This window comes from Magnolia sinica, chromosome 10 (genome assembly GCF_029962835.1).
Source record: "Magnolia sinica isolate HGM2019 chromosome 10, MsV1, whole genome shotgun sequence".
Lineage (NCBI taxonomy): Eukaryota > Viridiplantae > Streptophyta > Magnoliopsida > Magnoliales > Magnoliaceae > Magnolia > Magnolia sinica.
Window position 1 is genome coordinate 7,172,182 of NC_080582.1, and position 72,089 is coordinate 7,244,270.

General features: G+C 40.9%; 3 protein-coding genes and 1 pseudogene across 3 annotated transcripts; 2 read left to right on the top strand and 2 right to left on the bottom strand.

Annotated features, from left to right (window-relative positions):
• The first annotated feature begins 9,881 nt into the window (after positions 1-9,881).
• LOC131217293 (uncharacterized protein At4g26485-like) lies at positions 9,882-23,488 on the top strand. The gene is made up of 4 exons (XM_058212204.1): positions 9,882-10,207; positions 10,822-11,026; positions 20,999-21,416; positions 23,309-23,488. The coding sequence occupies exons 1-4, from the start codon at positions 10,018-10,020 to the stop codon at positions 23,486-23,488; spliced, it is 993 nt and encodes a 330-aa protein (XP_058068187.1). The 5' UTR covers positions 9,882-10,017.
• Positions 23,489-23,931: 443 nt separating this feature from the next.
• LOC131217295 (uncharacterized) lies at positions 23,932-25,276 on the bottom strand. The gene is made up of 3 exons (XM_058212205.1): positions 25,044-25,276; positions 24,414-24,741; positions 23,932-24,318 (listed from the first exon to the last, which is right to left on the bottom strand). Exons 1-3 carry the CDS (start codon positions 25,274-25,276, stop codon positions 23,932-23,934), a joined length of 948 nt encoding a protein of 315 aa, XP_058068188.1.
• Positions 25,277-27,929: 2,653 nt separating this feature from the next.
• Positions 27,930-28,613, bottom strand: LOC131217296 (serine/arginine-rich splicing factor SC35-like). The gene has a single exon (XM_058212206.1). The coding sequence runs from the start codon at positions 28,611-28,613 to the stop codon at positions 27,930-27,932; it is 684 nt and encodes a 227-aa protein (XP_058068189.1).
• Positions 28,614-29,422: 809 nt separating this feature from the next.
• LOC131217297 (heterogeneous nuclear ribonucleoprotein 1-like) lies at positions 29,423-34,516 on the top strand (annotated as a pseudogene).
• The last annotated feature ends 37,573 nt before the right edge of the window (positions 34,517-72,089 follow it).

Genomic DNA, 72,089 nt, shown 5'->3' on the forward strand with positions numbered 1-72,089 from the left:
ATTGAACATTGTTAGCATGTGAAGCATGGATAGGGAATGAGCCGTCAGGGGCATTCGATGCATGGTATTAGATGGAATTAGGTGGTACTGGATTGCAAAAAACACTTTTTCAAACCTAGCCCTTGTTTGGTAACATTCTTTGTTGATGTTGGTTAAAAGCTCTGGAAACTATGCTAGATAAAAATTTGAATGGAGGAGATTCTCCCAATCCCACATAATTTACAACCGTGGGATGGAATTCCTCAATAGATTTGAGCCGGAGAAAATATAAGGAGCGGATTGTGCGATCGTGTATTGGCGTCACCAAGTTCTGTGGGCCCTATCATGATATATTTATTATATCCACACCATCCATCCAATTTTCGAGATCACATTAGGTCATGAACCAAAAATTGGGACAGATCCAAATCTCAAGTGGAACACACCATAGAAATCAGTGGGAACCATGATTCCCAACCTTGAAACCTTCTTAGGGCCCATCATGATATTTATTTGTCATCCAAGCTGTTCATGTCAGGCCTATGTCCTAATGACCATTCCGTTCCATAGGATCTCGCAGTCATTTCGGTCAAATTCCGGCGACTCGCAACGTGTAGATAGCATTTGCGCACGCCCTTGAATTGCATCCTGTAAACCTGAGCCGACTCAACCCAAGACCTATGCCATCGCGACCACATCGTCGTCGCGTCTCGTGCATCAATGCAACGCTTAGATCATAAGATGTGGACCGCGTATTATAATGGTGGTGGACCGCACGTTGACTCACCTATCACAATGGTACCATTCACGAGGTTAGGGTGACATCACCCTAAGACATCCATGATTGCTAGTCAAAGTAATGATTTCTCTCTCTTCCTCATGACTTACACAAGTCATAATCACCTTACCAATCATCATTTCAAGCACCCATTACCTACCCCTCTCTCTCTCTCTCTTATCTCTCTCCCTCTCTCTTTCCCTCTTTATTTACTCCATTAGCAAAGCTTGGGATGTCCAAGCAACCCCAAAATCCAGCCATCTCCCACCCATTCTCCCCACTAATCTAGCTTTCCAAACCCCATCTCAATCATTAAAATCCCTTCCTTTAAGCTAAGATGACCCAAGGTGGAAGGAGTAGAAGATCCAAAGGTGGGTGTGTCCTTAGGATAGATGTGTCTATTTTGTGCATGGGACAAGTGGGACCCACCAATCAATAGTGGAGATCCCATCTTGGTCCCTAGGTGTGGCCAATGACCCACCAAGTTGCATGCATGTACCTTCAAGGGGCCATTCTCCATGGACCCATGATGTTTTCTTTGAGATCTAGCATGTATAGAGGCCATCTAGGCCCATATTTGTGGTGGAAATGGGATTTTCACCTTTGATATTTGTGTGATTGTGGGCTCACACAAGGATGGGACCTACCTTGATGTATGTATGTACCTGAAAGAGCTCATAGTGGCGGAGGTCCTCCCATCTCCACCGCTCTCTCTCTCTCTCTCTCTCTCTCTCTCTCTCTCTCTCTCTCTCTTTTGGATGATGATGATGATGATGTGTGTGGCCCATCTGATGTGCTTAACACATCGAGATCATCCAGCAGGTGGGACAGTCTTGTTGTCCATTTTCTGGACACAGACTGGCCCATCTTGTTGTTCTATTTTACATAATTCAAATCCCAGGGAAAGGCTATGAATATCTGCTTGTTTTGGATGTGTATGGCCCATCCAAATGGACCCCACTTTGATGCATGTATTTTATTTTCTTGCTGTCCAGATTATAGCATGCTGTCTCATTTGAGGGCCCACCTTGCTGGCATCCAGCAGCGTTGGTTGCTGCCCATTTTGGGCAGACCCTGCTAAAGAGAAAACATAAAGATCAGCTTGGATGCTAAGCTAGTGGGCCATCACGTGGACCCATCTTGATGCTTGTGGCATATCCACACCGTCCACCTATATGGACCCCACCTGATGGACGTGTTTCATTCAGACAATCCAGACGGTGGGCTTAGAGGAGGGAAATATCAGCTTAATACAAGCTAGTGGGCCACATGCATGCATGGACCCACCAGATGTAATCCAGACCATCCGGATCATGGGTCCCATGTGAGGTATGTTTTATACCTACTCGTCCAGGTCATGAGTCCCCACCATGATGACGTGTGATATCCACATCGTCTATCAAGTGTGGGACCACCATGATATGTGTTTCATCAACATCGTCCAGATAGGCTAGACAGTGGGGCCTAATGGATGTATGGGCCATCCACACTGTCCAGCCACGTGGACGGTGGGAACCACCTCATGATGTAAGTGTTTTATCCATCCTGTCCGTCTGTGGCCCACCATGTTATATGTGTTTCACCCACGCCGTCCAGTCCACTAGTCGTGAACCCCGCCATAGTGTATGCATTGTATATCCAACGGGTGTGGGGCCCACTTTGTGATGTACAGGCCCACCACGATGTGTATATTGTTTCCAGGCCATCGAGCTAAGGCCCATTGTGCATGACCACCTTATTGTATATATACGCTGCCCATCCATTTTTCCTGGATTATGGGCTACCCCTTTAGACCCATGTAATGTGGCCCATTGTAATGTATTTGAGGCCCATAGGATGTGGTTCATTGAGATGTATATGAAGCCCACGTGATGTGGCCTATTGTGATGTATATGAGGCCCATGTGATGAGGCCTAATATGATGTATGAGAGGCCCATATGATGAGGCCCAATTGGGTGTATATGAGGCCCTTGTGTGAGGCCCAATATGATGTATTTGTGGCCCTTATGTGAGGCCCAATATGATGTATATGTGGCCCATTTGGTGAGGCCCAATGTGATGTATATGAGGCTTTTGTGTGAGACGCAATGTGATGTATATGAGGCCCTTGAGTGAGGCCCAATGTGATATATGTGAAGCCCTTATGTGAGGGCCATTGTGAGGTACATGAGGCCCTTATGTGAGGCCATGGGCCCCACTATATGTTGGCTCTATGTGGGCCACTCCTTGGGAACAATGTTGGTTAAATGTCCACATTGTATGGGCAATGATGGTTAATTGTTCACATTGTGACCTTCCCTTAGGCCCATTGTTAAGCCCATTCTCATCATTCTCTAAGTGGGTTGACCTAAATCACTAGGCCCCATTAATATTTGCATGATCCATCTATTCATATTAGGCTAACTCAAAAATGTTGGGCCCCCATTAGTTGCTAGTAAGATTATTTTAATCTTGGAGTCCATCTAGGACTTATTTGGTCCCCCTAAGGAATCTAGCGGGCTATATGATAGTATGGAGAAGGAAGCCTATTCCGAATCCTTAGGAATATAGGTAGGCTACTTAGGCACAACCTTGATATGAGGAGAGTACATTATCATTATATGAGTATGCTTAGTATAGCTTCATGATACATGCCCATGCGCATCATTTGTGTGCTTGTTATGAGATATGGTTGACCATTGCATATGTCATTAGGAAGATTATTTATGAGACTCCCTAATAGACAGAATTGCCCCACATGAGTGCGCGATACGCGCAGGATTAATGCATGACTAGATAGTATAATTCATGCACTCCCAAGTATAGGGTTGTGATGTAGTAATAAACTCGGTAAGACCGAGGTCGAATCCACAGGGACTGATACCTGTACGTTATCTGAAACCAAGTAGAACTAGAACTAGACTAAGATGTGATCTAAACCAAATAGAATTTAAGGAATAATTATGGAATAATTATCTAAAACTTTAAGGAATTCAGCAGAAGGAAACTAGGGATTCAGAAGATCCACTCGTAGAGATCAGGGAGATCTTATGCCTGCTTCAAAAATTATGAAAATTAAACTGAACTTCTTCTGATATAATTTTAAAGAGATGAAAGGTATATGAATTAGAATGGATTCCATCACCACACCATGCCCAGGAGACAAAGCAAACAACAGGATTAAACTAATTACCAACCAATCAACATGCCATGAAGGTCAGGAAGGGTACCATCATCCAACCATGCCCAGGAGACGATGGTGAACAACAGGGCCTCCTGACGTCATAAACATCAAAAGGGAAAAAGAAATATTCAAAGCCATTGCAAACCCATTGTAATTTCAGTCACAACAGACCATTAAAGACTAAGAAAATATTCCTTTAATAATCAACTTAAAAACAAATTCAGTCCATGAATTAAAAACATAGAATAGAATCTCCCATCTCGCTACAGGCTTCACCTCTTAGCCCTAGCTAAGAGGTTAGCCGACCATGATTAGGCTATTCTCTTAAAATTAATCACAAAATAAAAACATAAAAACTTCTTAAAAGAAAGACACTTCTCTGTTTCCCTTTCTCTCTCCCTGACGTCCAGCCAAAGCCACCTTCTTCCCACGGCCGCCCAGATGATCTCCCTATCCCACCTCCAAGCCCCCTTCTCTCTCTTCTTTCTTGTCTCTTTATAGCCGCCAGGGTCGGTCAGTGGGGATGCATCGGTGCGGAGGCTCCTACGGAAGATCTTTGCTGATATCTATGGGACCCACATATAGCGATCTTTCAGCGAATCTGCATCGATCATTGTCTTAGTAGGATCAATTTAGGCCAATATTTAAAATTTGAAATGGATCTGAGCTTTTGGTGGGCCACCGCGTGGATCAACATCTGGCGAAAGATCTAACCATGGCAATCCTATCTGTATAGATGGTTGCAAGGGAATAAGAGGTTTCAGTCAAAATTCTTCTCTGGATGCAATGGTCGGTCCGGATCAATGTTTCTGATGAGGGAATTTGATGCGTACTGCCCCAGAGACTTCTCGGACGTCCGCAAAGCAGAGCATGCGCAGTTCCTACGTATTGCTGCTTGCAAAAACTTCTGTGAGGCCCACCTCCTTCGGTGTTTTGAGAAATCCACGCCATCCAAAATATTCTTCACGAAATTTTGGTTGGGGAGGGACGGTTTTGGATCAGATTCGGCGTGACCCACGGAAGAAATCAGCTGCAATAGTTGTAGGGTAGTCCATTTGTGACCATTGAAACCAACACGTGTGCGTGCATGAGTGCATAAAGTCAACATGGGTTTGGCTAAATCGAGCCCCTCTGCATGATGGATGGCTTGGATTGAGCATTTGGACCATAATGGAGGCCCACTACAGATCAAACGATGCTCTGTTTCACGCTAGAAGAAACAGAAATTTCCGTTTTGAGTCGGTGGTGTCAGAGGGCCCCATGATCGAATTCTAATGGGAAATCCATACCGTCCATTGGAATATACTCGAAATTTCAGTAGGAAGTGACTACTTTTGGATTGCTTTTGATGCGGTCCACCTGATTTTCTGCTCTACCGTCCATTCCGCTTTTGAACAGTTGAAAAATCAATTTTCATTGTATTATTCAATTTTGTCACCTAGGCGTGTCTGAGAGGGACCTTGTGAATCTCATGGACGGTCCAGATCGGACCTTTGATGCACGGTGTTGGCCCACAAAGATCACAGTGTAAGTACCTGTTACACACGCTGGAATGAAAATGGAGTTTCCGTTTTTAAGAAGGAAGCTCGTTGCCGTACACGGCTAGTGCACTTGTGCACTATGCACACCTAACTCAGTTAGGTTCCACTATGATGGTTCTAGGAAATCAGATCCATCCATCCGTCTTGTCTCCTCATATAATGCGCTGAATCCAAAGTTGAGGCATATCCAGATAGCATGTGGGCCCCACTCAATGAATTGCGGGGCTGATCCATCCGTTGGCCCACTTCCAGAGATATTCCATGGTTGAAATTTTACATGTACGGTTAATTTATGGTCCTCAGGCCATGTATGAAGTTTCGTGTCAATCTGATGGCAGGAACCCTATGATCTTGCATTCTTGACCACTTTCAGGCCTCTTTAACATGAACGGCTTGATCTTCTCGGATCCCTGGCGTGTAAATCCGTTGATTTTGGTCCCATGGAGTCCGTCCCTTGCCTTGGTGAATTCTGAATGTTAATTCCATGCTTTTAGCACCCTGTTTCCGTCCGAGCTCCTAAACACACCTTGCAGCGTAAACACAGTTAAATTGGGCCGTTAAACAGTACCATATTAGTAAATCTAGGCAATAAATGGGGTCTGATATGCAATATTTGACTAGATAGTATAATTCATGCATCTTGCATTGTGTGATATAATCATTGTACGCCCTAGCGACATCAGGGTCATAGCCTTCACAGGTATATCGTGGATAGAAGGATTGAACATCGAAAATGCTATTATTAGCATTTGGGCACCATAGATGTCCCTGGGTGAAAATTTTTAAATCCGATGGTACTAGAGAATGACTCTAACGTCTAGACCAAGTGGATACATGAGCACACGAGGGCCGTATACCATTAAGCCGCGTCTCTCACTGTGTCATGGTCAATTGGAAGCGGGTGTGGCCTTATCCGCCCAAGGATGGGGGGCATAGTCAGGCTGAGTTTAACCAGCTCATAAATGGGTCCACTATCGACGTGCTGGGCCGATATTGGTAGGCGGATAGTAAGGTTTCTTCCACTTGCATGGTTGCGCGTCCAATGGACGACGATCTGGTGTAGAGTGTACTAGACCCCAGTGATATATTCAAGAGATGAAATGTACTGATATGTGGTCCCTGAGGAGGACTAATATGCTTGAGTTGCATCTCGCATATAACATTGGCCATGTAGGACTTGCATCGCAAAGCCTTGGAATGGCCGATAGCATTTATATTTTGCATTGCATAGCCTTGGTATAGCTAATAGCATTAATGTCATGCATCGCATAGCCTTGGTATGACCGATAACATTCATACCTTGCATCGCACAGCCTTAGTATGACTGATAGCATTTATGGATTTACCAGCATGTTTCCGCATTACTCTGATATTACATCCTTGACACATATATTATGCACACACTTATACCACCCTCTAAGCTTTTTATAAGCTTATACACGATAGATGCATGCAAGTGATGCTAGGACGCAGTCGAGCTGAGGCGGGAGTATGCGACAGAGCTTTCGGAGTTTTTGGATACCTATTGACATTGTATTTCCCTTTCATATATTGCACTCAAAGCTTTTGATATAGTGGATATGTAGTGATGTTTCTTGTTATGGTTTGTGGGTTATACTTATGGTTATGCTTCGTTTATAAAAGAAAAAATTTATGATCTAAATCCCTCTTGTATGATCACAGGATCGAAACCTGGCATATGGGTGTTGGGAGCTGAGAATGGGGCACTACAGAAGCTATCGGCGCCGAATTTAGCAATCAAGAATTCTATGAACCCGGTTTTCGAGTTTGGGGCGTGACAGTTCATCACGTCACACAGTCATGGATGAAGGGAGAAAACAAATATCAGATTGATCCAAAACTCCTGTGTCCATACAAATGTTTCAACAGTGGTCATTGAATCTCCACTCTTCCCTCTTGTGTGGCCCACTTGACTTTTTTATCCAATTCTTTTTTAGTCTCTTATATTAAAATGAGCTCTCAAAATGAATGAACGTAATGGATTTCTCACAAACAACATGGTGGGCCCACCTAGCATCCCTAAGCACTAACCTCTGGTAGAGCCCAGGTCCGACATCGTCATTGCAATCGAGGACTCCTTCGTACGGTTTCCAAACACAGGATCCTCGTTCATCCAAGATATACATGGAGATTTTTCACCTTCCAAACGTGGAATGGAACATGATCAAACCAATTGAATCCCTCGACAATGCCTGATATCACATAATAATTACTTTCAAATAATATTATCCCACTTATCCTACTTAATCCGTGCGCCAAACACAGACTAAATGATTTCGGCGTCACAATTTTAACAACCTAATGTTTCTAACCACAATTTTGTCGCCACTGAAAAGTTAAAATCTAAGGGTTGGGCATTTTATTGGGCTATGGTGTGCTTATGGTGCGGTACATGATTTTAGATGGTTAGATTGAGCTACATGCATGCCACGTGTACCATGGCCATGTGCATGCACTTGAATTATGGTACATTGTCATAGTGAATTGAGGAGCTTTTTGGACCTGAAATACTTTTTGCTTTTGACGTGCATTACTGTTGCGAAATGCCGAAAGCAATAATATTACAGAAGGAGGGCGATATCTCCGGAGCCTTTGTTACAAACCCCGGGTTGCCGCCCAAAGACATGGAACTATGCACGCGGTACGAGAATCATGATCAATTACTGTAGACACTCCTACTATTGGCGAAATCTAGATCGGTCCATCTGGCAGGCCCTCATGGATTGTCCATTGTAGTAATTACACTGATGGGACAATCGTAGCTATCTGACCTGTAGCCTTTGAACCACGGTAGTGATGAAAGATGAACTATGATCTTCCTACTTCCGTGTTTCAACATAGATCCCAGCACACGGACGGCTTAGATTTGTTAAGCACGTGTTCAAAGGTTTGTCGCAGTGAACAAAAGTGAATAGAAAGCCTGAAGTTTGGAGTCAGAAGGACTCTTTTTAAGATTCCTTAACACGTGGACAAGTGATGCGTCGAGCATGTGCTGGATGAAAAAGCTGCATGTGCGCGAGTGTATCGTGCGTGTAACCAACGCTGAAAAAGGTACGTGAAATGGTCCCCGACAAAAAGTTCTGCCGGGTGGGGAGCGGATTAGGTGTTACCCTCACCGTGGGGCCCACCTTGATGATGTGTTTTATATCCATGCGGTCCATCCATTTTTCCAGATCATTTTAGGATGTTTTCAGAAACATGAAGCATATCCAAATCTCAGGTGGACCACGCCATTGGAAACAGTGGTGATTGAATGCCCACCTTTAAAAATTTTGGCCACCATAAACAGACCCATAATTTTTATTTTCCATCCCATCCGTTGATAAGATCAATGAAACCTGTATGAAGTGAAAATACAAAGATTAGCTTGATCTGGAACTTTTGTGACATATAAAAAGTTTTTAATGGTTATTCACCGCTTTTTTCCTGTGGTGTGTTTCACCGGAGATTTAACGTTCCAAAATTAGACGTTAAAACGGAAGGATTGCGTGGATATACGACACATAGGTAGGCTGACACCTAATCCGCTCCCATGGGGGAAGCTATATGGGGTCTACGGAGATGTCAGTGAAAACTCTACTCCGTCCATCAGTTTTGCGATCTCAGAATGAGAGATAACCCTAAAAAGGAGCCTGATTCAAAACTAAGGTGTGCCACTCGACAGCAAACAGTAAAGATTCAACGCCCACCATTGAAACCTTCGTGGAGTGGTAATATTATGATTTCAGTTCATCTGAGAATAACATTATCAATGGTTTGCAAGACATAAAATCATTACTGCAAGCTCCGGGAGGATTTCAATGGTGAGTATTTCCATTCTCACATTTTCTCTTCGTGTGGCCTGTGTGAGTTTTGGATATGCATCATTTTCGGGTTACTATCATATTATGAGCTTCCTAAACTAATGAACGGAGTAGATTTTTCAAGGACATTACGGTGGGTCCCATGTAGCTTACGCCATCAGGAACTTTGGCACTGGTAATTATCCGTGAAAAAAGTAAAGACTCTTCCGTACGAACTCTCTTTTCTTTTTCTTTTTTGTGGTGGAATCCGATTCTTTAATACGTCTCTGAACTATCTCTTTTCTTTTCCTTCCTTAGTGGGTAAGGGTTAAAAATCAGGCTGATCCACTCATCTGACATGCCACACCGTAGAAATCAATGGAAAGCCAGCTGTCAGACTCAGCTTACAGGTGTGGCCCACCTATTGGGCAAATCTGCTGGATTTGAGAGACAGTGATATTCATGGTGGAGCCCAATATTTAAATGGACTGGATTTACTACACAAATGACATTTTGGCGGGAAAGATGGGTCGCATGCTAAGTTAGCAGGCTACTTGCTGCATGTGATCAATTCTCTTTCTTTGTCAGCATTCTGTACATTTTTGGGTCACCAACCATGAATACGCTCCCTGATTTGAACGGTTTGGATTTAGTTACATACATGGCATGTAAAAGGTGGATGCATGCATGTGTATGATTGATCATATTCGACAGAGTACCAAACAAGTCCTTTTATATAGTCTTCTCCATGTATGTTAGGAAGGGTGACTGCCATGGAAAGAAGCAAAGGGAGGAAAGGGGGAGAAGAGAAATGGATACAGCACTACAGCAGCTCTCACAAGATACTGCTTGTAGGAGAGGGAGATTTCTCTTTCTCTGCCTGTCTTGCAAAGGCCTTTGGTTCGGCTACTAACATGGTGGCAACTTCATATGATTCAAAAGGTACAAATGCATGTTTGTGTATGTATGTGATTGGAAATCTTTGTATTCTGTAGTCGTGTAGCAACATATCACTAGCACACCTTAATTTGTTCACCACCATATATGTTGAATAAAGGTTGCATGATATTCTTGACCGTCCAAGTCGTGTTCTCCACGCTGGATGGAACTTAGCTAAAAGAGAACACTGATTGGACGTTCTGAACATTTTGATGTTACCAGTTGAATCTGGACCATTAATTTTGTTGTGTTTTAACGTTTCATTCCATGGTGAACAAATGGAGTCCGTAGGATGTAGTATGTTAATGGGCCCACGATTTGGGTAGGCTAGGTTTCTTCACTTGATGATCGATGAGTCACCACCATCTTGAAAATGTTGGTGAACAATTACCACAGTTTTGTGTTTTCTTTCTTTATACTCCTGTCGCTCTACGAAAATGCAATTTATTTTTTTTAATTATTTTTTTAATTGTAGACCTGATTTTCATTTTCTTTTTGTTTTTTACTTTTTTTAATTGTAGACCTTATTTTCATTTTCATTTTCATTTTTACTTTTTTATTATTACGAATGCTCTCTTACATGCACGCATGAATTCATGGGGATGCCATTTTTCCAGAGAAGTTAGAGAGCAAGCACTGGAGTTCCGGGGACCACCTGGAGGAATTGAAGGGCCTGGGATGTATGGTGTTGCATGATATTGATGTGCATGTCATGAACCAACAACCAATCCTAAAGAAGATGAAGTTCGACCGTATTGTATACAACTTTCCACACGCAGGCCATGACCCTTTGCTCCACGAATGGAATTCGCAGCTCATTGAGTAAGTGTATGGTTCAATGCCATGCAGTAGTTCGGGGAGTTATTTGTTACTCTGGCTATGCATGACGCTAGATACAACATGTGGAAATGTTATATGCGGCCTTATTGATTTAAATTAAACTAAATTGTCTAACCTACACCTACCACTGCAAGTTACCATTTAAAAATAAGATTAGTGGAACAATCCTAACCCTTGATTGGTGGACATTTGACGCAGGGATGGATGTAATGAGGTCGATCGATCACCGTCTTCCTCAAGGGGATAATTACTCGAAATCCACGGAGCTTCTCTGATCCTTGAATCCACAAGGAAAAATAGAAACTAGAAATAAATTTGAAAATAAATTGATTCGTAATAAAAACAAATTTACAATCCTTTAAATAGTCATACCAAACTTAAGAATAAGTTTCAAAATCAAACTCCCTAAAATTCATGAATTAATATAAATAGTAAACTTATTATTTATTGACAGTCATAATTCATACTAGACTTCATGATTTTCACCAAAAATATTAAGTGTCCTATTTAGCCTAACCATGTTATTCTCTTATATTTTCTAAACCCTTTTCATATAGTACACAACTCCTAAAGCTCAATTGATTAAAAGTTACAATCGAACTAGAATTTAATATAAACCTAGCTTGGATAGATAAAGTAGCTTCTCATATCCAAAATTATACATGAATAACTCATTTTAGTGAGATATGCCTAGTAGAGGGTTATATCGTACCGATCACTTCCGCCACCCGCTCTACATCAACATTTGTTTCCTGAAAGAGGCAGGATCTACTCCAAGTGCATGTAGGTCTGAAATCTGTAGGTCCTATATTGGTTCGTGTATACAATCCAATCCGTTCATCATGTACGTCTAACAATGTTTTCCTTCATGGCTAAAATTCATTCCAATCCAACTCTCAGGTGGGCCACCCCACAGGGGTCAACCCCCTGACCCTTCTTTACTCATTGAATGGGCATTTCTGTTATTTTATAAAAAAGCAAGGTACTCTAAGAAAAATCCAGCTTTGTGATCACACGTACACACATTGTAGTTCCGGCCCAACTATTTTTTTCCTGGTTGCTAATTTGGAAAGACAAGTTAGGTGGGGCAAGCTATGATGTTTGTCAGAAATCAACTCCGTCCATCCATTTCCTCAGGTCAATATAGGACATGGAACGGACAAATGAGGCGGATCCAAAATTGAATTGTCCGCACAATTGGAAACAGTGAGATTGAACATCCATCATTGAAGCAATCTTTGAGCCATAACTTTTTTGGATCAAGCTAATATATTTGTGATTTCAGTTCATCTCAGTAGTAATGACCTTGTGAATGGTACAGATTTCATACAAGCATCATGGTGAACCCAGCGAGTTTTCAATGGTAGGCATTTCTCTACTCATTACTTACTGTAGTGCGGTCCACTTGAGTTTTAGATTTGCTTAATTTTTGGTCCCATGTCAAAAATTATCTCTGACGCGGATTTACTTCTGTGCTCAGATAGTTGTTGGGGCCCACTTTACATGCCATCCAAACCGTTTATAAGGTTATTTCCGTTGGGATGAAGTGAAAACACAAAAACTTATCCTAATGCACAACTTTTGCACTGATAGAAATGTTTCAACCGTGGTAATCTTCACTTTTTCCTCTAGCATGCACACTTGAGTTTTAAATCCTACTTAATTTTGGTCACGTCCCTTAAAATGAGCTGGCAGAACAGATGGACTAAGGTTGATTCCTCACCAACATTACGACGGCCCCCACCTAGCATCCCAGGGCTGGAACTTCCTGCCTAAGGCTTTCGCAGGGAAGTATTTGGCAGGCAATCTAAGTTTAGGATTGCCTACGTACTGACGGTGGCAGCAGCAAGGTGGCTACTGGGCAGTGCTTTGTGGCCGCAACTTGATGTATTTGTTTTATCCATGCCAGCCATATATTTTTTGACGTCATTTCAGGACTTTAGCCAAAATATGAGACATATCCAAACCTCAAGTGGACCACATTGTTCATTTATTTGTTTTATCCATGCTGTTAATTTCTCTATTTTCTTTATTACAATGACTTGATCGAGATGTTACGTGTAGCTGTCATCCAACCTGTCCACCACTTATTCGGCCTAATCATATCTCGGGTGAGCCCTAGAATCTCTCCTAATCCGCTTTTGAAAGGAAAAATCAGGCGGATAAAAAAGTCACATGGGTGAAATACTAGAGATTCAAGCTGCCTAGAATCTGATATTTGTGTTTTCCCTTCATCAATGTCTGTGTGTACTTACGAACATGTTGGATGATAAATAAATAACAATGTGGACCTTAGGGAGGGTTCAATGGTATACATCATTTTTGTACTATTTCATATAGTGTAGTCTAATTGAGCTTTGGCTGTGATTCTAACCTACCCCTACCCCTACCCCTGCTAAGTTACCATTAAAAATAAGATTAGTGGAACAATCCTAACCCTTGATTGGTGGACATTTGATGTAGGGATGGATGTGATGAGGTCGATCACTGTCTTCCTCAAGGGGATAATTACTCCGAATCTACAAAGCTTCTCTAGTCCTCGAATACACAAGAAAAAAAAATAGAAACTAGAAATAAATTCGAAAATAAATTGATTCATAATAAAAACAAATTTACAATCTTTTAAATAGTCATACCAAACTTAAGAATAAGTTTCAAAATCAAACTCCAGCTCAAACCCCCTAAAATTCATGAATTAATATAAATAGTAAACTTATTATTTATAGACAGTTATGATTCATACTAGACTTCATGATTTTCAACAAAAATATTAAGTGTCCTATTTAGCATAACCGAGTTATTCTCCTAAAATTTCTAAGCCCTTTTCACAAAGGACACAACTCCTAAAGTTCAAAGGATCAAAAGTTATGATCGAACTAGAATTTAATATAAACCCAACTTGGATAGATAAAGCAGCTTCTCCTATCCAAATCATATATGATACGTGAATAACTCATTTCAGTGAGATATGGCTATTATAAGGTTATATCGCAGTACTGCTCACTTAGCCTCCAATCGGGGCTTTTCTGGTCTATCTTAGACAAGTGTCCGCCACCCGCTCTACATCAACATTTGTTTCTTGAGAGAGGCCGGATCTACTCCAAGTGCATGTAGGCCTGAAATCTGTAGGTCCTATATTGGTGCGTGTATACAATCCAATCCGTTCATCATGTACGTCTAACAATGTTTTCCTTCATGGCTAAATCATTCCCACTCTTAGGTGGGCCACCCCACAGGGGACAACCCCCATGAACCTTCTTTAGTCATTGAATGGGCATATCTGTTATTTTATAAAAAAGCAAGGTACTCAAATAAAAATCCAGCTTTATGATCATACGCACACACTTTGTAGTTCCTGCCTAACTTTTTTTTTTTTTTTTTCCTGGTTACTAATTTGGACTGAAAAGTTTGGTGGGGCCAGCCATGATGTTTGTGAGAAATTCAGTTTTTTTTTTCCTGGTTACTAATTTGGACTGAAAAGTTTGGTGGGGCCAGCCATGATGTTTGTGAGAAATTCAGTCCGTCCATCCATTTCTCGTATCATTATAGGACCTGGAACGAACAAATGAGGCGGATCCAAAATTGAATTGTCCACACAATTGGAAACAGTGAGATTGAACATCCATCATTGAAGCATTCGTGGAGCCATTAATTTTTTGGATCAAGCTAATATATTTGTGTTTTCAGTTCATCTCAGTAGTAATGATCCTTGTGAACGGTACGAATTTCATATAAACATCATGGTGGACCCAGCGAGTTTTCAATGGTAGGCATTTCTCTGCTCATTACTTAAAGTGGTGTGGTCTACTTGAGTTTTAGATTTGCTTAATTTTTGGTCTCGTGTCAAAAATTATCTCGAAAAACCAATAAAGTTTGTATATTTATCACAAATATCAAGGTGGGCCGCATAAATGCTTGAAGTGGATCCGGCCTCTGCCCATGTGACATGACTCAGATTGTTGGACACGGATTTACTTCATGTGCTGAGATAGTTGGTATGGCCCACCATGATGTTGGTGAGAAATTAACCCCGTCGATTTGTTTACCTACCATTGAGACCTCTGGCTTGGTGTTTACATGCCATCCAAACCATTTATAAGGTCATTACCATTGGGATGAAGTGAAAACACTTAATCTTTTGGAAGTAGAAAGCCAGAATCAGTTGGTTAGAGGAGGGATATAAAAACACGAAACTTTTCCATGCGTCAGCCAAGGATAAACAAAGAAGGGCATCTATTAGATCTATTAAGTAGGATTCTGGCCGCAGGTTGGAAGAATTGGCAGATATAAAAGAGGCTGCTTGCAGCCATTTTGCAAACCTATTTGTAGCTGATAATGTGCCAATCGATGAGTCTATTCTAGCCCCTATCCCCTCCTTAGTAACTCAAGACCCCACTCTCCTTGAAGTTCATTCGGTGGTGACAAACATACCCAAAGATGCTGCCCCTAGGCCAGATGGCTTTGCAGACAATTTTTTCTCCTCATGCTGGGAGATAGTCGGCGACGATCTTCTCAAGGCCGCCGCACACATTTTTCAGGGCGGCGTTTTTCCTAAGGCCATGTCAGCATCCCTTATCTATCTTATTCTGAAGAAACTAGCCCCTTCCACCTTCTCAGATTTCTGGCCAATTAGCCTGTGTAACTGTATATACAAGATCATCTCCAGCATCATCATGGTGACGCTGAATTCCGTACTCCCTCTGCTTATCTCTCCGGAACAGGAAGCTTTTGTCTGGGGCAGATCGATGGCTGAGAGCATTGCGCTGGCACAAGAGATGGTTAGAGAGCTAGACAGAAATATTCCGCAGGTGGGGGTGTTAACATAGTACTAGAATTTCTTGAAGCTGGTGTTATTGAAGTTTGGTTTCAGCGACTCCTGGGTGAAGATGGCTGAAAATTGTTAGAATAACGCCTAGTTTTCTATCCTCATCAATAGTGAAGCCACCAATTTTTTCAAATCTTCAAGGGGCATTCGCTAAGGTGATCCGCTTTCCCCTGGTCTGATTATTCTTACTGCTGAAGCTCCCAACAGGGGTATTAAGGGCTTGATCGATCAAGGAAAGTGTCTCCTTTCAAGCTCAGAAGGGGATGCCCGATCATCTCTCACCTTTTGTATGCAGACGACACTCTTCTTTTCTTCAATGGGGGCATTGCTACTCTTCGCGCGCTCAAAGCTTTCTTGGATTCCTATCAACGAGCTTCAGGTCAAAAGATCAATTTCCATAAAAGCATCCTTATTTGCTCATCCAAGCTCCCTCCAATCGGAGCCAGGAGAATCGTGAGATTGCTTAGCATCTCGCAATGCACTTCAGGTCTGACTTACCTGGGCGTCCCTTTGGCATTTGGCAGATTGAAATCCAGTTTTTTTCTCCCTCTTATCCAGAAGATCGAGAATCAGATTGCTGGGTGGCAAGCGCATTTCCTTTCTCAGACGGGAAGGTCGGTGCTGGTTAAGCATGTTCTTGGGAGTATTCCAGTGCACTCCGTGGCTGTCACTTGCATTCCCTCCAATGTCCTCAAGTTGTGGGAGCGTCATTTTGCTAACTTCCTCTGGGGCTGGTCTGAGGGAAAGAGGAAGCTCCATTGGAAGAGTTGGCAAATGGTTGGTTTGCCTAAAGCAGAAAGTGATTTGGGTGTAAGGAACTTGTCGAAATTCATAAAGGCTCTCTAGTTGAAGTTGGGCTAGGTGGCCAAGTACCAGGAGGGTAATAGCCTATAGAAGAGGTTTATTGAGGAAAAATACAAGTTGCTTCGGCCTGCGGCTGGCCCTGTCAGCCCGACAGCTTTCGCCACTCCCCTTTGGAAGCAGATTCATGCACTGGTTCCTATTCTGGACTGCAATGTGTGTTGACAGATTGGTAAAGGATCTTGTAGCTTATGGGCTGACAACTAGTTAGGTTTGGGACCGCTGATCAATCATTGCTCTAGCCCGGCCCCTGCCTCTCTGGTTTCGACCCCGGTTAATCAGGTGATTGGGCAGAATGGGCCTCTCCGGCATTCATCACCCTTTGCCTTTCTTCCTCAACATATTATTGATTTTATTTTTCAGGGTGGCTTCTCCCTATCGGATAGAGCCGACAGTTACATCTGGCCGTTCACTACGTCAGGCCTTTTCTCGGTCAAGTCAGCTTGGAAGCTCAGCAGGGAAGCCTTCCCGCGCAGGGCCTAGGCGAGGTGGGTATGGCATGAAAAAATGCCACCCAAAATTTGCCTTTTCATCTAGAGAATTTTGTAGTGGGCAATTCCAACAGATGTCGACGTTCAGAGGCGTGGTGTATCGTTGGCCTCCAAGTGCGTTTGTTGCGTTGGCGGTGCATCCGGCGGCCACAACACTGAATCCTTGCATCATCTTTTCTTCACCAGCAAGACTGATTCAGCTGTTTGGGATGTTTTTGGGCAAGCTGTCGGAATTCCTTTCGTCGCCAATATGTTAATCCAAGACTCCCTCGAGCTTTGGTGGAACCCCGCAGGATTACAGCCGTGTCTCTCCCTGGTTCTCTTGATTTCCCCATCTTTGATTTTGCGGGAGATCTGGAAGCCTAAGAACTCAGCTAAATTCGATGGCAATGCTATGCAGGTGACTAAGATTGTGTTTAAGGTGAAGCGCTGGATCTCCTCGTTGGTTGAGCGCACCCCTGACTTGCTATGTCCGCCTCCTTCCAGATCTTCTCGATCCTTTTTGGGGATATCTGTTTCTCCTCACTCCTACTCCGTCCCAATAGTCGTCAGGTGGGAGAAACCTCGCAGGGGCTGGGCCAAGCTTAACGTAGATGGCTTGGCTAGGGGAAACCCGGGGCCGGCAGGAGGTGGAGGAGTTTGCAGGGGAAGCAATGGTGAGTTTATTTTTGCATTTTCAGCAGGCTATGGGTTAGGAGCTCCGAGCAGTCCATGATGGGATCGCCTATTGTTTCAATTTTAACATCTCTCATATTATAGTAGAGTTAGACTCAAAGCTGGTGGCTAACTTCCTTAATGGCACTGTGTGCCTCTCCTGGAAATGGGCTTATTGGATTGAGAGAATCCTTACAGGTGTTCATCTGGTCAAATCTTTTTTGGCCACATTTATCATGAAGGAAACGGGCCAGCAGACGGAATGACTCGTGTGGGCAATGACTCTCAGGTTTCCATGCTCTTTTGCCGCTCGTCGCTCCTCCCAAGGCATGTTAGAGGTAACCTTTTCCTTGATAGGCTGGGTCATGGGGCAGTTCAGGTTGGATCGCTTAGTGGTTAGTTCTGCCTTCGCCTTTCGTCTTTTTTTTTTTTTTTTTTCCTGTTTTTCAATGTAATTAGCTCAATTAAAAGCTACATGATAGGTGGGCCCTGTCTCTTTTTGTTGGGACCCACCCGAAGGGCTGTATATTTTTGTGATTAATGGAATCATGGCAAGAGCCCACTTCTTTGAAGATTTTTTTTTTTTTTTTTTTTTTTTTTTTTTTTTTTTAATTAAAAAGAAGTGAAAACTCAAAAACTTATCCTAATGCAAAACTTTTGCCGCCATATATAGAAATGTTTCACCGTGGTCATTCAATTTTGGTCGCATGTCCTAAAATGAGCTTGCAGAACAGATGGACAAGGTGATTCCTCACCAACATTACGATGGCCCTACGTAGCATCCCATGGCAGGAACTTCATGTGGAAGGCTTTTGCATGGAAGTATTTCACGGGCAATTTGAGTACAGGATTGCCTACTGACGGTGCCAGCAGCAAGGTGGCTTATGGGCAGTGCTTTGTGGGCCGCAACTTGATGTATTTGTTCTATTCATTTCAGGGCCTTAGCCGAAAAAATGAGACATATCAAAACCTCAGGTGGACCACGTTCTCCATCTTTTTGTTTTATAACTTCTCTATTTTCTTTATTACAATAACGTGATCGAGCTGTTACGTGTAGGTGTCATCCAACCTGTCCACCACTTATTGGGCCTGGACTATGATATGCAACTTAATTCCTAACTTGGGTGATCCTAGAATCTCTCCTAATCCGCTTTTGAAAGGAAAAATCAGGCGGATAAAAAAATCACATAGGTGAAATACTAGAGATTCAAGCGGCCTAGAATCTGATATTTGTGTTTTCCCTTCATCCATGTCTGTGTGTGCTTATGAACATGTTGGATGATAAATAAATAACAATGTGGGCCCTAGGGAGGGTTCAATAGTATACGTCATTTTTGTACTATCTCATGTAGTGTTGTCTAATTGAGCTTTGGCTGTGATTCAAATTTGGGATCATGCCCTTGATCCATCTTTTCTTCCATAACAATTTAGGGAGTGTTTGGCACATGGTTTTAAATGGGATTAAGTGGGAGTGGGTTTTAAGATCCCATGGATCATTGCAACATCCTGTTTGGGACTCACATAAGGTATGGGTTGTGAAGCCCCTTCTTGGAATTAGTGCCGGGGTAAGGGTTTCTGCAATCCTACTTTGGTTTGTGTGGCTAGTGGTCGGTGCTATGTCGACCCCACCATGATGTATGTGTTTTATCTATGCCGTCCATCCATTTTGAAATATAAATTTAGGGCTTGATTCCAAAAATGAGGTAGGTATAAATCTCAGGTGGACCACACCATGGAAAAACAGTAGTGATTGAATTACACCATTAAAAACCTCCTGGGGCCAACTGTGCTGTCCACTTGAGATTTGGATCAAACTCATTTTTGGGCTCATACCATAAAATGACATAAAAGAATGGGTGGACGGCATGGATGAAACACATACATCATGGTGGGGCCCACAGAGCACCGACCAGTAGTGGCAAGATGAATAGCCAATCCTTTTCCCAAACATGAAGTGGGATGGCCTCCAAGCCATGGGATCAGATGACAATCCCTGACACACTGTAATCGTGTCCTGTTTAGGGCATTAGGCCTAAAAAAGAGGTATATCCATATCATAAGTGGACCACATCATAAAGTCCGCGTCTTTCTTCCAAAATGGTCTTAGTAGACATTTGTCATTTTTTTCTGTTGGTGTGGTCCACTGAAGATTTTGATTAGCTTATATGTTGATATATCACACTTAAATAGCCTAATGAAACGGATAGACTATACTGATATGCAACACGTTTGTGCTTCGGTTGAACCCCGCCACCCATATTAATATAGTTAATGGATGAATTGGATGAGATGACCTGATCTAGCCCTAATCCAGAAATACGCACCCATAGCCTCATATTCTATTCTTAAAGCCTTGTTGGGTTATTTGAGCCAAACCCGACTACAGTTAAATGGGTCTGGTGGGTTGGTTAGGGTCAGGCCAGGCTTGGGCTTGATGAATTTTTAGTGGGTAGGGTGAAGCCATAGGGTAGTGATTAGAGCTGGGCATCGAGTCGAGTCAGACTGGGTTAGGGCTGACCCAACTTGATCCGATTTTGAAATAGGCCTGGCCCGAACTCAACCAAACTTGGTACCGAGTCCAGCATGCCTGACCCGATCCGAGTTCAGGCCTGGCCTGGACTAATTCGGACCAAGTCCAACCCAGTCACAAGTACCGAGTTGGGTCGAGTCAGCACCGAGTCCAATCGGGTGAAACAGGTATCCACATGCTGAAATCACAACTCAAAACCTAAATTCACTTGCCAGAATTGCAGCCTTTAATTCTATCAGCTAGATGGCATCTCATATCTGAAATTTCATATCTTATATATATATATATATATTAGTTGAGTTACTGAGAGACTCGAGCTTGACACTGTTTGAGTTCGGATTGGACGAAGTCAACTCGATTCGGATCGATTCACCCACTCAATTCGGATCGAGTTGGATTTGAACGAGTCGGCAAGTGGCATTTTCCGAATGGAGTCGTCCAGTGACCAGCTCTATTTAGGATGATGTTGCCGATGTGATTTTTGGATGGTGGCCCATTGATAGTAATAAGAAGAAGATTAATGGACCCAATGACTTCTATGAACTCATTAAACTAATTTTGATGACTATGGTTTCACATCATTGGTAAAACAGGCGACACCAGAAACTCTTATCTGGTTTCTTCCGGAGTGCACGTGAGATGCTGACCGACGGTGGAGAAGTGCACGTGTCCCACCGGAACGATGACCCTTACAACCGTTGGAATTTGGAGAAGCTGGCCGAAACAGCGGGCCTTGTGTCGAAGAAACGTGCGAAATTTAGGAAGTCCGACTATCCAGGCTACCACAATAAAAGAGGTGGTGGAATTAGAAGCGACCAAGAGTTCCCTTTGAATGAGAGCTTCACCTTCAAGTTCTCGTTAAGGGATTCTTCAACTATGCAACAAAGTACGACATCAACGAGTGGCTGTGATGATATTAGCGAGGCCTTACAAGTTGATAACTATGCAACAAAGTACGACATCACCTTCGAGTTCTCGTTAATGCTAGAACTCATGTCTTACAATGCTTCGGTGAGTTTGCTGATCTTTTACTTTTAACTTGGCCGGTGGTTGAGTCGATTGACTTAGAATAACTGCATCTCTCCTGTAGTTCGTAAGCCTTTGCAACTGCCAGTGGAAAAATGCAGTCCACATCTTTACCATTGGTTTGAGTGGATTTCAGAAAATCATCATGGTGGGCTAGTAAAAAATCAACTATGGATATCTCTCTCACAACTATTTTGTTTGATTTGGCCCATCTAAATCTCAATTCAGCTTGAGTTTTTAATCGTGTGCCTAACGTCAGATTTCACATCTAATGGCTGGTGTGGATTTCACATACACATCACAATGAACCCATAAAAAATTGACGGTGGCCTCCTTTGGTAATTATTTGAAGGGATTTCAGTTCTACTTATATTAAAAAAAAATAATCATGGGAAGCACACTTGACCCATTGTGATATGTAGGTGAAATCTAATATGACCATTAGATGTGCAATCCCACATTAGGCCTAAGGCCAAAAAATCAGGTTACCTGTGATTCAGATGGACCGCATCAAAGAACCTAATTGGGAGAAAGACCTCTACTCTTGATTTTTTTCACGGCCCCCTTAATCGAACTTAAGTGTTGACAACCCCAAGTGTAAGGTTGTGATGACTAATTAGGTTGTTTGAGTTTTTAATCCAACGAAGTAAAAAGAGTGTGAAATAATTAATAAAAAAATACCAAGGATTCAAGAATCCTTAATCAATAGAACTTGAACTTAATTCATCTTCTCAAGTTGATAACTCTTTTTTTTTTCTTTTTATTATTATTAATTTTTTTTAAAGACATCCGAAAAATTCATTTCAGATAGGAAAAGACTTTACAAGGATCTGCACAATATTTTGGGCCCCCTCACAACAAAATATATGAGAGGGCCTATCATAAGGGGACACAGGCATCCACCTATCTACAAGGGAAGCCAAATAGGGAAAAAAAACAAAACTAGCATCAGAGATAGTTGTTCTGAGCGATCCTAGCCCGACCCTATCCAAGAAGATCATTCCTCGGACGAGAAGAGGAACGGTCCTAAGATGTAGATGAGTCGCAAAATGTTAAAGGAGGACCCCTTCACGAGCCATACCATCTGTTGGACCGTTACCTTCTCTAAGAATGTGAGCGAAAGAAAAATTACCCAGCCGGCGTAAACGGTTGATTCTAGACAGCCAAGGTTTCCACTTCCATGGAGACTTGGATTGATTTGTGCGGTTATCAATCACAAATTTAGAATCGGATTCGACAATTATCCTGTACATACCTTTCTCCAAACAGAGCATCATCCCATCATGAATAGCATGAAGTTCCGCCATATTGTTTGAGTCAACCCTGTAGGCCACGGTGAAACCGAATAAAAAAGCACCGTTTTCGTTCCTGCAGATGCCATCCCCACCTAAGGGTCCAGGATTACTTAGCGCCAAGCCATCAACATTTAATTTGACCCATCCAGGGGATGGTTGTCTCCATTTCACCAGGATTGAGGTAGAACGATACTGATGAACAACCGGCTTCAAAGGACTAAACCTGCGAGACCAGCCAATAATGTCCATTTTATTTTATCTAATAACCAGGTTGGCCCACCATCTAACACGGGCCACTGACCTCCTGATGATCATAGGAGAGTTGTCATAAACCGTGCCATTCCTGGAGCGTTAGAGCTCCCAAAGAATAAGGATTGGCAGCAGAATTCTGACTGAGTTCGGTGCAACTCTTGGAGCCGATGCATTTCTCCAATGGTTCAGTTTGCCTTCAACTGAGGTGTGGAGCAGAGGAGGGATACCACACATCAAACCAAACGTAGCCCAAAGAGCTTTTGCATGGCAACCAAATAGAAAGAGATGGGTAATTGATTCCGCTTGAGGAATAACATTCATATCTTCAAGGCAGCATCTGCACCTAGAAGCAATAGCAATGCCTTTAGCTTGAACTCTGTTATTGACGGGGATCGCATTTTGAAGAACTCTCCACATGAATATGGAGAATTTGGGAGGGAGAGGGTCGTGTCAGATCCACCTTGCCCATTGGATGGGAGGGGACGGGGATCTCAACAACTTCCAGGCTGACTGAAGAGAGAACATACATGAAGATTCAAGTGGCCAGATGCACTCAGAGGGTTCGTTAGATGTTGTAAATCCACCATTGAAGATTTCGTCAATTATCTGTTGAGGAAGGAGGGAGAATACTGGGGATGGGGGGAGAGGGCCTGAGCATCCTAGGACATCTTTCAGTTGCAGCTCCTTCAGCTCTGGAGGAATCGGACTGACAAACAGGTGTTGGATGGGGCCCCTGCCCATCCAGTTATCCAACCAAAGATTTAGATCACCGCGGCCAACATACCACTGAACTCTCTCCGATAGGAGAGGAAATAGGGACCTAACTCTCTTCCAAAGTGGCGACGGGTTTGAAGAGGAAGGCAGCAGGACATTGGAATGGATATCCCTGATATGTTTGTTTTGCATTAGCTTTACCCAAGGACCAGACGGATCCCCATACTTGACTGCCCAAGCTAACTTAAGACGATCGCATCCATGACTTCTTTCAATCTTCTAATACCCATTCCTCTTTCCTTGATGGTTCTAGCAATCTTTTTCCACGCCAGCCAATGGTGTTTCCTATTCCCATCAGCCCATCCCCAAAAGAAATTTGAGAAGCTTCTTTCAATCTTATCAATTACCTGGCGCGGGATATGCATCGCTGACATGATGTGGATGGGGAGACTACCCAGAATATGACAAAGTAATGTGACTCTACTTGCTTGAGAAATCATTCTACTGGCCCATCTAGAAGTCTTCCTATCCACCTTATCCACTAGAAACTGAAACATCGAAGATCTGATTCTGCCCGAGCAAAGAGGGGCACCCAAATAACTGATATCGTCCTTGGCTTCTGGAACCTAAGGATATGCTCAGTGGATCTAATCCAAGCTGGAGTTAGAGCGTTAGAATAGATGAAACTACTCTTTCGGTGGCTGATTTTTTGACCTGTTACTGCCTGAAATAAGGCCAGAAACTGATTGAGCTGAAGGAGTGACTCCCTCTTTCCGTTAGTGAAGAGCAGAATATCATCGGCGTAGAGTAAATGAGAGGAGATGGGGTAGCCCTGACGCATGGCAAATGGTTGACATCCGCCACTCGCGATCATAAGGTTTAGATTCACTGAAAAAGTCTCCATTGCGATGAGGAATAGAGCAGGGGAGAGGGGGTCCCCTTGTCTCAAACCCCTGTAAGATTTGAAGAATCCCGTCGATTCTCCGTTGATTAGGATGGAGAACCAGTTGTTCCCCCAGCAACTTTTTATGAGCTGGACCCACCTCTGGCTGAACCCGAATTTGAGGAGCACTTGTTTCAGATATTCTTAACTCACCCTATCGTATGCTTTCTCGAGGTCGAGTTTGAGGATGAGATTACCCCCCAAACTTTTCTGTTAATATCTCAAATCACCTCTTGGGCTTGCGCTATGTTTTCTGCTATTGATCTCTCTTGTACGAAGGCACCTTGTTCATGCGATATCATCTTAGGTAATAGAGAGCTTGATCTGTTAGCTAATAGTTTTTTAAAGATTTTATAAATAACGTTACACAAACTTATCGGTCGAAAATCAGCAAAACTAGCGGCTGACTGAGACTTTGGGATAAGACAGATGAGATTTGAATTGAAAGCTCTAGGGAGATCATTGCCAGCCATCAGATCCATCGCCGCTTTAAGGATGTCATCGCCACCAATATCCCAAAAGGTTGCATAGAAGGCCGCCGAGAAGCCATCAGGACCCGCGGCCCTATCTTTAGGTAAAGAAAGGGCCACTGCTTTGACCTCCTCCATCAATGGAGGAGCCAGCAACGCATCATTATCCATCTGATTAATGACCTGAGGGATAACCTAGATGAAATGAGCATCAAAACTTATGGGTTCAGCGTCCTAGAAAAATCTGACCGCTTAGGACTTTATCTCTTGGGGAGTAGAGACCGTATCCCTAGCCGCATTTCTGATCAAGGTGATGGCTGCTCTTCCAACTCTTTCATTGACAGACGAATGAAAAAATTTAGTATTTTTATCTCCCTCCTCGAGCCAGGAATTTCTGGATTTTTGTTTCCAAAAAACCTCCTCCATGAGCTGTAGCTGGTTAAGCTTTTGCTGCACTTCAATGTACTAGTGGGAGAGATCATCCGTAAGGGAAGATTACGTGTTGAAGTCGATTCCTTCTAACTCTTCCTCAGTTTTCTGGATCTGGTGGAAGATATTTCCGAAAGTTTCCATGTTCCACACTCTTAACAATTGTTTAGTTTTTTTTAACTATTAGTTGAACATTAATCATCGGATGAGGGAAGCATACTCCCTCCCACGCCTTTCGAATTTGCTAATAGAAAGAAGCATGAAGAGTCCACATTCTGAGAAATTTGAAAAGCCTAACCTTTGGGGTGTCATGGGAAGGGAAGGCGAGACGAAGTGGAGCATGATCCGAATTGATTCTGGACAGATGTTCGACGTGAAACAGAGGAAACGCGGTCACCCAGCTGGAGTTTAAGGAGCACTCTATCGAGCCTCGCAGATACACGGGCATTACCTTCTCGGTTGTTGCACCATGTAAAATGATTTCCCACGAACCTGGTGTCAAGAAGACCGGCGTTGTGAATCATCTCAGCAAAGTCTGCCATACTCGTTCCATCAGGAGCACGAATCCCTCTCCTTTCTTCTAAATTTGCCACCATATTGAAATCTCCCACAATGGCCCATGCTCCTTGGACCGATCTACTAAGAGTTATAATCTCATTTTACAGTGGCCACCTTTGTATTTTGCAGCACCGAGCATACACAGCCGAGAGAGAGAGATTGGCTCACTCCGGGTTGGGGAATTGAAGGATAAAGTCATCATCTGATTTGAGACCGAGGTCATCACCCCATTCAGCTGATAGTTTCCCCCCCCCCCCCCCCCCATCATCATCATTTGAAACCGAACAATGAAAGCCCAATTTTAGGCCCAACGCTACCCTTTTACCGTCAGATAGCATGGGTTCCAGGATCGCCAGAAGGTAAGGATTATATCTCTTAACCATCTTAACCATTTGTTTGAGTGATTTGACCGTAGGCGCATTCCCAACTCCGTGCACATTCCATATAATCGCATCATCCATCCGTAACACATCCTGAATTCACTGCCCGACACTTCAATTTTCGTAATCTGCTGTACCATTTGCCCGTAGATTGAAGTTTCGCCTTAGGCATGCTATTCTGCTTTCTAATATTTCTGGCCACTCTGGGATGAGGTGGAACTTGAATTGGGAACAGAGAATCAGCCAGTTGTAGTGGTAGATGGATAACTAAGGAATCAGTGGAGACACGAGGGGATGAATTGGATTTCTCTTGTTCGAAGAATGTAGAGAGATCCACCGTAATGTCACCCAGCTTATCTTCTGAGTCGCAGTTCCTATTACCGAACTCCTCTATACTAGTCCAACAGTCGTGAGAGGGCCTGCTAGAAACCCGACTACTAAAGTTCTTATTCAATTGAAGTGGCGAACAGCCTTCCGAGCGAGCTTTGTTATGTCTCAGGAAGCATCTGGAGGAGGTGGGAAAGGCATCCATTATCGCTTGAATGGGGCGTGAAGTAGAGCATGGATTTGCTGATGTAGGAGTCCTCAGAGATGCTGAAGCAGTAGGGCTTAGTTGAGCATTTGGAGACTACTTGTAGTTGTCATAAGCAGGGCTAGTAGGGCATGGATCTGCTGATGTAGGGGTCCTCTGAGATGCTGAAGCAGGAGGGCTCAGTTGAGCGTCTGGAGACTGCCTGTAGTTGTCATAAGCAGGGCTAGTGGCAGGTTGAAAGGACTCAAGAGATGGTTCTGAGGATTGGGAAGGTATTGGGAGGGCATTGGGGGCTTAAGAGGCTGGAGGAGTAGGATTAGTTGTACTAGGGAGTTCAAGCATAAGGATAGGTTGGTCGGTTTTGGAAGGGCAGGGGTTGAAGGGAGCGAATGTTGAGGGGGGAGCAAGCCTGGGGTATTAAAGTAGAAGGGTGGGCTGGTTACCAAGTAGAGGGCAAAGGAGGGTGAGGGTCTGATCTGAGGGGGGAACAGGAGGAGAAGGCTAGATAGGAATTGTGCCGAACTGAGCCAAAAATGGGGAAGACTTTCCCAAGGACCACCATGAATCTGAGCTTGTGAATGAGAAGGGTTGGAGACGGTTGAATACGAATCCTAGCAAAACCTTGGAACACTCCCAGTGTGGCCAGACTGTCTATCTCTAGAACTTTACCAAAGCTTCTGGCCATGCTTTCGATGGCCTCTGGGAACCAAGCATGGGGTGGGATACTAAACAGACAGATCCAGACCCCTTGACGTAGAGCAGCCAATTCCTGCTTCCAGATTTCAGCAGTCAAAATCCTCATTTTCTGGTGGAGGTTAAGATTTGCAACAAACATCGACCTCTCTTCTTTGGACTGGAATTTCAGGAGAATCTGGAGAGTAGCCACTCTAGTAAAGTCTACCTGAAGTCAGGCAAATGGTGATTCTCAGAAGACATCGATGAGATGAAGGATGGAGACACCTTCTTCCTCAACCGTAGTGATAAGGGCACAGGAGAGAGACCGCAAGATACGCTTGACCGCATGGTCATTAGTCTGAATCATGGAAGGGATTGGGATCTCCCTACCAGGCTGAGGAGGTATGGGCATATTTACTTCCGGCCCGTCTCTCACCGGACGCCTCGACCGTAAAACTTCCTTATATGAAGGCGCCCTGAGAGGATCTGACACCCGGTACGCAGGGCTTCTACTCGGATCAGAATCTTGAGCATCAGACGTCCCATTAGCGTATGCATATTTCCTTAGAGGAGGCTTGTTAGGGATAGATGTGGCTGGATCTAGGTGATTTTGTTTCTGGGATGAACCTCGACTCTGTTTCTTTGACCAATCAATGTGCACTATCCGACCATCAATCTTTCTATCATGGAGACATTGAATGGCGTTGAATGCCTCTTGTTCATAAACAAAATGAATGAATGTGAATCCTCTGGATCGGTTGAGGTTCCTATTCCAAGGGATGAAAACATCTTTGAGCTTCCCAAATCTTCCGAAAATAGGATGGAGATCATCTATTGATGTGTCGTAAGAGAGATTTGCAGCGAAAATGGAAAAAGGGGAGCGTGGCAATTTTTGAGGGTCAACGCTTGTCCACGAGGGGTCTCGTTCCTCCATTTTCGAAGGAATTCGCTCTCAGATCAATTCCTAAGTTGATAACTCAATTAGAACTAAATTCTGATCCATTCTAATTGAAAGATATAATAGTAAATTCAATAAAAAAAATCCAATATAGATTAGAATTATGATAGGTTGGTCTCTCGTGAAGATTTAGGTAATCAATCGTAGGGAATCAAAATTATTGTAATCGGAAGCAAGAATAGATCTATCAATTTTACATATTAATTCTTTCTCCTATCTAGGAATTCAATCACATCCAACCATAATTCAACATGAAAACCTAAAAACTTTAATTGAAAATGAATTAAATATAAATAAGCCATCAAAAGGTTTAGCCCTTAGCCTTATCTAAGAGACTAGCCAATCATGACTAATAGCTTAAACAAAATAGAAAGAAATCAAACTAGAACTGAAGTTTCGACAGTGGAACGATGCTAGGAAAGCTTCCTCTCCACAATCTCCTTCTCCAAAATCCTAGATTGATGATTACAGACATATAAAAGAGCCCTTGTAATAGTTTTAGAGATTCAATTTATGCACCCATCTAGAAATTTCACAAACCAACTTAAAGTTATGCAGTTGCACATATCGTCGACCTATTGTATGTGTTGATTTGTTGACGACATCGATTGAAAGTTCACAAAATTGTATAGTAACTAACTTTTGAATTTCCTCCCCTCTAGCTCTCAGCAGCAGCAATGGCTTCCTCTGCTGCTTCTCTAATCCTCCCTTCTATCTCTTCCAAAATCCTAATCCTCTCTAAAACCTCCTTTCCTTCTCTCTCTTCCTTCCCATCTTTCAAAACCATGAAACCTATCTCATTCTCAGTTTCCCAATCTCTCTCTATAAAACCCTCGTCGACGAGGAGTTTTTGTTCGTCGGCTTTCATCCAAAGAGTCGCTGTCTCATCTCAATATGTGCAGGAAGAAGAAGAAGCAGAAGAGGGGGAGGAGGCGAATTTCCCTTCGGAGCTGAAACACTTTGTTGGGAATCTTCCCTTTAGCGTCAATAGTGCGGAGCTTGCTGGGTTGTTCAAGTAAGCTAGGGTGGTCAAGAAGGTCGAGGTTATTTATGACAAACTGACGGGAAGAAGTCGAGGGTTTGGGTCGTGACAATGTCTACACCTAAGGAAGTTGAAGCAGTTGCATAGCATTTCAATGGCTATGAACTTGATGGGAGAGCACTAAGGGTGATCAATTCTGGACCCCCACCTTGGAAGGATGATCTTTCGGCGGGGGAAATTTTGATTCTGCCAACCGGGTATATGTAGGTAATCTTTCATGGGGTGTAGATGATTTAGCTCTCGAGTCCCTCTTTAGCAAACAAGGGAAGGTTATGGAGGCCAAGGTGGTGTATGACAGGGAAAGTGGTGGATCAAGAGGTTTTGGCTTCGTCACATACAGCTCTGCTGATGAGGTTGATAGTGCAATTTCTTCACTTGATGGGGGTGGACTTGAAGGGTAGGGCAATCAGAGTTACTATGGCAGAGTCGAGGCCTAGGCAACAGTTTTGATCCCCCATCATTTTCCTGGTTTCTCCAACTGAAGAAAAATACTTTTGGTTCTTGTAATGAGTGTATGCTTTTGATAGTGTGTTTAATTTCATCTTTTTACCAAAACATCTTTAAAAAATGCTCATAGATTGTGTTTCCCTCAAAAAAAAAAAAAAAAAAAACCTTTTGAATTTCCTCCTCATATCGATCGGTGGACCAGTCAAAAGTCCTTATATTTATCTAAAGAGTTGTTGTTGTATTTCGACACTGCTCGATCACTCTTCCCGATCAATCGAGACGTCTTCGATCGGTCGAACCCGACTATCGATTGCTGGATCGAAGCTCTAAAGATTTTCCTGTTCTTTCGTAGCTTGATTTTCGGTTGCTCTCACCACTTTGACACTTCTTTTCCTTTGATGCTTAACACTTTGAATCATCACTTCTTATCTCCAAATCTTTAACTCTTCATCGTCAATTCTTTTGAGTTTTAATTCTTCATCTTTAAGAAAATATTCATCCTTAGTATTTGAAGTACCTCACATGTAGAAAATGTGTATAATTAGATCAATTGAGGCTTTGAATAAGTCTTTGAATGCATGAGAAACTAGTATAATTGAAAAGATAACTATGCAATATTTTAGTCTTAACACCACCATAATGATTATAAGAAATCCACTCCAACCATTAGATGCCATGAAAGCACTTAGGCCTAGGGCCCAAAAATAAGATAATCCATGATTCAGGTGGGTCACATCAAGAGATATAATTTAGAGTGTTCATCGCCATGTACACTCTTTCCAATATTATAGTACACCTGGATAAAAAATAGGCCTGATTTTTAAGTCATGCGCCTAAAATGGATGATGCACTCAATGCTCGAAGTGGATTTCAAAAACACAACAGGGTGGTCCCACCCATGAGACAAAATCCTTCCCTAGTAGAGACAATTGGGATGGGAGGCCATTCGATTAGGTTAGGGCGTTACTGCATTAGATAAATCCTAGACCATGAGCCCACCTTTTTTTTAAAAAAATAATATTAATTTGATTTATATCTTAAATCTTTGTGGCGACAGACGGTACATTCAGGCTGACCCATCACAACAAAAAGGAGGTCATGCCAGCCCATCGTAACCTCTAACCCTTACACTATTAACTCTCCCTAACCGCCTAGGACCCGACTGGTCTAGAACAAGCTCGCCCCGGGTAAGGAGCAGAACGGCCGAAACCGCAAAAAATTCCCTATCCAACTGATTGGCACTAACCAAGCGAGCCAAGCCATCAATCACGTTATTGGCATCCCTTGGGATGTGCTCAATTGAGACTTAGGCGATGCCCCAAATTAAATCAAAACGTTTCTTCCCGTAGTAGATATTCCATGGGACTCGACCTTCCTTAGAGAACAAGTCCACTACCGCTAACGAGTCACCTTCTACCTCCACTCTACTTAACTCATGATCCAAACATAGATTCAGCCCGTCCACCACTGCTTTAGCTTTGGCTTGAAAGTTGGACCCCACACCATAGCCTTTGGTAAATGCAAATATAAGTTCCTTTATTTCATCTCTACAAACTCTCCCACTATACTATCCCAAGTACCCTTCTACATTCAATTTAATCCATCCCTCCATCAGTCACCTCCATTTGACTATTGATAGTGGCCTATTATCTTGCCTTGGAGAGAGCCCCAAATCCTGGACAACCTTCATGATATTTCGATCTCTATAGGGCGGGAGCAGGAAATAGGTAGCAATGTGGGTAAACCAACTACAGATCCTAGCAATTGTCGGGTCCACTCTAATCTAGGTGTCTTCAAAGCACGTGCCGTTTCTTGTGATCCAAATCTCCCATAGAATGAGAGCGGGTGTCTTCAAAGCGCGTGCCGTTTCTTGTGTTCAAAATCTCCCATAAAATGAGAGCAGGGCCAGGCCTCGCAGAATCCCTATACTGTACTTGTCGCTGGCCCACCTTGATATATGCGTTGCATATCCACTCCATCCATTCGTTTTTCCAGCTCATTTTAAGGGCGTGAGCCAAAAATGATACAGATACAAATCTCAAGTGGACCATGCCATAGGACACCGTGGTGGTTAAACGCCCACCATTAGAAATTTCTTAGAGCACATCAGAACATTTATTTGCCATCCAACCTATTGATGAGGTCACACAGACCTAAATGAAGTGAAAACTCAAATATCAACTTGATCGAAATTTTGTGGCCCCCAAAAATCTTTTAATGGCTGATCAACACTACTTCCCATGGTGTGGTCCACCTGAAATTTGGATCTGCTTCATTTTCTCCCTATTACTTAAAATGAATTAGAAAAATATATTGATGCATGGTTATACAAGACAGACATCAAGGTGGGGCACCACAGGTTAAATGCTAAGAGGCCAACCTGAAGAGTTGGTGAAAGATGCTGGGAATACGATGAGACGTGATTTTAGTGATTTATTGGAGCCAAGTACGTACTCGGTCATCTGCAACCAGTCTCCAGGCGAGGGGATGGATGAGAATGGATGGGGAAAAACATATTTTTACCCTCTACCATAAATTAGGAAGTACGATTTTGTAAATATAAACTTTTAAGGCATTTCATGGTAAAACTTATATGAAAGAGGAATTTTTACCCTCCAACATAAATTTTTCAGATCCCTCCGTTCTCGATCATGTTCTTCAGGACAAGCACACCATTGATGGAAGGACGGTGGAGGCTAAAAGGGCATTGTCAAGAGAAGAACAGCACACCTCTCGATCTGGAAACCCCAATGCAGGGAGAAATGTTCCAGGTGGCGGCAATATTAATACCAAGAAGATATTCGTTGGAGGGCTACCTCCCACTTTAACAGAAGAAGGATTCCGTCAATATTTTGAGAATTACGGCCAAGTAACTGATGCAGTAGTAATGTATGATCAAACCACCCAACGTCCTCGTGGATTCGGTTTTATCTCCTTTGATACTGAGGATGCTGTCGATAGAGTTCTACACAAGTCCTTCCATGAGTTGAACGGAAAACTTGTGGAAGTCAAACGTGCTCTTCCAAAAGATGCAAATCCTGGCAGTGGTGGCCGCTCTACTGGTAGTGGGGGCTATCAGAGCTATGGTGGTTCTGGTGTCAACACCAGCTCATATGATGGTAATGCTAATAGGTACATGCAGCCTCAGGCGTCTGGAGGTGGTTTTCCGGCATATGGTTCTTCCGCCTATGGTACACCTGGCTATGGATATGGTGCAGCAAGTAATGGCGTTGGTTATGGCGGTTATGGCGTTGGTGGCTATGGTAGTGCTAATGCTGGGTATGGTGGCCCTGCCGGGGCCTATGGAAAAGCTCCTAATCCGGGTTATGTTAGTGGCCCACCTGGTGCCCCAAGAAGCCCATGGAACAATCAAGCTTCTTCTGGATATGGCTCTGCTGGCTATGGTGCAAATACAGGGTATGGAGCTGCAGGTTGGAATGGTCCTGGTTCAGCTGTTGCTGGTAGTGCTGGGACTGTTCCTGCACAATCAGGCCAATCTCCAGGTGGGGCCACGGGTTATGGGAACCAGGGATACGGTTATGGTGGTTATGGTGGGAACTAACGGTATGCTAATCCTAGCAGCTATGGTGCTGTAGGGGGGCGTGCTTCAAGCACCTCAAATGCTAATGCTGGTGGTGGTGGGGGAGACCAACAGGGGGCAGGTACTGGTTACATGGGCAGTGGCTATGGTGATGATGAAGTTTGAAAATATTGACACTTAATTTCTTATTGTTGTCTTGGAAGAATATTTCTTTTACAATTGTTTGAATGGAAATATATAGAATTTATTCTAGCTGTTACAGAAATTTCTAGCTGTCACAAGCAGATGTGCAGCCTAATAATCAGGATAAGATTGATCTTGTGCATGATTTGAGGAGTCCTCCGTTATAACAGATGTTCAGCCTAATAATTAGGCTAAGAGTGATCTTGTGCTTGATTTGATGAGTTCTCTGTTATAGGTGATGCCAATGGGAATTCTGGCTATATGAATGCAGGAGGAAGGGGTGATGGCTATGTTGCCACCCAGGTAAATGGCCCCTCTGGTGGTTATGGTGGTGGCTATGGAGGTGCTCAGTCCAGGCAGGCTCAACAGTAGTAAAATGCAGCTGGCTGCGACGTCAACTGGGTATTACTTATTTTGAGGAATCTTCCTTTTCTTACTCCCGAAATCTGGTTCGGATTGTTATCTCGCTCGTGGAGGGATAGCTTGTGCAGATGAAAGCGGATTTTGGGACTGGTTGGATTGCTTGAATCCCAGTAGTTAGCAGTGGTAGCTATTTTTCTAGTATATAATGAGTAGTTCTGAGGAGTAGCACATACCTCTCTTTAGTTTTTGTCTTGAAGTGCAGTTTGTTATGTTTGGCTTGTTTACTTGCGCCTGCTTTAGCTATATTCTGGAGCCTTTTCCCCGTCTCTAGTGTTAAAGCTAGAGTAGCTCGTATTAGACTATTTACCTTGTGTGCTTGGATACTTATGGTGTTTTTTTTTTTCTAAATAATATGGCATTAAGCATTCTGATAAATAAATAAATAAATAAATAAATAAATAAACAAAGAGGAATTTTTAGGTAAAGGAATAAAATGCAATCCAAAAAGAACTTATTTTTTTTAATGGAATTTCATAATCTTTGTTACAGTCGAACAAAGAATGAAAAGCAACAGTGGAGACACTTGGTAAAAGAATCACGCCCTTGTAAGGCGACATTGATCAACTGAAGTAGAAGATTGACCGGCCGGATTCTCCCATGACAAAGGACATGGTGGGTTGACCCTAAAATTATGGGATCTGTAAGTTGACCATCATCAGTCCAGCATTTCTTGCTGATAGGTCCACATTACTACATGTTCGAATCAAATGAACCGTTCCATACAGTCGTTCCCCCCATATGGGCCATGAACCATAGAGTGCCCATTGGTTGGACAGCTTGGATAATATGATTGTGTGAGCCCTGCCAACAACGAATGCTTGGACGGCCTAAGTACAGACACCCAGTCAGTTACATGAGTAGCTTTGGGAGGTTGTCTAATCCCATACATGCGTGGCACTCATGTGCTTGATCCAAGCCTTAATCATGCGCCCTGGGGTGTATGGCCAGTGCCCTAAGATCAAGCCAACATCAAGTCAGTCATGTGTCGTCGTGTTGCAGCTGTTGTCGAGTTACTCCGCCTTCTCATGATCCTTGTCAAGTTGTCATATTACCAACAAACCTTGTTTAGCCGGTTTGCTACTGGAATTTTGGGCGTTTACGGTATTTATGGATTGTTTTTGTTAGAACTGGTTATATATCAGCCGGTCTAATTTCGGAACTGGTTACTGTTGGAATTGCAAACCAAAGCCCAGCAATTGCTATGACTGTTCATCTTCCAAAGCACAGCAACACTTCCCATGGAGATGCTCTTGGAAGATGAAAATGCTTGTGTATTTTATAGGAACATTTAAGTGTTAGAAGCTCCTAGCAGGGCCAATTTGTCTTTTCACCCTACATTCAAATGCCTATTAGAGGAACACTTGTTGGCGAGTGATGGGGGCCCTGACAAAATTTTTTGGCGAAGCTTCAACCTCCCTTTGCCTATAAGAGGAACACTTGTCCTCGATAGCACAAGGCTTGGCTCCATGAGACGGCCTTAGCCGGCTCTTCTCTGTTCTCTTCCCCTTCTCTATTCCTTTTGCCTTTTCTTGTTCGAAGTCTTTGTTCATAGCTTCTTGTCACGATAGAAGCGGTCCGTGGTCTTTTTGTTCCAGCCCTCCCGAAATACTGTACATTTCTCTGTTCAATGAAATTTCTGGCATTGGCACAAAAAAAAAAAGAAAAAAAAAAAGAAAAAAAAAAAGAAAAGAAAAGAAAAAAAGCCTATAAATTGGCATCTTGTGTATCCGGTTGTAGCAAGCAAAGCAAGCAAGTCAATAGCAAGTGTGAGAAGTTTGTAGCAGCAAAACAGTTTAAGAGAATAAAAAATTCTGTTTTTCTTCTCTCTTTCTTCCTTCTGCATCAAATTTCTAAGTTGTGCTAAGGCTTTGTAAAGCAAAGAAAATTTTGTTATTTTGAAGCAAAGAAAAGCTGTGGCTTATACAGCCAACAAACTGGTATCAGAGCCTAGTTGTTTTTTTTTTTTTTGGAAGAAGTTTCCAGCAATTGTTTCAGCCAAGTACAGATTTTTTTTCCTGAAGAAAAAAATCTGTTCAAAAATCAGATTGCAAAGCCAAGTTTTTTTTTCAGGTTGAAGTTGCCAGCAATTTTTTCAGCCCCCAAAAAAAAAAAAAAAAAAAAGAAAAGCAGATTTCAAGAAAAAAATCTGTCCAAAAAAAATAAAAATCAGATTTTAGCAGTTTTTTCGACAAAAAATCAGATTTCAAAAGTTTTTTTTTTTCGGCTAAAAAAATCAGTTTTCAAAAGTTTTTCTAGCTAAGAAAAAAATTGTTTTCTATTTCATCTCTCTCCCTTCATTTTTTAAAAAAATAAAATCAATCATTCCTTCTTTAAAAAATAAAAAAAGATGGCCAGCTCAATCCAGCCACAGGTTCCTAAGTTGTCTAAAGACGATTATGAAAAGTGGTGTGTTCACTCCCTAAGTATAGGGTTGTGACGTAGTAATAAACTCGGTAAGACCGAGGTCGAATCCACAGGGACTGAAACTTGTACGTGATCTGGAACTAACTAGATCTAGAACTAGCAAAAGATGTAATCTCAATCAAATAGAATTTAATGAATAATTGTGGGATAATTATCGAAACTTAAGGAATTCAGAGGAAGGAAACTAGGGATTCAGAGGATCCACTTGTAGAGATCAGGGAGATCTTATGCCTGCATTAAGAATTATGGAATTTAAACTGAACTTACTTGATCTGGTTTTCAAGAGATGAAAGGTATATAAATTAGAATGAATTCCATCATCTAACTATGCCTAGGAGATAAAGCAAACAACAGGATTAAACTAATTACCAACCAATCAACAGTGCATGAAAGTTAGGAAGGGTACCATCATTCAACCATGCCCAGGAGATGATGGTGAACAACAGGGCTTCCTGGTGTCATAAAAAAGGGAAAAAGAAATATTCAAGGCCATTGCAGACCCATTGTAATTTCAATCACAACAGACCATTAAAGACTAAAAACATTCCTTCCATAATCAAATAAAAACAAATTCAGTCCATGAATTTACATTAACAGCATAGAGTAGAACCTCCCATCTCGCTACAGGCTTCACCTCTTAGCCCTAGCTAAGGGGTTTAGCCACACATGAATGGGCTAAAATAAACAAATAAACCAAAGAAAAAGAAGAAAAGAAAAAGAACACAGCAAATATATTAAAATCAAGAAAAACTTCTCTTCTCTTTCTCTCTCTCTCCCGTTCCAGCTTCCAGCTTCCTATCCTTCCAGCCACGGCTCCTCCTTCAATGCTCCCCCCCTTTCTTTTCTTCTGTTTTTCTCCTTTATACATCCAGGGGCGGTGGAGGGCTGGAGTCCGCGGACGAGTCAGCTGCGGAAGCTCTCTTTACGCACAGCAGTCCGCAGATGATTTGGCTGCGTGAATAAACCTTACGCAGTCAAATTCGGAGCCTCCCACTCCCATTTTTCTTGCTTTCTTTCTAAAAGGAGAACGTCCTCTGGGAGTTTCTTGGCCAACCTACATGATGAACAGTTCAGATCAGCCGTCCGATCGCCCCCAAGAGCGCACAACCCGCCGCGAAAGCCGGACAGCGTCCGGCTGCGAAATAGAGTGCGTTACGCACCTACGCTGTCTGATGGTGGGGTCCATAATCAGCTTCAAATGATCAATCCAAGCCGTCCACCGGATTTATCTCGATTTTTCGGTCAGAATGGGCTGGTTTTTGTTGAGTTTTGGTGTGGTCCATCGATGTTTTTCTTCCACCGTCTATCGTCTGTTTTAATGGATGAAATCAAATATCCCTCATCTTTCGGGATTCCACCACCTAGGCGATGGTTAGAGGACCTATAGGATTCTGATAGACGGTCCAGATCGGACCTTTAAGTCACGATGGTGGCCCACAAGGCTGGACCGCAGGTCCCTGTTGCTTGATTTCGCGCAGCAGAAACGGGAGTCGGGTGAGCGCTTGCTGACTGACTTGGCTCACTCCGTGCACGGCGAGTGCACGGCTTCTGTGCACTCCACCTTCATAGAGTGGGTCTCGCCCTGATGTATATGCAAAATCCAATCCATCCATCCACGTTTTCACCTCATGTATACCGTTGAAACCAAAATTGGAGCGCATCCAGATATCAGGTGGGCCTTAATTCACTAATTTATAGGTTGATCTGTCCATTGGGACACTTCCAGAGGTACTGAACAGATGAAATTCGACGTGTACGGTTAATTTATGGTCCTCAGGCCACGTATGGAGTTTCGAACTGATCAGATGGTGAGAACCCTATGATCTTGCATTCTGGACACTTTTCAGGCCACTTGAGCTTCAATTTCTCGATTTTCTTGGATCCCTAGCATGCAAATCTATCGATCTTGGTCTCCTAGGGTCCGTCGCTTGCCTTGGTGACTTCAGACCATTAAATCCATGCTTTTTGTACCCTTTCTCAGTCCAGGCTCGTAAATACGCCTTGCATCCCAAACATGATTAAATCAGGCCGATAAACAGTATTATGTTTGTAAATCCTGGCAATAACTAGGGTCTGATATGCAATATTCGACCCTTAACATGGTGCATCCAAATGAAGGCGTTGTTCGAATCACAAGAATTATGGGAGATCGTCACCATTGGGTATGTAGAACCCACTATGGAGGAAGAAGTCGCCTTCACCAACGAAGAAAAGATCGTTCTCAAAAATCAAAGGAAGAAAGACAACAAGGCTTTGTTCCTCTTCTATCAAGGGTTAGATGAATCAACCTTTGAAAAGATTGCCAAATCGACATCAAGCAAGCAAGTTTGGGATACCCTTGACACCATCTTCAAGGTTGTTAATCGAGTGAAGCGGGTTCGCCTTCAAACACTAAGAGCTGAGTTCGAAGCGGCGCATATGAAGGAAGGTGAAAGTATCTCTGACTACTTCTCAAGTCTAATTGTTATTATTAACAATTTAAAAAGAAATGGAGAAAAAGTTGAAGACATACGTGTCATGGAAAAGGCATTGCGATATCTCACAACCAAGTTTGAGCACGTGGTTGTGGTGATCGAAGAATCAAAGGACTTGAAAAAACTGTCCATTGTGGAACTGATGGGATCGTTGTAAGTGCATGAGCAACAAATGCAAAAGAATGCTGGTTCAATGCTTGAACATGCCTTAGAGTCTAAGTTGACTATAAATGAACAAAAGAATGGCCATACACAACGAGGCGGCCGTGACACTAGCAATCGTGCAAGAGGCAGAGGGCGTGGATATCATTCAAGCCATCAACAAAATCAACAAAAGTTTACCAGTTTCTGTGGAAAAGGAAATGGTAGATGTCGGTTCATACGTGGTCGTGGAAACACAAAGAACGTTCAATGCTACAATTACAAGAAATTCAGCCATTATGCCTCTAAGTGTTGGAGCAAAGTGGATCAAGATGAACGATCTGACTATGCTAAAGCATCACACCATGAATAAGAAGACTCCACATTCCTCCTCACAAAAGAAAAGGCATGTGAATGGCCAGATGTGTGGTATCTCGATACGGGTACAAGCAACCACATGAGTGGTAACAAAGAACTTTTCGTGGAACTCATAGAAGGAGTTCGTGACAATGTGAGTTTTGGTGACTCATTAAAGGTACCCGTGATAGGTAAAGGAAAAGTTAAAATCTATCAGAAGAATGGTGAGCCAAATTACATCTCTAATGTGTATTATGTACCAAACCTGAAAAATAACATCCTCAGTATCAGCCAACTCCTTGAGAAGGGGTATGTCATACACATGGAGAACTATTCTTTCTCTATAAGAGATGCTCAAAGAAGACTTGTGGCTCAAGTTCAAATGGCGAAGAATCGCATGTTTCCACTCCATATTAAACAAAGGCTGAGAAGTGTCTCTATGGAATCGTGAAGAATGATTCATGGAGATGACATCTTCGCTTTGGGGATCTCCATTTCAGTGGCCCTAAACTCTTATCCTCATCAAGCATGGTGCATGGCTTGCCGGCTATTGAAACTCTAGAATATGTGTGTGAGGCATGCACACTTGACAAACAACAAAGGAACTCTTTTCCAAGTGGAGTGTCTAGAAGAGCAAATGAACCACTTCAGTTGGTTCACACTAATATTTGTGGACCACTTGAAACACTCTCTCTTGGAGGTAATAAATACTTTTTTACCTTCATTGATGATTTCAGCAAAACACTTTGGGTGTATTGCATCAAAGAAAAATCTTCTGCTTTCACTATCTTTAAAATTTTCAAAGCTCGTGTTGAATTTGAAAGTGGTCACAAAATTAAAGTACTCAGATCCGACAATGGGGGAGAGTACACCTCAAATGCATTTTGAGATTTTTGCAAGGAACATGATATTAAGCAATAACATACTGTAGCTTACACACCACAACAGAATGGAATTGCGGAACGGAAGAACCACACCATCCTCGACATGATGAGGATCATGCTGAAGGAGAAAGGCCTGCCAAAGAGCTTCTGAGCAGAGGCAGTTGCATGTACTTCCTACCTGCTCAATCGGTGTCCAACCAAGAGCGTAAGAAACATGACAGCACAGGAGGAATGGAGTGGCTACAAATCGAGCATGGCGCACCTAAGGATCTTTGGGTATGTTGCCTACGCTCAAGTTCAAGAAGCAAGAAGAAGGAAACTTGATGATCGGGGCGAAAATGCATCTTCATTGGCTACAGTGAAGGATCTAAAGCCTACAAGCTCTACAATCCACTAACCAATAAAGTAGTGGTGAGTAAAGATGTAGTCTTTAGTAAGAAAGAAGCTTGAAAATGGAACGATGAAGAATCGACCAAAGATATTCTAGTTGAAATAGAAGAACATGAAGAAAGGCATGACTATCAAGAGCAAGCGCCCGAAACCCCTTCTTCGGCCGCATCATCAGTACATAGAAGTCCAGGAGTACATTCCATCACTCCTGAAAGCACTCCATTATGTCAAAATTCGGCCAGCTTGTCCTCACCCATGGCACCTAAAAAAATGAAAAGCTTAAGCGACATCTATAAGCAAACTGAAGAAGTCAATCTTTTCTGCCTGTATGCAGATCATGAGCCTCTGACATTTCAGGAGGTCATAAAAGAAGAATGTTGGAGAATTGCTATGAAAGAAGAAATTCATGCCATTGAGAAAAATGACACGTGGGAGCTGACTACACTCCCTAATAGCCATAAAACTATTGACATCAAATGGGTGTACAAAATCAAGCAAAATGCTGATGGTGAGATTGATCGCTACAAGGCAAGGCTTGTAGTAAAGGGCTACAAATAGAAGTATGGGGTGGACTATGAAGAAATTTTCACTCCTGTTACTTACCTTGACACTGTGAGGATGATTATCTCCCTTGTAGCCCATCACAATTTGATGATCTACCAACTGGATTTGAAATCTGCATTCCTGAATGGAATTCTAGAAGAAGAGGTCTATGTTGACCAGCCTGAAGGCTTTATTATGCAAGGGGAGGAATACAAGGTATATCGACTGAAGAAAGCCCTCTATGGGTTAAAACAAGCTCCACGTGCTTGGAATGCACGCATCGACAACTATCTTCAAGAAAAACGGTTTCGCCCAATGTCCATATGAGCATGTAGTTTACGTCAAGAAGAATGCTCATGGCGATATGCTCATAGCATGCTTGTATATTGATGATTTGCTATTTACAGGAAACAGTTGACCGATGTTTAATTTGATGAATTCAAGAAGGCCATGTTTAAGGAGTTCAAGATGACCGACGGAGGTTTGATGTCCTTTTTTCTGAGCATTGAAGTGAAACAACAATATGGTAACATCTATATATCTCAGAAGAAGTATGCTAAGAAATTGCTTGAAAAGTTCAAGATGGCCGATTGCAATGCCATAAACACACCTGTAGCAACAGGCTTAAAACTGACAAAGGACGGAGAAGGAAGAAGCGTTGACTCGACTATGTTCAAGAGTCTGATTGGAAGCTTAAGGTACCTCACAATCACAAGGCCGGATATCATCTACAGTGTTGGGCTTCTAAGTAGGTACATGGAAGCACTAAAAGAATCACACTGGCTAGCCGCAAAAAGAATCTGCAGGTACGTCAAAGGAATAATGGAATTCGGTCTTTTCTATCTATACAATGATGAAGTAATATTGTATGGATACTCAGATAGTGATTGAGGAGGTGATCAAGATGAAAGAAAGAGCATCACTGGCTATGTATTCTTTCTCGGAATGACTGCTTTCACATGGAATTCGAAGAAACAGAGTGTGGTCGCCCTGTCCACACGTGAAGTAGAGTACATGGCAGCAACATCCACTGTATGTGAGGGAATTTGGTTGAGAAACCTGCTAAAGGAGCTGAAGCATCCGCAGGAAGAATCCACAGTCATATATGTGGATAACAAGTCAGCAATCGAGCTAGCCAAAAATCCGATGCAGCAAACACATTGATACCTGATACCATTTTCTGAGAGATCATGTGAAGTAGAAAACGATGAAATTAGAGTATTGTCATACTACGAAATAGGTGGCGGATATTTTCACAAAGGCATTGTCGATAGATGCATTCAAACGACTAAGAACAATGCTCAGAATGAAGCCGGTTTTGGTTTGGAGGGGAGTGTTGGAATTGCAAACCAAAGCCCAGCAGTTGCTGTGACTGTTCATCTTCCAAAGCACAGTAACACTTCCCATGGAGATGCTCTTGGAAGATGAAAATGCTTGTGTATTTTCTAGAAACATTTAAGTGTCAGAAGCTCCTAGTAGGGGCAGTTTTGTCTTTTCACCCTACATTCAAATCCCTATAAATTGGCATCTTGTGTATCCTGTTGTAGCAAGCAAAGCAAGCAAGTCAATAGCAAGTGTGAGAAGTTTGCAGCAGCAAAACAGTTTAAGAGACTAAAATATTCTGTATTTCTTCTCTCTTTCTTCCTTCTACATCAGATTTCTGAGTTGTGCTAAGGCTTTGTAAAGCCAAGAAAATTTTGTTATTTTGAAGCAAAGAAAAGCTATGCCTCATACAGCCAACAGTTATATGTCAGCCAGGCAATGTCTTACAGGTTAGTTCTCTTGGGTTGCTTTCAGGTAGACCTTTTTTTTTGTGATATTTGAAATCCTATCTATGTTAGTATTTAGCAGTATAATGCTTAGACCTTTGATATATAAAAAAAACAAAAAAAACAAAAAAAACAAAAAAAAAAAAAAAAAACTGACCTAACAATGGTTCATAAACAAATTGTCAACATACCTCACACCGTGATCAATGGACCGAAATCGACTATCCAAGTGCAAAACTCATGCCTGTCAATGACCTGTTAAGCTTTTCTTTTACTTCTAACTCGACTGGTGGGTGAGTCAACTGACTCAAAACAACTGGAACTCTCCTGTAGTTGATAAGCCTCTGCAACTGCCAGTGGAAAAATGTGGTCCACATCTGTACGGTTGGCTAATCCAGGTTGTCCATTTGGCAGACCTACCTTAGAAGGCCAACGGTAGAAAATCAATGCCATCAGCCAACGAGTAGTCCAATTTGTGGCCTTAAAATAGAGATTTTTTTATTTTTTTTTTGGCCTTAAAATAGATTGCTAATAAGAAAGATTCATCAAATATCTGTTAATTGTTTTGTTGAATCCGTCATCCTTTCTGACATGGATGGTTCAAATTCACCAACTATACAACTTCTATATATATAAAAAAATCGCCAAACATGTTTATCATTTGAAAATTATTTGTGATTTTGGAATTTCTACTCATTATAGAATGTTTCAAAAATCATGAAATACGCAATAAAATACAATCTAGAACTTGTTTTCTTGAGACGTTTGCCAAAAGAATCATGGCTTTGGAAGGCAACGTGGATCACCCTAAGTAGAAAATCGACGGACCGGACCCTACTATGACAAATTACGCGGTGAGTTGCAAGTTAAAATATGGGGTCCATGTGTAAGTGAGCCATCACCCGTCCAGCATTTGTCGCTGATGGGGGCCACATTACCCATGTTCGGATCAAACGGACTGCGCCATGAGGCCGCGCCCCATGGGTGGGCCATGAACCCTTCATTTTTTATTTTTTTTTTCACTGCCTAGAGGCTTTTGATGCATTGAAACAAACCAAAGAAAAAGTAATCCAAGCTTTCGTTGTGCATTTTTTTTTTTTTTTTTTTTAAATGGAGTTGTATATTTCATCTATAAGGCATCTTTACAGAGGAGATATAGGTAAAAAGCAGTCCCTCCAAAACAGAAAGGAGAGGATGGACGAGTGAGATATGGGGAATGAAGCTAGGACTCTTACCGTGCCAAGCCTCATTCAGTCAAGGAGAAGCTCCCCTCGGGGCAGGAGGGGAAGGTCGGCAACGTCGGTGAAGTTTCTGTCCCATTGCTCACTGTTGCCTAGAGGAGCCAAACCATCAGCCACTCTATTCACCTCTCGGAAAGTGTGGATGAAATGAACCGAGACTGATCCCCAGATGTGGTTTATCCTCTTCAACCAGTAGAAAACGTTCCAAGGGGTGACAGTGGACTTGGAAAGAAGGTCCACAACCACGTTCGAGTCACTTTTCCACTATAATCCTGTTTAGGCTCTGAGCCACACATAGGTTGAGGCCATCTACTACCACCTTAGCCTCCACCTAAAAGTTGAATAGCACTCTGCAGCCACTATAGAAAGCAAAGATAAGGTCACCTTTGTGGTTGCGGCAGATTCCCCCGCCACCTGATGGGCCTGGGTTATCCCGAGAGGAACCGTCGACATTCACTCTTACCTAACCCTCCTTTGGCCTTTTCCAATTGATTATTGAAAGCTGTTGGAAATGGTGGCGGATTTGTGCAAATCCAAAACCGTGTGAGAATCATATGAGCTAGCTGTGCATACTGTGTGAGCTAGCTGTGAGATTAGATTTTTTTTTCTAAGTTTAGATTGCTAGCTGTGTTTAGATAAATAGTATTTTTCTTTCTAGATATTTTCTTTCTTTAGCTGCCGTTAGGAAGCATCTAGATAGGGATTTTTTTGTCTTTTCACGTAAGGAGAAAAGCCTATAAATGGCACCAATGTAATCGTTTCTATGCATTCAAAAAGTTCAGCAGTTCCGTCCTCTTTCTCTTTCAGTTTTTTGTTTTTCTGTTTTATGGTGGTTGCAGCCACACATCAGCAAGAAGTGGGGTTTTAAACCCAACAAAAGCGGCCATGAACCTTGTAGTGCTCATTGGTTGGACAACTTGGACCATTTGAACGTGTGGGCCCAACCGGCGATGAATGCTCGGACGCCCAGTAAGTTACAGCAGTTTTGGGAGGTTGGCTAATCAAGACACGTGTGGCACATGTGTGCAATATCCAAGCCTTCATCATGTGCCCTGGCATGCATGTATGGCCAAGGGCCTGAGAATCACGCCACCATCAACTCATCAGTTGGGCTTGGGTTTTATCTATGCCATTAAATTTACAAGCATGGCCCACCTGATGAAATGAATGGCATGATTCATCGACGAGAGACACATAAACGATGGGCCCCACTTGATGCATCTGTTGTTACGAGATGTCTTCACTTCTTGCATATTGAAGTTTCACCAAAAAAGAAAAAAGAGATGTCTTCACTTTGTATATGGAATAGAGGTTTGATTGATCGATCAAGTCTCGAATTATACAAATTGATATTTGGACAATTTTGGACAGTCTTGATCAATCAAAATGTCAGGTTGATTGATAAACAAAAAATCACAAAAAAAAAAAAAAAAACTATCTGGACACTTTTGTGCATGTTCGATTGATCAAACATGCTGACTCGATCGATTGATGACCACTCAATCGATGTCGATCGATTGATAGTTTGATCGACGGTGCGTATAATTTTGCATAATTGCAACGAATTGTTTCATATTCTAGGTGCAACACTACATATATTAAGGTATTTGCGGGATTAAGGTATTCTAAGAAGGGCTAATTCATTTCTAGAGTTTGAAAAGAAGAAAATGAGTATTTTTAAATTATAAGCTCATTCATTTCTTGTACCTTTTCTTTTATAGTGATTCATCATCTTGTGCCATAGCGCTTTTCTCTATAAGAGTTTTTCACATAAAATTCACGTGTACTTGAGCATGCTTTGATTGTGTTTGCTTTATTTTTGTCTGATCCGAATTCAGGCTTGATTCCACAAATTCTCAATATTTGTCAAAAAAATCACACTATCTCACTACAGATTGAATGTGAAACCGACCTAGAAATGGTTCACAAAAAAATTGCCAACATACCACTCACTACGAATGAACTACAATCGGTTGTCGAAGACTATAGAACGTTCCAAGGTGTGCCAAGCTTTCCTCTTGCAAAAGAAAGAGAAGCCCATCTATCTCGTAAAAAGATGAGTGAGGAAGAAGGGAAAAGCTTAGGAATTGGCAGCAATCCTCTGCACCACCACCAACACCACAGAACATACGAAGGCAGTCCTCAACCAGCAATTGGAATCCCTCAGCCGATTTCTTGGCCTGGAGATGTCGCATCCGATCCTCCTCACTATCATCATGATGACAGATATCAAGCTGTTCCAAGTTATGCAACAATTACTGAAGGCCTGTAAGAGAGAGCCGCCTTCCCTGCTGTGGTATTGGTCTCAGTTGGTTTCTATTCATCATTGGTTTCTTTCTTGCGGCTATAAGTCTCGAATGAATTCAAGGACATATTCGAAGAAATTTTGACCATAACGATAATTACTCTTTGCTATAAGTCTTGAATGTATTCAAGGACATATTCGAAGAAATGCTTTTATTACTCTTTGCTCCAAAGTAGATCACCGTGAGAAACAAGGGTTTGCGCATGTAAAGTCGTTGTTGTTCTCGTTACCGCCACGATAATTCTTAGGGTGATGAGGGAGGGTCACGACTGGTGATCAGAAGAAGCAGGTCACAGGGATTGTTGAAAGGGATGTAAATTCAATCCTTGGATTCTGAAAATTATTGGGGTATTTTAGTTAAATTTCGAACTTGTGATTTGTATTTTTTTAGACAATCTTGTGTAATTTGTCACAGTGATCTTACATATATATATATATATATATATATATATATATATCACTACGCCAAAACAGCGAAAAAAGGACAGTCCAAAACCGTCTCAAATGACCAAAAAGGATGGTCATGGACCATCGCATGAGCCATCAAATTTTGACGTGTTGTATTACTTAAAGAACGGTCGAAACCCGACATTCTTATTGACGAAAAAAGGACATTCATAGACTGTCTCTTATGAGCCTTCAAAGGATGGCCATCGACTATCCTTTAAAAGGACGATCATGGACCGTCCTTAAAAAGGACTGTCATAGACCGTCCCTAATGAGCCTTTAAAGGACAGTCATGGATTGTCTTTTAAAAGGACGGTCATGAACCGTCCTTAAAAAAGACTGTTATGGACCGTTTCTGATGAGCCTTCAAAGGACGGCCATGGACCGTCCTTTAAAAGGACAGTCATGGACCGTCTCTTATGACCCTTCAAAGGACAGCCATAGACCGTCCTTAAAAAGGACTGTCATGGACCGTCCCTTATGAGCCTTTAAAGCACACTTTCAAATTTGAAAGGGTCAATATACACTTGTTACAATATATTTCATCGTATTCTTCCTGATATACACCTGTTATATAATATATTTCATCATATTCACATTCACATCCATCTAAACCCAAACTATGTAAATCCAACATAAACTACATTCATCCAAACATAAACTACATCCATCCAAACACAAACAATCTTATCCACATTACATTTATCCATGCATAAATACATATAAGTTTGACATCATAAATTTAAAAAAAAAAAAGGGAAAAAAATCAGCAACAATTTTCTTTTTGTCTTTCATCTAAAAAAATATATTAAACCAACAAAACATTATAATTTAGAATCATGAAGAATTGCACAAACTTCTTTCAAAAAAGTGCACACTTTTTTAAAATAAAACTGATCATTAAAATAAAACTAATGCAAGCAAATAATGCAAAAAAGTGTTTCAATTCAAGTTAATAGAAACAACAATAAAAATTAAAGCTTTGTAAAAAGGGGCATGTGTTAAAAGGGATACATTCTTGTTTGTTGCCTTGTGGTTGGGCTACAATTCAAGTTAATAGAAACAACAACAAAAATTAAAGCTTTGTAAAAAGGGGCATGTGTTAAAAGGGATACGTTCTTATTTCTTGCCATGTGATTGGGCTACATTATTACAGCAATCGGGTTCGGGTTCGGGATCGGGTTTAGGTTTGGGTTTTCAAGTTTAGGTTTAGGTTTAGGTTAGGGAGTTGAGATTAGGATTAGGTGTAGGTCTAGGTTTTGAGATTTGAGAATACATTTAGGTTTTAGGTTTAGGTTTAGGTTTTGGGTTTTAGGTTATAGGTTTAGGTTTAGGTTTAGATTTTAGGTTATAGGTTATAAGTTTAGGTTTTAGGTTATAGGTTATAGGTTAAGGTTTAGGTTATAGGTTTTGGTTTAGGTTTAGGTTTAGGTTTAGGTTTCGGTTATAGGTTTAGGTTAAGGTTTAGGTTTTAGTTATAGGTTATAGTATATAGGTTATAGTTTTAGGGAATTGAGAATAGGTTAAGGTTAAGGTTAAGGTTTAAGTTTACGAAATCGGGTCCGAGTTTGTGATCGGGTTTAGTTTTGGATTTTCAAGTTTAGGTTTAAGTTTAGGTTAGGGAGTTCAGATTAGGATTAGGTGTAGGTTTAGGTTTAAGGATTTGAAAATACATTTCGGTTTTAGGTTTAGGTTTAGGTTTTAGGCTTAGGTTTAGGATATATGTTTAGGTTATAAGTGTAGGTTATAGGTTTAGGTTTAGGTTAGGTTATAGGTTAAGGTTTAGGGAATTGCAAATAGGTTAAGGTTTAGGTTTAGGAAATCGGGTTCGGGTTCGGGATTGGGTTTAGGTTTGTGTTTTCATATATAGGTTTAGGTTTAGGTTAGGGAGTTGAGATTAGGATTAGGTGTCGATTTAGGTTTAGGGATTTGAGAATACATTTAGGTTATAGGTTATAAGTTTAGGTTTAAGTTTAGGTTAAGGTTTAGGCGTAGGTTTAGATTTAGGTTATAAGCTATAGGTTTAGGGAATTGAGAATAAGTTAAGGTTTATGTTTAGAAAATCGGGTTTGGGTTCGGGATCGGGTTTAGGTTTAGGTTTTCAAGTTTAGATTTAGGTTTAGGTTAGGGAGTTGAGATTAGGATTAGGTGTAGATTTAGGTTTAGGGATTTGAGAATACATTTAGGTTTTAGGTTTAGGTTTAGGTTTAGCTTTAGGTTTATGTTATAAGCTATAGGTTTAGGGAATTGAGAAAAGGTTAATGTTTAGGTTTAGGAAATCGGGTTCGGATTCGGGATCGAGTTTAGGTTTGGGTTTTCAAGTTTAAGTTTAAGTTTAAGTTAGGGAGTTGAAATTAGGATTAGGTGTAGGTTTAGGTTTAGGGATTTGAGAATACATTTAGGTTTTGGGTTTAGATTTAGGTTTAGGTTATAGGTTTAGGTTTAGGTTTAGGTTAAGGTTTAGGTTTAGGTTTAGGTTTAGGTTATAAGCTATAGGTTTAGGGAATTGAGAATAGGTTAAGGTTTATGTTTAGGAAATCGGGTTTGGGTTCGGGATCGGGTTTAGGCTTTGGTTTTCAAGTTTAGGTTTAGGTTTAGGTTAGGGAGTTGAGATTATGATTAAGTGTAGGTTTAGGTTTAAGGATTTGAGAATACATTAGGTTTCAGGTTTAGGTTTAGGTTATAGGTTTAGGTTTAGGTTATAAGCTATAGGTTTAGGGAATTGAGAATATGTTAAGGTTTAGGTTTAGGAAATCGGGTTCTGGTTTGAGATCGGGTTTAGGTTAGGGTTTTCAACTTTAGGTTTAGATTAGGGAGTTGAGATTAGGATTAGGTGTAGGCTAAGGTTTATGGATTTGAGAATACAATTTAGGTTTTGGGTTTAGGTTTAGGTTAAAGGTTTTAGGTTTAGGTTAAGGTTTATGTAACGACCCCAGTTTTGGGCGCTTAGTGGCATACGTTTGTATATGTAGGAAAATAATGGATATTATCATCATCCTTAATAATAATAGAAGCATTGAATTTCGGGGATGAAATTCTCTTAAAGGGGGTAGATTGTAACACCCCATTCTTTTCAGTACTCGGGTGTTACCATATAACCAGGATTTAGGATAAATGCAAACCTAGATTAGTGAACATTCACGTGCATCCTAGTTTAAATCTGACCATCGAAGGTGATCCCCATCCACATATCAAACCACCTAGTAGTCAAATAATATATACTAAGTATATTATCTTATCTATTTATTATATTATAAATTTTACACAAACATGGATCAAAAGATTATAGATGTATCTTGATATATTACTTACCATATAGAAGTATATGAAAAAATATTGTAATAAGAGTAATATATATATATATATTTAATGTACTTAAAATATTATGAAAATAATATTATATTGACTAAACATAATTTTACAATATATAATTGAATTATAAATATTAATGTAGTATTGAATATTTTTATAAACATGTATACCAAAAATTATTAGATAAATGAATAAAATTTTATATTATTTAACAATGTGATTTTAAATAGGATATTGTGCAATTTTCAATTCATATATATATATAATATGAGACTGTATATTATGAATTATATATTAATAAATAGGTGATCAATGGCATGCATATAGTACTATGTTAATATTAAGATTTTATGTGTATGAGATTTTAATTATTGTAATTATAAGTAATGTATAGTAGTAATAAAAAAAAAATTTATATTAATATTAGTATCGGTTAGTAACATAGGATGAAAACCTTACAAATGGCCCCTTGGACCTTTTCAACCGTTGACGTTCAATTTTAGGGTGATCCGACTATGGGATCATCGTAACCGACACTTAAAGATCTTGATTTGGGGTATGGCCCACTGAAGATTTAGGTCAGCCCCATTCTTGAGATCATGGCCTTATATGAGTGAACGAACCGATTGAACGGCGTGGATTGACCAAAACTTCATGGTTGGCCCCACATTTGTGTGCATGTGCACTAGTGCTAAAGCACCTGACGTGCACGGTACCGTCAGCCCGGTCAAAACGGTGCTGACCCGCCATTTCCTTAAATGAGAGAGATTTCTCTCTCTCTCTCTTCGTTTTGCACAGCCGACGGACAGAGTCCGTTTGGGACGTGAGGTGGCCCACCTTCATCATCCATGTCAATGATCCAAACCGGCCATCTGACTCTGGCAGCGGGCCCTACCAAAATCCAACTCACCTCACGTGTTGAAGTGCATGTGTGTGGGCATAGATTACGGCGCAAATCAGCCCTACAAACACATATTGCTAAAAACGGAAACCTGCTGTTTCTCCATCCGTATGCCATGAGGGCGATCCGCATGCTTGCTTCCCTTTGCATCTCCACCGTTCAAAACGGGAAAATCTCAGCCGTCCAAACCCGGTTTCCACCTCAGCAAAACAAAACCACACCCGGTTTTGCTAAAATCAGCCATAACAGCACATGGTTTCTACCAGACCTCATCCGAGCCCTTTGCTTACCATCCAACGGTCCAGAAGCATTAGGGCAAACCATAAGAATGGGAGGTAACCGAGCAAACACCTCCTCATCCGTTCCTTGTAGCCACACCCGAAAATCTGCTGTTTTCTTCATTCCTTCAAAACCACCAAACAAACCTTCTTCAAGCTCCATTTTCTTCATCCTAGAAGCTTCCTAGGACTGGTCATGGCCCTCCAGAAGCTCCATTTTGGAGAAATATCAGTCGGGTCCAGATCTGCCATTAATGGCGATCATCTTCCTCGACAATCCATGATCACGGATCTGCTGCTGGCGGCATTTGGGTGTAGCAGAAAAGTAAAGAAGGAAAATGGAAGAAGAAGGGGAAATGAATGAGAGAAAGAGAACATGAAGAAAGGAAGAAGAAAGTCAGAGATAGAGAGAGCTAAGTTGGGCTGTGGCCGGCTGCACCAGCTTGAATCGAACCAGCCCGACCCAGTGGCGAGTCCAACTCGCTGGACCGAGTTCAGCCCAAGTTGGGCATGGGTCTGATACATTCCAGGCCTTGTGGGAGGCTAGGAGATAGGAAAGAAAGAAAGAGGGGGAGGTTTGGTGCAGCCGTGTGCACGTTCTCCTCTCCAGGTTGCAGACCGAGTCCAGTCTGATCCGAACGAGTCCCGACTCGTTCTGGCCAGACTCAGTTCCAAGTGCTGCTGGGTTCGAGTAGCTCCAAGGTATGGCTGTGGCTCTCCACCTTCACCTCGTTCTCTTCCCTCCATTTTCCATTCCTTCAGATAAGAAACTCATTCACAATATATCCATGCCCGTGAAACTATCCACCCAGTCCTATCTTTCTAGTCACGCATGAGGTGGCCCACCTAACGTTGAAGGACCCACCTCATGGATGGGGTGGATCTGATGAACATGTGTGGCCCACCTGGTTTTCAACGTCCACATGTATGTTGATTAAATGGACGGCTGTCCATTGTTTTGAATGGTGTGGCCAAGGTGTAGGCGAGCTTGATTCTTGTATCATGTGTTTTGTATGCTGGGACCAACCTTTTGAACAGACTGGATGTTGCTCCTAAGACCTCGCAAATTTAAGGATTTTATATTACGTTGTGGTACATGCAGGTAGAGGTATCACTGGACCAATCATTTATAGTGGACCATAACACTTATTAGCATCATAATGATTTTGAATGTCGACATGATTAATCATCTATAGCCTCATTTTGATGTGCTAATAATTGATTGCCTCTCTGGTCATTGAGGTTGCTAATATTAGATAAGAATAGACATTATATGTTATTCACGCTAAAACTAGCCATTGTAAACAAAATTGTAACCGTCGAGTAGTAGTGTTTTGTTCTCTTAAATATTGTCCTTGATAAAAGATCATAATAATTATTATTATTATCATAATGATTACCATTACTATGTGACCTAATATTAATTGTAACATTAAAGTTAATAATTATTTTCTAATTATTAAATTAACATTAAAAAAAATTATCCTACACTAACAACAATTTAAATCTAAGAATCTAAGCCTAGAGTTAAACCCTAGAATAGAAACCCTAAATTCTACATTAAAAACTCTAAGATAAATAATCCAAATCCTAGATTATGATCTTAAACCCTAGGTAGTGAGTACAATTTGGATCTAATTGGATGAGCTTCATGAATTGTGGTAGGGTTCGACCCTAAGGGCGCACGCACTACCTAGCGATGACGTAGGCGATTCAAAGTATAAGGTGATGATTCTTCCCCTTGAGCTTTCCATCTTCTCATTAGCTTAAGTTATAGTTTTTATTTAAATTTATATTTGATATCTCTCTCTTATAATCACATGCGTTAGCGGGTGGAAATTGAATTGTTACATTGCCTGCTTAATGTTCATCTTGTATAATTGTTCATGGATTATTTGTGAATTGCTTATGGAACTTGAATTGGTACACCAGTGGGAAACCCTCACCTATATGTGTACACCCATACTTGGGATGTAACACGACTGGTTGTGATAGTAATGGACCTTCGGCTCAGTGGTTATTGAATGGTGGTTTAAATTAACCAGTGATGTGGGCCTACCATCCAGGGTTGTTGTGTCCAACGGTTTTCATGGATGGTCTTTTATCGCATGATTTTAATACTCGCCCTATGTGGCTTATTTTGATATTTGCCTTATGTGTCTTGCTTTGATATCGCCGTATGTGTCCTTGTCCTGGTATTTTTTCTATATGGGCTCGATGATTTTATACTGTGCAACCATGCGATGGTAAGCCCCATATGTTGTAATATGATTGACCACTAGTCGACGGTTTTCCATTAAACATCCTAAGGTGGTAGCCTCATGAGCCGGGGATGGTGGTAATGGGACACTATGCCCGAGCTGTCGGTCTACGCTGGGCTCTGCGCTCCCCGTAGTGACCGTGAGCTTATTCTAAAATGGCTGATTGCAATTGGACTAATAATGGGCTGGCAAATCATGCACGCATAGCATACTATGACGGCTTGGATTATTATGCCCATACGATTACGCTGCGAGTTGCGCTAATGACCAGCCGATCGATTTATGATGATGACTTGGATCACTCATGCCCATATCTGAACCGTCCTAACCAATGTCCGTTCGGATGTTTTCCTGGGGCTCCGACCGTCTGGATGATTTACCCGGGTCGATGATTGCATTCATGCATCCATGCACCTAATAAGACTGCATTTACTCTGTTTTGGTTGTCTAGATGTTTTATACTATTTCTTACCTAATGCGGCGGTGTGTAATCTTGAGGGGAATTCACACTGAGTTGGCCACTCATCCATCAAATATATAACCGTACAGGTAGTATAGGTGGCTTTGGTAATATGCTTGTTCAGACTTGATGAGGAGCAGGGTACGATCGCCAGGGATGCACGGCTATATTTACATGGAGGAGCTGCGTGATCTCGTGGCTTATATTTATATGCTTTCCACTATTCTTCATGTATTAAATTCTTGTAAATCTTGTACTTGTTAAATTCAGAGACATTGGTTTGTATAAGTCATTATGGGCAACTTCTTGTAAATTTGAATGATAATGAAATTTTCCTTTATGTCGATTTGTCCACACTACGCTCATTTGCTTACTCTGATGAAGGAAAAAAAATGTGCACTCGAATTTGACCATCCTTTAAAAGTTAACACTCGGGTTTTTGGGACACGGGTCATATACTCGGGTCTTGAAAATTCGGGGCGTTACAGTTTAGGTTTAGGTTATAAGTTATAGGATTAGGGAATTGAGAATCGGTTAATATTTAGGTTTAGGAAATCGGGTTTGGGCTCGAGATCGGGTTTAGGTTTGGGTTTTCAAGTTTCGGTTTAGGTTTAGGTTTGGGAGTTGAGATTAGGATTAGGTGTAGGTTTAGGTTTAGGGATTTGAGAATATACTAGGTTTTAGGTTTAGGTTTAGGTTTAGGTTATAGGTTACAGGTTTAGGTTTAGGTTTAGGTTAAGGTTTAGGTTTAGGTTACAAGCTATAGGTTTAGGGAATTGAGAATAGGTTAAGGTTTAGGTTTAGGAAATCGGGTTCGGGTTCGGGATCAGGTTTAGGTTTGGGTTTTTAAGTTTAGGTTTAGGTTTAGGTTTAGGTTAGGGAGTTGAGATTATGATTAGGTGTAGGTTTAGGTTTAGGGATTTAAGAATACATTTAGGTTTTAGGTTTAGGTTATATGTTATAGGTTATAGGTTTAGGTTTAGGTTTAGGTTTAGGGTTAGGTTTAGGTTATAAGCTATAGGTTTAGGGAATTGAGAATAGGTTAAGGTTTAGGTTTAGGAAATCGGGTTTGGGTTCGGGATCGGGTTTAGGTTTGGGTTTTCAAGTTTAGGTTTATGTTTAGGTTAGGGAGTTGAGATTAGGATTAGGTGTAGGTTTAGGTTTAAGGATTTGAGAATACATTAGGTTTTAGGTTATAGGTTGTAGGTTTAGATTTAGGTTTAGGTTATAAGCTATAGGTTTAGGGAATTGAGAATAGGTTAAGGTTTAGGTTTAGGAAATCGGGTTCGGGTTCGAGATCGGGTTTAGGTTTGGGTTTTCAAGTTTAGGTTTAGGTTAGGGAGTTGAGATTAGGATTAGGTGTAGGTTTAGGTTTATGGATTTGAGAATACATTTAGGTTTTAGGTTTAGGTTATAGGTTATAGGTTATAGGTTTAGGTTTAGGGTTAGGTTTAGGTTATAAGCTATAGGTTTAGGGAATTGAGAATAGGTTAAGGTTTAGGTTTAGGAAATCGGGTTCGGGTTCGGGATTGGGTTTAGGTTTGGGTTTTAAAGTTTAGGTTTAGGTTTAGGTTAGGGAGTTGAGATTAGGATTAGGTGTAGGTTTAGGTTTAAGGATTTGAGAATACATTAGGTTTTAGGTTTAGGTTTAGGTTATAGGTTATAGGTTTAGGTTTAGGTTTAGGTTAAGGTTTAGGTTTAGGTTACAAGCTATAGGTTTAGGGAATTGAGAATAGGTTAAGGTTTAGGTTTAGGAAATCGGGTTCGGGTTCCGGATCGGGTTTAGGTTTGGGTTTTCAAGTTTAGGTTTAGGTTTAGGTTAGGGAGTTGAGATTATGATTAGGTGTAGGTTTAGGTTTAGGGATTTAAGAATACATTTAGGTTTTAGGTTTAGGTTATAGGTTATAGGTTATAGGTTTAGGTTTAGGTTTAGGTTTAGGGTTAGGTTTAGGTTATAAGCTATAGGTTTAGGGAATTGAGAATAGGTTAAGGTTTAGGTTTAGGAAATCGGGTTCGGGTTCGGGATAAGGTTTAGGTTTGGGTTTTAAAGTTTAGGTTTAGGTTTAGGTTAGGGAGTTGCGATTAGGATTAGGTGTAGGTTTAGGTTTAGATTTAGGTTATAGGTTTTGGTTTAGGTTTCAGTTTAAGTTACAAGCTATAGGTTTAGGGAATTGAGAATAGGTTAAGGTTTAGGTTTACAAAATCGGGTTCGGGTTCGGGATCGGGTTTAGGTTTGGTTTTTTAAGTTTAGGTTTAGGTTTAGGCTAGGGAGTTGAGAATAGGATTAAGTCTAGATTTAGGTTTAGGGATTTAAGAATACATTTAGGTTTTTGGTTTAGGTTATAGGTTATAGGTTATAGGTTTAGGTTTAGGGTTAGATTTAGGTTATAAGCTATAGGTTTAGGGAATTGAGAATAGGTTAAGGTTTAGGTTTAGGAAATCGGATTCGGGTTTGGGATCTGGTTTAGGTTTGGGATTTCAAGTTTAGGTTTAGGTTTAGGTTAGGGAGTTGAGATTAGGATTAGGTGTAGGTTTAGGTTTAGGGATTTGAAAATACATTTAGGTTTTAGGTTTAGGTTCAGGTTATAGATTATAGGTTTAGGTTTAGGTTTAGGTTTAAGTTTAGGTTATAAGCTATAGGTTTTGGGAATTGAAAATAGGTTAAGGTTTAGGTTTAGGAAATCTGGTTCGGGTTCGGGATCGGGTTTAGGTTTGGGTTTTCAAGTTTAGGTTTATGTTTAGGTTTTGGTTAGGGAGTTGAGATTAGGATTAGGTGTAGGTTTAGGTTTAGAGATTTAAGAATACATTTAGGTTTTAGGTTTAGGTTATAGGTTATAGGTTATAGGTTTAGGTTTAGGTTTAGTGTTAGGTTTAGGTTATAAGCAATAGGCTTAGGGATTTGACAATAGATTAAGGTTTAGGTTTAGGAAATTGGATACGGGTTCGGGATCGGGTTTAGGTTTGGGTTTTCAAGTTTAGGTTTAGGTTTAGGTTAGGGAGTTGAGATTAGGATTAGGTGTAGGTTTAGGTTTAGGGATTTAAGAATACAATTTAGGTTTTAGGTTTAGGTTTAGGTTATAGGTTATAGGTTATAGGTTTAGGTTTAGGTTTAGTTTATAAGCTATAGGTTTAGGGAATTGAGAATAGGTTAAGGTTTAGGTTTAGGAAATCGGGTTCGGGTTCGGGATCGGGTTTAGGTTTGGGTTTTCATGTTTAGGTTTAGGTTTAGGTTTAGGTTAGGGAGTTGAGATTAGGATTAGGTGTAGGTTTAGGTTTAGGGATTTGAGAATACATTAGGTTTTAAGTTTAGGTTTAGGTTATAGGTTATAGGTTTAGGTTTAGGTTTAGGTTTAGGTTTAGGTTTTAAGTTATAGGTTTAGGGAATTGAGAATAGGTTAAGGTTTAGGTTTAGGAAATCGTGTTCAAGTTCAAGATCGGGTTTAGGTTTGGGTTTTCAAGTTTAGGTTTAAGTTTAGGTTAGAGAGTTGAGATTAGGATTAGGTGTAGGTTTAGGTTTAAGGATTTGAGAATATATTTCGGTTCTAGGTTTAGGTTTAGGTTTTAGGCTTAGGTTTAGGTTATAGGTTTAGGTTATAAGTGCAGGTTATAGGTTTAGGTTTAGGTTTAGGTTAGGTTATGGGTTATGGTTTAGGGAATTGAGAATAGGTTATGGTTTAGGTTTAGGAAATCGGGTTCGGGTTCGGGATCGGGTTTTCAAGTTTAGGCCTAGGTTTAGGTTAGGGAGTTAAGATTAGGATTAGGTGTAGGTTTAAGTGTAGGGCTTTGAGAATACATTTAGGTTTTAGGTTTAGGTTTAGGTTTAGGTTATAGGTTATAGGTTTAGGTTTCGGTTTAGGTTATAAGCTATAAGTTTAAGGAATTGAGAATAGATTAATGTTTAGGTTTAGGAAATTGGGTTCGGGTTTGGGATCAGGTTTAGGTTTGGATTTTCAAGTTTAGGTTTAGGTTAGGGAGTTGAGATTAGGATTAGGTTTATGTTTAGGTTTAGGGATTTGAGAATACATTAGGTTTTAGGTTTAGGTTTAGGTTATAGGTTATAGGTTTAGGTTTAGGTTTAGGTTATAAGCCATAGGTTTAGGGAATTGAGAATAGGTTAAGGTTTAGGTTTAGGAAATCGGGTTTGGGTTCGGGATCAGTTTTAGGTTTGGGTTTTCAAGTTTAGGTTTAGGTTTATGTTAGGGTGTTGACACTAGGATTACGTGTAGGTTTAGGTTTAGGGATTTGAGAATACATTAGGTTTTAGGTTTAGGTTTAGGTTATAGGTTATAGGTTTAGGTTTAGGTTTAGGTTAAGGTTTAGGGATTTGAGAATACATTAGGTTTTAGGTTTAGGTTTATGTTATAGGTTATAGGTTTAGGTTTAGGTTTAGGTTAAGGTTTAGGTTTAGGTTTAGGTTAAGGTTTAGGTTATAAGCTATAGGTTTAGGGAATTGAGAATAGGTTAATGTTTAGGTTTAGGAAATCAGGTTCGGGTTCGGGATCGGGTTTAGGTTTGGGTTTTCAAGTTTAGGTTTAGGTTTAGTTTAGGGAGTGAAGATTAGGATTAGGTGTAGGTTTAGGTTTAGGTTTAGGGATTTGAGAATACATTTTGGTTTTAGGTTTAGGTTTAGGTTATAGGTTATAGGTTTAGGTTTCGGTTTAGGTTAAGGTATAGGTTTAGGTTTCGGTTTAGGTTATAAGATATAGGTTTAGGGAATTGAGAATAGATTAAGGTTTAGGTTTAGGAAATCGGGTTCGGGTTCGGGATCGGGTTTAGGTTTGGGTTTTCAAGTTTAGGTTTAGGTTTAGGTTTAGGTTAGGGAGTTAAGATTAGGATTAGGTGTAGGTTTAGGTTTAGGGTTTTGAGAATGCATTAGGTTATAGGTTTAGGTTTTGGTTATAGGTTATAGGTTTAGGTTTAGGTTTTGGTTTAGGTTTCGGTTTAGGTTATAAGCTATAGGTTTAGGGAATTGAGAATAGGTTAAGGTTTTGGTTTAGGAAATCGGGTTCGGGTTCGGGATCAGGTTTAGGTTTGGGTTTTCAAGTTTAGGTTTAGGTTTAGGTTAGAGAGTTGAGATTAGGATTAGGTGTTGGTTTAGGTTTAGGGATTTGAGAATGCATTAGATTTTAGGTTTAGGTTTAGGTTATAGGTTATAGGTTATAGGTTTAGGTTTTGGTTTATGTTATAAGCTATATGTTTAGGGAATTTAGAATAGGTTAAGGTTTTGGTTTAGGAAATTGGGTTCGGGTTCGGGATCGGGTTTAGGTTTGGGTTTTCAAGTTTAGGTTTAGGTTTATGTTAGGGAGTTAAGATTAGGATTAGGTGTAGGTTTAGGTTTAGGGATTTGAGAATACATTAGGTTTTAGGTTTAGGTTTAGGTTATAGTTTATAGGTTTATGTTTAGGTTTAGGTCAAGGTTATTTGTTAAGGTTAAGGTTATAGGTTTTGGTTTAGTTTAAGGTTATAGGTTTAGGTTTAGGTTAGGTTATAGGTTTTTGATTAAGGTTTAGGTTATAGTTATTGGTTTTGGGATTTGAGAATAGGTTATAGGTTCAGGTTGTAGGTTATTGGTTGTAGGTTTAGGTTATAGGATTTGAGATTTGAGAATAGGTTTAGGTTAGTTTGTAGGTTTAAGTTTAGGGAATTGAGTTTAGGTTATAGGTTTAGGTTGTAGTTATAGGTTTGGGATTTGAGAATAGGTTTAGGTTATAGGTTAAGGGTGTGGTCCCTTCAAAGATAGATATAAACACGGCTTGCTCCAATTGGCCAGGCCCTTCCAATACTATCCATAGGAAATGGACAGCTTCATCATGGTCATAATACCGGTTCCCATCTTTCAGGGATCCCCCGTTCAACATCCGGATAGCTCTGACGCACATCCGAGTCTGCTCCATCAATTTCGAGTAAATACATAAATATGGCCTGTCCAAATGGATAGGCCACTCCAATGCTGTCCATAGGAAATGGACAGCTTCATTATGGTCATAACAACGGTTCCCACCTTTCAGGGACCCCTGCTCAAAATCCGGATAGCTCCGACGCACATCCGGGTCTGCTCCATCAATTTCGAGTTAATACATTTATAATTTTTATAAGTCTACTTACAATTATCATTGGCTCCTAATCTATGTACTATGAAAATCTTGAATATAACTTGATAATGCTCCTCTGATAAAGCTTGATTCGAACAAATAATTTGGTAAAAATTAGTGTCCATGAGCTCATAAGCAATGTACACATCATTAAATGTTTCCCTATAAGGAGGTGATATTATATCTTTGATAGCCACAACCTGTATGACAAGGAAAAATACAACTGATATAGTCTGTTACAATTCAAAGGAGAAGGTTTAGGTTATAGGTTATAGGTTAAGGTTTATGTTAGGTTTTAAGTTTAGGTTAAGGTTATAGGTTTAGGTTATAAGTGTAGGTTATAGGTTTAGGTTTAGGTTAGGTTATAGGTTTAGGTTTAGGGAATTGAGAATATGTGTAAGTTTAGGTTTAGGAAATCAGGTTCGGGTTCGGGTTAAGGTTTAGGTTATAGGTTTTGGGATTTGAGAATAGGTTTAGGTTATAAGTATAGGTTTAGGTTATAAGAATAGGTTTAGGTTTAGGTTTTATGTTTAGGTTAAGGTTATAGGTTTATGTTATATGTTTAGGTTTAGATTGTAAGTGTAGGTTATAGGTTTAGGTTTAGGTTAGGTTATAGGTTAAGGTTTAGGGAATTGAGTTTAGGTTTTAGGTTAGGGAGTTGAGATTAGGATTAGGTGTAGGTTTAGGTTTAGGGATTTGAGAATATGTTAAGGTTTAGGTTTAGGAAATCCGGTTCGGGTTCGAGATTGGGTTTACATTTGGGTTTTAGGTTTAGGTTTAGGTTATAGGTTATAGCATTAGGTTATAGGTTTAGGTTTAGGTTATTGGTTTCGGGATTTGAGAATAGGTTATATATTATAAATTCTTTATTTTCATTTACATTCGTAAATACAATCATCATCCATCCAAGAAAATTGAGACAGGTGAAAGATACATATAAAAGAGCGGACATGAAAAAAAAAAAAGATTGGTAAGAAAAGCAGTAGAATCTCACTCTGCCATGTAGGAGATTGGTTCATAAGAGTAAGGTGGATTGACCATTTTAGCCTAACCATTGTAATTTTATCAGGAACCCAAATGAGGTTAAAAAAAAAAAAAGAAAAAAAAAGAAAAGAGAGAGAGATATTTACTTAAGGTATTTGGAACCCGCAGTATTGCAATACCAACTTAAAAATCAAGATGTATCTGCGAGTTGACGCATGTAAGGCATGGTGGAGACTTGGTTCATGAAACAAAGGTGACTGATAATTGTGTTGTGGCCTTAGCAATTTTAACTAGAAACCCAAATGCATACAACTCTTTTGAGTTCCAAAACTATCAACTCACAGGCAGGAGGGTTGTCACCATGTCTCTTTGTTTTAAACTAACCCAACTGATATACAACATGTGGAACTACCAATAAAAGAACTTGAAACTTTCCCATCCTCAAATGTACTGAAACTCAAACAAAATCTCCAACATAATCTATCATCATAATCATCTTCATAATCTAAACCTTATCCCAACAAACTGCGGTCAGCTACATGAATCCCGTTCACGCCATTCTACTCTACCAAGGAGCATATCCTCAGTTAAACCATTGGTCGTCAAGCCTATATTAAATAATCTATACTACCTACCACTAAATGCTTGGTGACAAAAGCTTTTTGACAAGATATGTTGTAATTAGTCATGTGCAAGTCATTTGTAGTCTTCTATTTTGGGAGATTCGTGCCTTTAGGGATTTTTAGTAGGATATATCACATAAGAAAGAGATCAGCATAAGAAAAACAAAGAAAGGTAGAGATTTAGATCCATATTTGTGGCACTTAAGGATTTTCTTTTTTCGTGACAACTTGGAATAATAATGTTATTTATACATCTTTTTTAGGATATATAAAAATAAGAGAACATCTGGATAGTTCCGACGCACATCCGGGTTTGCTCCATCAATTTCGAGCATATACATTAGTTTTTGTTGATTCCACTGTATACTTGCTAAAAATTATATACATCTAAGCCATTTGGCCTTTCATACAATGCTCAGCCATTTCTGTTTTTCAATTTGTACAGATGGGGCTAGTCTGACAAATAGTCGCTTGAGAAAGAAAACTCAGCAATGGTTTACATTCAACCTGGAAAAGGCCAAATATTCTATAGCTGGGATCTTCCAATCTCAGGATCCTTCCATATGTGGCCCATCTATGAAAAGTTTGGATTACTGAACCATGGACCCGACTTGTATAAACTGACTCACCTGAACATACTGTACAAACTCAGCTTGAGCATTGTATAATGAGGCCTCAAACATTCAGGAACTTAGCTTGAGCATTCTATAATACCTCAAACATTCAGGAACCATTTGTTAATCAAATAAAAGAAGATACCGTGATCTCACTGCCTTACACCATCTTTGCACCTTACAATTCGAATCTCACAGCCCACCAATCAAAATGTCGCCTTCATCAACAAACAAACAAGCAGAGAGAGAGAAAAAAACACTGATGATGTTGAAAACTCTCCTAGCTTGACTTTAAAAAGATTTTAAAAAAGCAGAATCTGATCTGAGCAAAACCAAGTCTCTAAAACAAAATCAAAGCCTAATAGTAATAGCTTATAACAAGTTTAATAACCAACAGCACCACCATAGCAGGGAGAGGGAGAGAGAGAGAGAGAGAGAGAGAGAGAGAGAGTGTGTCAAACAGACCAGATATAGCAATCCTGGGATATATCAATCCCATAGATCTTGCATTAATCCACTAATGCAGCTAGCATTACCTTGAAATCCGTACAATCCACTCTAATACCATCCAATCCCATCCAATTTACCCCACTAAATAGGCCCTTATTGTACTGAGTAAACTCAGTATGGCCCACCTTAAACCCTAAATCCCTAAATCCCCAAATCCCCAAATCCCTAAATCCCTAAATCCACAAATCCCTAAATCCCTAAATCCCCAAATCCCTAAATCAATATTGAGATTGAGAGAGATTGAGAGAGAGAGAGAGATATACCTCACTGTCGTAAATGACCTTCAACCGAGCTTCAGAGAGAGAGAGAGAGAGAGGGCGTGCGTGGGTAGGGCGTTCGACAACGGACTGCAAGAGACGTAGAGGGAGGGACGGATTGGGGAACAGAGAGAGAGAGAGATTGGGGAACGAATAGAGAGAGGGAGGAAGATGAGAGAGTTGGAGCAAGATCGGGAGAGAGATAGGGTTAGGGAATGGCAGGAGAGAGAGAGAAATGGAGGTATTTTTAGGCGCGGCTCTGTTTTGAGTGCGCGCCCAGTTTTGGGAAACGTACAGTGGTCGGTGCTCTGTGGGACCCACCATGATGTATGTGTTGCATCCATGCCATCCATCTCTTTTTACAGATCATTTTATGGTAAAAATGGGGTATATCCCAATCTCAAGTGGACCACATTACAGGAAACAGTGTTGAATGAGCGTCAACCATTAAAAATATTTTGGGGGCCATAAAAGTTTTGGATCAAGCTAATTTTTGTTTTTTCCCTTCATCTGGGCCTGTATGGCCTAATCAACATGTTGGATGTCAAATAAACAGTACAGTAGGCCTTAGGAGGATTTTAATGGTGGATATCCAATTACTATTATTTTCATATGGTGTGGTCCACCTTAGATTTATATCCCTCTCATTTTTAGGATCAAGCAATAAAATGATATTTAAAAATGGATGAACAGAATGGGTGAAACACATACATCATGGTGGGGCCCACAAGCACCGACCATGATGTATTTTGTGGGACCCACCATGATGTATTTTGTTTATCTATTCCATCCATTAATTTTAATAAATAATTTTAGTACATGATACCAAAATTAGAGTAGATTGAAGGCCCAAGAGGACCACACCATAGGAAGCACATGTGATTTAATCTCCATGTTTCCTATCGTGTGATCCACTTTAGCCTTCAAAATACCTGATTTTTAGTTTCATGACCTATAATAATATTTCAAAATAGATGGACGGCTTAGATATAAAGCATATATTTTTATAGGCCCTATAGAGCCCTATAATAATATTTCAAAATAGATGGACGGCTTCGATATAAAACATATATTTTTGTAGGCCCTATAAAGCCCTATAACCTAATCTTTTTTCTCAGATCATTATAAGGTATCATACAAAACATTAGGCAGGAACAAGGCTTGAGTGGACTACAAATTGGGCATTGCACTTCCACCATTAAAAACTTCTTGCGAGCTGGAGAAGTTTCAAATCAAGCTTATTGTAACACCCTGTCCATTTCGTACCATTTTTCATGCATTGGCCGTTCTTAGTACACACCTAACTGACTAGAATCCCAATACCTCGAAACCTATCTCATATCGACCACCCTGTCGCCGCGATCATGGAGGTACCACCCGTGCATCTGTACGATACTCCGTTGTGAGATACGCCGTGAAGAATCATTAATATATCATGTGCGCATGGCGCCATGTATTCCATTCCACACATGTGCACATCACATGCCATGCACACATGTTCATGCCACACATGGGTGAGGGAATCTCTACCCATGTGTGTGATGTCACACACTCATACCTCCCAACTCTCATGTGCTCCCAAAGTCAACATCTCTCCATGCTACACCTCATGTATGACATCATCACACCATGCCATCCCATGCTTCGTTAATCCACCATTAATTACAAATCATGAATTAATTATCAAAATCGTAACCTAAGCTAATATTAATCACATTAGCCTAATTTAACCAAAATTTTATCTATTTCTCTATAAATACCCATCCACCCCTTAACATTTCACCATTTTTCCATGAGAGAGAGAGAGAGATATGAGTGATCTTGGTGGGCCATCAACTTCATCAATCCCATCCCTTCCATCCATCTCAACCATCAATTCCATGTCAACCATCCATCTAATTCATCAAGGTAAGTACACCCACCCTACTCATTCTTATTTTATTTTTGTTGTGTTTTTGTATGGTGGAGATGATGTTGATCATAATGATGTGTTTAGTGGTGTGATTAATGGTGTGGATTCATGGGAGAATGGTGATGATACATATGATGGTGATGATGATGTGATAATGATGTGTTTAATGGTGTGGATTCATGGGAGAATACAAAATAATAATAACAATAACAATAATAATAATAATAATAATAATGTTTTTATAGACTTTATGTGGGACCCATTGATTGTGGGCCCCACTAGAATTTTGTAGGCCATCCAAACCATCCCAAAGTGAGGCCATTGTGCTGGCCAAACACACACGTGCACACACACCAAATAAAAATAAATAAATAAATAAATAAATAAAAACGGGCCTCTGCCCGCTTGAAAGAAAAAGAAGGAAAGAGGTATGGGTCCCCAACGGGCCCCACCCATGATGTAAATATTAAATCCACACCATCCATTCAATTTCCCCACTCATTTTACGTGTTGAGCCAAAAAATAAAGCTAATCCAAATCTCTAGTAGGCCACACCATCAAAAATAATATTTTAATAGTGATAAACTTTTAGGGCCCACAGTGATGTTCCATACGTCAAAATATACTGAATATTAGACTCGTTTGATCTGTCACGAGCCAGGGAATGCAACAGATGGGTTGGATTGTCATTATGTGGGTCTCACCTATGAAAAACCACAGAAAAACAGAAAGACAAAACAAAAAATATATATATTGTAAAAGGCGTCAGCCCCTTGCTGGATCTTGTAACGGGCAGGGAAATGGGCCCCTCCATAGGCCCCACGTTGATGCTTGTCGAGCATCTACACCGTGCATTTGATTGTTCCCATTTAAAAATGGGTCACCCCCAAAAATCAGTAGTACACGGAACTCAGGTGGACCACACCATAAAAAAAATAAAGAAATAAAAAAAATAGGAAGCTGGATCAATTTGACTAAGAGGCATGTGTTGTATCCAAACCATTCATTCATTTGGCAAGTTTGCCTTAAGGCTTGAGGAGAAAAAAAAAAAAAAGAGATAGATCTAATTATCAAGTATGCCACACTACAAAAGCAGCAGGGGATTGAATGTGGGTCATAGAAGTTTTGGACCAATATGAAATTTGTTTTTCCCCTTAATTCAGGTCTTTGTGACCTTATGAACAGATTGGATGGAAAACTAAACATTAAGGTGGGCCCTTTAAACTGTTTAACGGTGAAATCATTATCTCCACTATTGTTTGTGGTGAGGTCCAGATAATCTTTGGATATGATTCATTTTTGGATAATGCTATAAAATGATCTCTAAAATAAATAAATAAATAAAGATAAAAATAAAAATAGATGAATAGTGTATATATAATAAATATATCACTTTGGGACCCATGTAATTTAATTTTCTTGAACCTTTCATACAACTCGGAGCTCAAGTATATAGAATTACTTTTGGGGTCCACCTGAAATTTGGATGCATTTAAAACTTGGCCTGACCCCTTAACCAAGTGGGACACACATAATAGATGGATTGAATTTATAAACCACATCTCTGTGGGCCCAATAAACGATTATGAATATTTAATGGAGGGTAAACCTCTCAACTTGTGTGTGGTATGGCCCACTTTGATGCAGGTGTTATGCCACTTAATCTACCATGGTTATGACATGATATATATTTAAGATCCTCATTATTTATCTATTTTATCAACTCTTTTAACGATATGTTACCAAGACTCAGGCCCATCCAATGATTAGATAGCCGTACATTATGAAATAATGTAAATTGAACTCTCATCACTAAAAATTTGTTATGGGCCATCTGGATGATGTATTAGATATTCAACCCATCTAGCCCATGTACCGGGTCCCCTTTAGAGCATTGTCCCAAAGATCAGTCAATCTAACCTGAATTGGACCATATAATACAAGGTTGTGAGAATAAGGACCTAACTATTGAATCCAACCTAAGGCCACCATGGGGTATCCATTTAATCCATGCGGACCATCCACTTCCTCATATCATTTTAGGATTTGTACTAAAATCAAAGTAGACCTAAGTCTTAAGTGGGTCACATACGGCTTAACCTCATGGGAAAGCCCCATGAGCTCCACCATATAGAACTCATTGTAAATTTCATTTATTTGTGGGTCCAAGACTGTTAAGGCCCATTTTAAGTGAATGCCATGTGGGCCCATAAGTGGTAGCCTTGGGCCAACCATTAGGCCTCTTCGACAAGAGTTTGTAATCTCCATGTGTTAAACATATGACGAACTGGTTTGTAATTTTTGAAGTAATGATGATTAATCCCTTAAATGGGTTGATCGTGGACAGCCCTTGATCACTTGGCACTTTGGTTAAAGTACGACCCTAAGTAATAGGATCATGCATGTGACTTGTGTTTAAACCCTTAAACATATTTAATTATAACAAATATGTAGACTCTAGTGGTGTGAGGGTGTGGTATAACTGTTTGGTCCATTAATCGTGTAGGTATTTGATGTATATATAGCTACCTAATCATAGGCAATGGTGGAGTATATGTAATATACATAATCATCTAATTATATGAATGTGAAATACGTACAAGGCCACCTAACCGTATGAAATTACGTTGATGGCCATTTAACAACGTAGGTTTGTGCTTATCAATATAGATACCATCACTTGAATCACATATAACTAAGTTGTACACTAAACCAAATGTGATGTAGGGTTATGTTACCCAAGCTAATGCTATCAAGGTCCTGGATTTTATTCGCTGTGATCGCTAAACCATAAATGGTATGATGAAATGTGGCTCTTGGCCCTTAACCATGCAACACCAAATATGAGCCATTAACTATGTGACTTGTGAAGTGGTTGTAGTATAAGACTTATCATAATTGGTGTAGCCATGTATTCGTGGCTTATGGGTAAGGCCCATTGAGATATATTTTCGGCCCATATGATGATGCTTATTGTGATGTATTTGAGGCCCATGTGTAGGGCCCACCTATTGTGTATTTAAAGCCCATGGGTCGTGAAGCCTGATGTGGTGTATTCATGACCCATGAGCCGAGGCCTATTGCGATGTGTAGTGCACATATGATACGGCCCAATGTGATGTATATGTGGCCCATGAGTGAGGCCCAATGCGATGAATGTGCGGCCCTTGTGTGAGACCCAAAGCGATGTATCTGAGGACCGATGTGATGTGTGATTTCACCATGATGTATGTATTGATGTTTATGTGGGCCATTCCTTGGGGGTAATGTTGGTTAAATGCTCACATTGTCTAAGCCGATTGTTGAGGCCGGTTATTGATACTGATTATGAGTATGTGACAGCATAATATCATTATACATGCCCATACACATCATTTGCATGTTTGTTATGAGATGTGGTTGACCATTGCATATGTCGTTGGGTAGATTGTTATGAGACTCCCTGATAGGCGGAGGTTATCTCACATGAGTGCACGGTATGCGCAGGATTGATGCATGACTGTATTGTATGACTCATGCATCTTGCATTGTGTGCCTTGGCAACATCAGGGCCATAGCCTCCACAGGCATATCATGGATGGCCAGATGGGACGCCGAAAATGTTTGGTTCTAGCATACGAGCGCCATAGATGTCCCTGGGTGAAAATCCCTAAACCTCCGAGGTCAGGAGACGCCTCAACGTCGAGACCGAGTGGATACATGAGTACCTGAGTACCGAATACCAGGAGGCCGCGTCTCCCACTGTGTCGTGGTCAGTTGGGAGAGGGTATGGCCTTACTCGCCCAAGGGTAGGGGACATTACTAGGCTGAGTTTGACCAGCTTGTGAATGGGTTCGCTATCGACGTGCCAGATAGGTATTGGCAGACTATTGGCCAGGCTGATAGTGAGGTTTCTTACGCTCACTTGGACTGTGCTGCTAGGAGAGAGACAGTGCCATTTAGAGTGTACTAAACCCCGGTGATGATCCCAGAGAGGAACTGTACTGATATGTGGACTTATTAATCAGGAGTTGCATACTCATTCATTCATTCATTCACTATCTACTCGGGCTGATGGTGCGCAACTATTTGTTACGTGTACCTTCGCAATGGCTAGGATTTCGGTTGGGGCGTGCGACTAACCTGAGATCAGGAGTTTACCACATTGAGTTTGACTATCCAAATTAGGTATGGAACTAGTTTGGATAGAAGTCTCTTGTGATGGACCCCATAGCCTGCGATACTACGTACTATCATCCCGACTTCACACTCCAGCATGGTCATTCCATTCGCACTGCATATTGCATTACATCCATGGCATACTACATTTTGGGTTACTATGCTTTTGCATTTAGATACGACTAACAGCATTCGTGAACTCATCAGGAATTGTATACTGCATCCTCGGCATATGATATTTGACTCTTCATGACTCTTCATTTACATAGTTGATCTGTATTGTGTACTCTGATATTGTATGATTATGGCATGACAATATGATGATGATAATGTGATTACGGATGTGTATAATACAGTTATGGCCGTGATATAGGAGAAATGGAATAGGAGAAATGAAAACATGACTTGGTGATGCTAGTAGCATTAACTCAGAGTATTACTATGATGTATATGTATTGCATTGACATTGATATCATACCTTACGTGCTACATGCCTTTCACATATATGATTTCCTCATGGCATATTTATCTTGCTTTCATGTAGGACACACTGCACACACATGTGTACTTACTAGGCTTTTTGCCTAAGCCTCCTATTTTTCATTTTTTTCAGGGTTAGAGTAGCTTATAAGACTTAGCTTTCTCGATGCATTGCATCTATTCTTTGATTTGGCAATGTTGATGTTATGTACCTTTTGTAAAGCATTATACTTATAACCATCGAGACTTATGATGGAGAGTGTTGCTTGGTAATTTCATCATGGATCTTCATGCTCAGGTATTACTATGTATATAAAAAAATCAGTAAAAAAAAAAAATCTTCCTTGTGGTGCACCGAACTCGGGACTTGATGTATGGAAGTCGAGTGTTGGGTTCAGGGCATCACGGAAGCTGTCCGTCCCCGAGTTTGGGGTGTGACACTCATTATGTGTGTCCCACTTGGATGAGGGGTCAGACCCAGTTTCAGCTGCATTCAAAACTCATGTGGGCCCCACCAAGTGCTTTTATATTTTTTTAAATGTCTTCACATAGTTTTAGATGGTATGGCCCACCTGAGTTTCGTATACGGATGATTTTTGAGATATCTCATAAGCTAAAGGGGACACATCAAAACTATGTGTATGTTCCACCTTATTCCATGTCTGTATTAACTTATAAACAGGTTGGATCTCAAATAAACATCGCGGCGGGCCCTAAGAAGGTTTCAATAGTGGGTGTCACTATCCCACTCTTTTCTATGGTGGGTCCACTTGAACTTTGGATCTGCTTGAAATTGTCACGCCAAACTCGGAAACCGGGCTCACCAGAATCCCGATCACCGAATCCGGCCCTCACTCCGTAGTACCCCATTCTCGAGTCCTGGCCCATACGCCGATTTCGATCCCGGGATCCTACAAGGAGGATTTTTTTAATTTTTTTCTATGTACATTTAACTCATAATAAGCATAACCACAAGATTACCCAATCGACAAAGGCAACATCATCATCACATATCTACTAATATAATCATTTGAGTACAATGCGAAAGGGAAAATACATATATCAAAATCAAAGCTCCGAATACAACCGCACGCTCCAAGCTCAACGCCGTTGCAATCTAATAACACCTACACGCATCTATCGTGCATAGGCTTATAGAAAGCTTAGGGGTGGTGTAAGTGTGTGCACAAGGTAAGTGCCAAGTATTCAATACAATGCCATTATCATACAAACCGGAGGTACTGGTAATCCATAAATCGTACAATATTGGAATAAGCAAAGATACTAGCAAGATCATGAATTATCTGAGTAAGCAGAAATACTGACAAGAGCAGGAATTATCAGAGTAAATAGAAATACTCACAAGATCATAGATCATAAGATAACAGAGTAAGCGGAAATACGAGCAAGTCCATGAGCCAATCAATATCAGAATACGCAATATATAACAGCCACGCAAACGAGGAGTCATAAAGAGCCAAATATCAAATGCCGAGAATGCAATGGGGTATATAATTTCTTATGTGTTCACAAATACACCACCATATCTAGACCATATAAATGCAAAGAACCCAAGATGTCATATGCCGCGGATGTAATGCAATATGCGTGCGAATGGAATGACCATGCCGGAGTGTGAAGTCTGGGATGGTAGTATGTAGTATCACAAAGCTATGGGGTCCATCACAAGGACTTCTATCCAAATCATCCCATACCTAAATTTGGATAGTCGACTCAATGTGGTAAACTCCCGATCTCAAGTTAGTCGCGCGCCCCAACCGAAATCCCGGCCATTGCAAGGCACACGTAACAACTAATTGCATACCACCAACTCGAGTAGATAGTGAATGAATGAATGCATGAATGAGTATGCAACTCCCGCTCACTAAATCCACATATCAAGACAGTTCATCTCTGGGATCATCCCCGGGGTTTAGTACACTCCAAATGGCACGGCCGCTCTCCTCACACCAAGTGAGCGTAAGAAACCTCACCATCC

What these genes read in the sequence shown, in the direction of transcription:
- LOC131217296 (XM_058212206.1), bottom strand. Translation starts at nt 28,613, where the DNA reads ATGGAGGAACGAGACCCCTCGTGGACAAGCGTTGACCCTCAAAAATTG.
- LOC131217295 (XM_058212205.1), bottom strand. Translation starts at nt 25,276, where the DNA reads ATGGATAATGATGCGTTGCTGGCTCCTCCATTGATGGAGGAGGTCAAA. An exon ending in TGTCTTATCCCAAAGTCTCA is followed by an intron (nt 24,742 to 25,043) that starts GTCAGCCGCTAG and finishes ATTCGGGTTCAG; the next exon opens with CCAGAGGTGGGTCCAGCTCA. An exon ending in TTCTGGCCTTATTTCAGGCA is followed by an intron (nt 24,319 to 24,413) that starts GTAACAGGTCAA and finishes GCATATCCTTAG; the next exon opens with GTTCCAGAAGCCAAGGACGA.
- LOC131217293 (XM_058212204.1), top strand. Translation starts at nt 10,018, where the DNA reads ATGTTAGGAAGGGTGACTGCCATGGAAAGAAGCAAAGGGAGGAAAGGG. An exon ending in AACTTCATATGATTCAAAAG is followed by an intron (nt 10,208 to 10,821) that starts GTACAAATGCAT and finishes CCATTTTTCCAG; the next exon opens with AGAAGTTAGAGAGCAAGCAC. An exon ending in TGGAATTCGCAGCTCATTGA is followed by an intron (nt 11,027 to 20,998) that starts GTAAGTGTATGG and finishes TTGGTAAAACAG; the next exon opens with GCGACACCAGAAACTCTTAT.